At 42.4% G+C, this 60,031-nt stretch overlaps 2 protein-coding genes across 3 annotated transcripts; one reads left to right on the forward strand and one right to left on the reverse strand.

Annotated features, from left to right (window-relative positions):
- The first annotated feature begins 542 nt into the window (after positions 1-542).
- CYCH;1 (cyclin H;1) lies at positions 543-13,566 on the forward strand. Of its 2 annotated transcripts, none has more exons than XM_087328844.1 (14): positions 543-663; positions 2,625-2,717; positions 9,779-9,829; positions 10,982-11,060; positions 11,144-11,268; positions 11,358-11,431; positions 11,721-11,841; positions 11,927-11,995; positions 12,098-12,142; positions 12,517-12,594; positions 12,689-12,747; positions 12,831-12,915; positions 12,986-13,074; positions 13,162-13,566. In XM_087328844.1, the coding sequence occupies exons 2-14, from the start codon at positions 2,658-2,660 to the stop codon at positions 13,241-13,243; spliced, it is 1,017 nt and encodes a 338-aa protein (XP_087184970.1). In that variant the 5' UTR covers positions 543-663; positions 2,625-2,657; the 3' UTR covers positions 13,244-13,566. The 2 variants fall into 2 exon arrangements, with proteins under 2 accessions (XP_087184970.1, XP_087184971.1); XM_087328845.1 differs by having other exon boundaries at positions 592-663; positions 2,641-2,717.
- Positions 13,567-15,711: 2,145 nt separating this feature from the next.
- On the reverse strand, positions 15,712-22,996 carry LOC147856993 (uncharacterized). The gene is made up of 7 exons (XM_087328348.1): positions 22,326-22,996; positions 20,683-20,891; positions 19,451-19,766; positions 16,945-17,052; positions 16,542-16,792; positions 16,352-16,440; positions 15,712-15,868 (listed from the first exon to the last, which is right to left on the reverse strand). The coding sequence occupies exons 1-7, from the start codon at positions 22,704-22,706 to the stop codon at positions 15,861-15,863; spliced, it is 1,362 nt and encodes a 453-aa protein (XP_087184474.1). The 5' UTR covers positions 22,707-22,996; the 3' UTR covers positions 15,712-15,860.
- Between the last annotated feature and the right edge of the window lie 37,035 nt (positions 22,997-60,031).

Genomic DNA, 60,031 nt, shown 5'->3' on the forward strand with positions numbered 1-60,031 from the left:
AGATAGTAAATGGCTTGACACACATTTTTCAGTTTGGAGCAAGCATATACGGAGCCTAAACTATTGACATATAATAAATGGTTTGCCACAGAGTTTTAGTGCTAAGCGATTATCTGCCACATCGACCTGGAATTTCATCTACAATCAACTAGTTGTTTGCCCACATAGCCCCCCTCACTCCCCAAAACCCAAAACAAGCAAGAGCCAAAACACCATGGGTGTGTTTTTCATCTCCTTGGCAAAGATGAGCGAGAGCTGGACAAGAGTAGGGAATGTAATTAGAAGACTTAGGCATTTTTTTTGTCTCCTGTGGCCGATGATGAGGTTGTGGGGTGTTCGGGAACCAATGCGACAAGAGGCCTAAATGGTGTGGTGCCCTGCCCACGCTACGGTAAAAGGGTAAATGCAGGTTCTTGTTGCCTGTAGGGAGAGGCTGATGCTCCCGGGGGACGATAGATGTGTCCGGACGGACGCCTCCCGGAAACTATTATGTTGTCCCAAATTAATATGTAATTTAAAAAAAATAAATTTATTTAGTTTTTTTTATCAACAGGGCTTTTTGCTTATATTGCAAATTATGAAACCCTAATCTCTGTTTTTCCCGGAATTGATTTCCTTGAGCTCGCCCATGGCTTAATCCGCACTGCTCCCTCCCTCCATCAGGTAAACTTTTAATTTTTGTTCTCCTTCTTATCACCATCTCTCCGAGTTCCTCCTTCCTTTTTTACCACATTTGGAATTTCACTTCATGAAACAAAACATGGCTCTGTCTTTTTTTGGTATAGATCTCCTTCCAAGTATATCGTCATTACGAAACTAAATCCTTTCCATTATATTTGATTACTAAGCTGTTGTTGTTGGCAAATAAATTGATTCATTCCTTACCGTATTTGATCTAAATTTGTTTGAATGATTTCCTTCCAATATTTGAGGAGCATGAGTGTAAGGTTTTTTTTTGCAATTTAAGCAATAAAGTTTGAATACGCTCGTGCAATGTTTGATAAATATAATTCATTAATTCCTGGTATGTTTTGAGCAACATGATTGAATTCTGTTTTGCAATATCTGAGGAACATGATGGATTATTGTCTACAATTTTGGAGCAATATATGTGTTATTAAAGATGATGGATGAGTTCTTGATATATTTGAGCTAGCATAATTTGCAATAGGAACTAGATTAATGTGGATCAATTGTAAAGAGTGCATGTGCATGCAGAATCTACAAATTTATAAAAACGTGTGCACAGGCATTCTGTCAGCTTTTTGTGTAAATCCATAGTTCTATGAATAAGAGGTATCTTTACTATCAATAGGTCTCTTTCTTTTCACATGAACTAGATCCGAGGATTATATATTTTGAAATATCTATAGTCAATAATCAGTTCAGTTTCTTAGTGTGAATTTTTCTGCTTTTAAACGATTCAGTCTTAGTGTGAATCCTTTGTGATTCCATAGAATCCATGATCTCCTTCAAATTTGTAGACAACAAGAACCACCCATGTCCTAATAAATTGTAATATGAGTAGGAAAAAATTGGATTTTGTCAATTAATGGGCTGTACCTAAGGGACTGTGTGGCTGGTGTACTGTAAGAGTCTGGCCTTCTGCGTATTTGAATTTTTTGAGTGTAGATGTGAAAGCTGATATATATGAGCGAAGGTTACAGTGGAGGATATTACTCTTCCTTCTTCTTGTAGTACTAGTCAATCAATGGGCTGTAGCTTAGGGAATATGAGGCTGGGTGTAGTGTAAGACTCTAGCCTTCGTCATAATTGAATTTTGGAGTGTAGATGTGGAAGCTCATATACAAGAGAAAAGGTTACATTAGCAGATATTACTCTCCCTTTTTCTTGTAATACTAGTCAATTTATGGGCTGTAGCTTAGGGAATATGAGGGCCAGGTGTAGGTAGTATAAGACCCTAGCCTTCTTGTATTTGAATATTTGGAGTGTAGATGTGAAAGCTCATATATAAGAGCAAAGGTAATGGTGGATGATCTTACTCTCCCTCTTTCTTGTAGTATCAAAATCAAAGAGAAGACCTCTTTCTTGTAGTATCAAAGCCAAAGAGAAGACCTCTTTCTTGTAGTATCAAAATCAAAGAGAAGAAAATATTGCTTCTTGCTCATAATCATATACCACTATGTCGAACTATGAAATTACTCTAGCACAACTGTCAATTTCTTCAGATCTTTTTGAATTTAATTCAGAATGTAAATCATTCACTAGTTATGCCAGTTGTAATAATCACGTTCGCTTATGTAATTGGCTTAGCAAGCATGATTAATCAAATTAATGTACTTTCACTTTTCCTAATATCCAAATCCTCCCAGAAGAAATGTCTCCTTTATGCAAACTAATGCTGAAACTATGCAATATTGTTTTGCTTTCAGATATGTCATGCTTAATGTCTTTTACAGTTGTTTTGTGTAGAATTTTGATGTTATTCTCTGCAGGAAACCACGTAACTTTCACTTTTCCTAATATACAAATCCTCCCAGAAGAAATTTCTCCTTTATGCAAACTAATGCTGAAACTATGCAATATTGTTTTGCTTTCAGATATGTCATGCTTAATGTCTTTTACAGTTGTTTTGTGTAGAATTTTGATGTTATTCTCTGCAGGAAACCACGTATACAGGCATAGCTCTCACAAGCATGGCTGATTTTCAGACTTCCTCTCATCATGCACGGTGGATCTTATCTCTTGATGACCTTGTAAGTCGTATGTTTTCTTAAGCGGAAGAACACAAATAAATTTCTTGTTAATAGTGTATGTAATGGTGCATTCCATACAAGGAGGTATTGCTTGAACATGTGTTGACACCGATTCAGGCCTAAAAGGCCTTGCTTTCCCACAGATCCCTAATAGCTAAAAATTAAGAAATAGAAATGTCAAAGTAGAATTGTTTCAAGTCCATATTAAAATTATAAATGAGGAAGGAATAATTTCATTTCTAAATTTCATTAATCCATTGGTTATATGAATATTTTGGTGGGATTTATATATACTAGTTAAGATTTTCCAGAATAATCTAATGTATGTGAACTACCACTATGGAACCTAAATTTTGGACAAGTCTATCTGAATCTACCTAGGGTTCCACCTGTAAGTCTACAAATTTAGTCGACAATAGAGTTCTAAATAAATGGTGAGAAAAAAATATTCCTTTGTTATTTAGTGATACGTTTCTTTCAAGAATGTATTGTTTTAACATGTCTTGAGACTGATTACGTCTAAAAGGAAATTTGGTATTCCACAAGTTTGTTGTAGTTAGAAATGAAGAAACAGGAACAGCTAAGAAAGAGTGTTTCAGTCCCATCAAAGGTGAAACAATTATTTAAAGTTATAATATCCTTTCACGGTTTGGTCAATCCATTCCCTGTATGGAATTATTTTGGGATCAATTCATATTGGTGAATTTTTGTTGGAACAATCTAATTTGTGTGACCTCTTATGGGCATGCCAAAAAATTATGACAACAAATCTATGTGAATTCACTAGGCTTCCACATGGTAGTTGACAAATTGACTATGGCCTCATTTGTGTCAAATAAAGTTGTTTAATCATATGTGTATTAAAGTCCCCTAGTCGTATTATCCCCATACTAGCAAATCTTACTATATCATCGTATTCTATCCCATATGTGGGATTTTTCCAGAGAATGGGGACGTAGAGACTTGATGCTTTAGCAGAGTGGGTAATTGGGGGAAAATACATCATTAATTGCTATAGATTTATTATATTAAGAGAAGTAAAAATACACCAGTATGTTTGATACTCTATTTCATACATGTTTATGAATATTGATTTTGAACCTGTGCCAAATGAGATCATTAGTATTGTCATTGATTCCTCTAAATGAAAAGTGAATGCGACTCACTTAGATGCTTTGATTGATATGTAGGCTTTATCAATGTGAGAATCTTATTTAATTTTAGAAGCTACAAGATTAGAGTTTTGAGTGACAAAATGAGAAAGCTCTGAGTTTTGTAAAATTTTGTGCTTCGATCTTGATTGGTTGAAACCATCATCAATATTCAAATCATGATTAAGGTTTCACATTATTGTTGCAAAACTATATTTGTAATGGAAAACTCTTAATGCTCTTTTGATTTGATAATATGATTGCTCCAATTGTTGGAGGGTGGCAGCTCCAGCCTTGCACTCTCTTTCATCTTTATTATCTTTGTACTGTATTCTCTCCCTTCCCAGATTCTTCCCTCTCTAGAATTTGCAACTCCTTTAATGCTTCTCTCTCTAGAATTTGTAATGCTTTAAATGCCTCTTTTTTTCTCTTCTACTTTTTCCAAGATATTCCCTTTTATTCCTAGTTTTTTGTACCTGTTTGGTAGTACAAGAGCCACTTTACTACCAAACAACCATTTCACCCACTTTCCCCAATTTTGTATAAATAGGCTATACCAGCCTCTTTTGTAAAGACTTTTTTACTTTGGTTGCTACTTAAAAACAAGCTCTATTCCTTGGCTGTGTCTTTGCTCTTTGCAACCATTTTTTCTACTGCTGTCTAACAGCCTTCTCACAGCTTGGCTGTGCCTATTTTGTTTTAAGTCTTCCGCTGCTGCTATTAACAGCTTTTCTCACACCAATAGCTTATATTATTGAGAAAAAGTGAATGAGTTGACCTTACAATATGTTTATAAATACATATAATTGCTCAAGAGGGGTTAACTAAGGGCATTTGGAGAAATAAAGAATACTTGAAGGGTATTTCAGAGTTTAACCCATTTTTAATTGATGTTCCTGTTGGAGGGTGGCAACTCCAGACCCACACTCTCTTTCATCTTTATTATCTCTATTGTACATTCCCTCTCTTCCTTGATTCTTCCCTCTCTAGAATCTGCAACTCTTTAAATGCCTTCTCTTTCTAGAATCTGCACCGCCTTAAATGCCTTTTCTCCCTTCCACTTTTTCCAAGATATTCCCTCTTATTCCTAGTTTATTGCACCTGTTTGGTAGTTCAAGAGTCACTTAACTACCAAACAACAATTTCACCCACTTTCCCCAATTTTGTTTGACTTTTGCTGCTACTTAATAACAAGCTCTATTCTTTGGCTGTGTCTCTACTCTTTGCAACCATTTTTTCTACTGCTGTCTAACAGCCTTCTCACAGCTTGGCTGTGTCTATTTTGTTCTAACAACTGTTCCGCTGCTGCTATTAACAGCTTTTCTCACAGCTTGGCTGTGTCTATTTTGTTCTAACAACTGTTCCGCTGCTGCTATTAACAGCTTTTCTCACATGGTATCAGAGCAGTGAGGTCTCCATATCCTCAGCCTGATTTTTTTGCCAAAGAGCACACAAACCTATCTTCTTTTATCCCTCCCTCCCAACCCTATAGAGGAGGTTCTTCTTTTTTCTTTTCCCCTCATCTGAGCCTCACCTAGCATCTAGGGAGAAGTAGAAAGACCTTGAGCATCTACTTACAGCTGCTGTAAATTGTCCAGTTGTAGCTCAAGAGGAGGATATCTGTGGCCTCAAATGCCACCATTGTTTCATCAACCATTCCCCAACTCCCCAAAGAGTCCATCTTGGATGGGAACAATTACTTGGATTGGGAGCTGCAAATAAAGACCTTGCTACAGTACCATCGTTTATGGAATGTAGTCAATGGTAGTGACAAGAAACCACCAGTAACTTCATCCTCTTCAACCAAATCAGTTGCTGGCTCATCTAACGCTGAGATTGAAGCTTGGCTAGATAAGGATTCTCGCGCTCATGCTTTCCTCATGTTTAATATTAAACTGAGCATCGCTCGTCAATTTCAAGATACAGATGAAGAGACAGCCAGTGAACTATGGACATCCATCAAAAAGAGGTATCATCGAGCTAATCATGCTCAAATGATAGCCATTGAGAACCAACTAGCAAATCTTAAGATTCATGACACTCCCAACATCATGGATCAAATAACGTAATTTTTTACTCTCCAAAAGGAACTAGTTTCTTTGGGAAGCAAGTCAACGGAAGTTGAGTTTGTGCATCGTCTAATGATAAAGTTGCCTGAGTCATTCTCAGCTTTTTGTGACACAATTTGTCTTCTTCCCAACACACCTGACATGAATACATTTCTTGGCATGCTACAAGATAGGGCAACAAGGAAGAAAAGTGCTCAAACTTCCAATGAGATGCTTCTACATGTGAAAAGTAAAGGCAAGTGGAAGCAAAATGGCAACTCCTACAACCCAATCCAAGACCACCAAACAACCTAGCTTACAAGGAGCTCACCTGTCATTATTGTGGCTACAAAGGTCACATTCAGCCCGACTGTTGGGAAAAGAAAAGGGACAATGCCAAGAAATCTTCTTCTACCGAAAGTCAACCTACACCAAAATCAAACTTGGTCCACTCAGCCAAAGAAACTGTTTTCCTTGACATTGAGGAACATTCTTCACATTTTGGTTGGAACAACTACCTCAACCATTGATGAGTGGTTAGTAGACAATGGTGCCACTGCACACATGACATATGACAAATCCATTTTGCATGGTGTGAAGCCTAGTTCCTCCCTAATCTCCATAGGAGATGCCTCAAGCATTGAGGTTTTGTGTGTGGGTAATGTGTTTCTTAACACTTCTTCAAATGATGAACCTGTCGTTCTTCAAGATGTGCTACATGTGCCTTGTATCTCTGCCAACCTACTTTCAGTCTACCGAGTCATGAAGCAAGGTTATGGAGTCTACTTTGATAGCTCAGTTTTGGAAGTCATTGACACCAATAGCCTACAAATTGTAGCTAGTGGCACACAAGAAGGGGGTTTATATCACCTAAAAAGCTTCCATAGCCCCTTGGAAAAATCCAAATCTCATCTTCTTCAAGGCTCTCATGCCTTGGTGGCACAAGAAGATCCCACTTTGTGGCATGCTAGGTTCGGTCACCTCAACTACAAGTCTCTACAAAAGCTCTCCTCTTCACAACTAATTGAGGGTTTGCCTATTTTCAAAACTCCCAATACCCCATGTGTTGCGTGTCTTCATGGCAAGCAACATCGAGAGCCTTTCCTTCATGAAGCCACTCACTGTGCAACATCTATCTTGGAGTTAGTGCACATGAATCTTTGTGGTCCCATGAAAACCACTACTCTTGGTGGTGCACGCTACTTCATGCTTATAATTGATGATTTCTCCCGTAAGGTTTGGGTTTATTTTCTTGTAGAGAAATCTCAAGCCTTCACCAAATTTCAAGAATGTATAGCTCTTGTTGAGAACGAGACATCAAAGAAAGTTCGAAATATCAGGTCCGACAATGGTGGAGAGTTTATCTCCCAAGAATTTCACCATTTCTGCTCTCAACAAGGCATTGCTCGCCTATTTTCCACACCCAATACTCCTCAACAAAATGGAGTTGTGGAAAGGAAGGACCGGACAGTGCAAGAGATGGTTCATACAATGCTATCTCAATCTGATCTTCCTCTCTCGTTTTGGGGTGAAGCTGTCAACACAACAGTCTACATCATCAACTGCTGCCCAACAAAAATAGTTGCTGCAATGACCCCTCACTATCTCAAGACCCCATTACTATCTCATTTTAAAGTCTTTGGTTGTGATGCTTATGTTCACATTTCAGATCATAAAAGGATTAAATTTGAGTCCAAAACCAAGATTGCATCTCTAGGGATGTTCATTTTGTGGAGTCTCAGCTGGATGACTCTAGGATTTCACTTGAGTTCACAGCTGAAGTCCCAGCTCCTCCAGAATCTCCTATTTTAGACAAAGATGTCTCACATTCAAGCCCCCCATCTCCTCCTACTCAATCTCTAACTTCGCCAACAATTCAAACCTCCCTCAACTCCCCCTCCCTCCACACACCAACTTGCACCACTTCCCAAGTGGCTTCAAGCCACCATTGGTGATTCTCATCTCTTCAATGCTGAACTTCATGAGTATACATCTGGTTCTCCGACCAACATGAAAAGAACATGTAAGTCACAACTGCCTCTTCACTCATGCAACTTTGCCTTACGGTGCACTGTTGTGCAATCACAAGAACCCACAACAGCAAAAGATGTCCTTGTTCTTCCAAAGTGGAAAGCAACAATGAAAGTTGAACTTGATTCCATTGAGCGTAATCATACATGGGAGCTGGTTCCATGGCCTTAACATCGACAAGTCATTGGACTGAAATGGATTTTCAAGACCACATACTATGCTGATGGCATTTTGGATAAGCACAAGGTACGTTTAGTTGCAAAAGGCTACTCACAAGTCGAAGGAGTGGATTACGAGGAAACTTTTGCTCCAACAGCAAGGTACACCTCTATTTGATGTGCGCTTGCACTTGCTGCTCACAACAAATGGCCCATTTTTCAAATGGATGTCAAGTCAGCCTTCTATAATGGCGACTTGAAAGAGGAGGTTTATGTTGAACAGCCTCTAGGCTTAGAGATTTCAGAGCAGAAAAACATGGTCTACAGGTTACACAAATGTTTGTATGGCTTAAAGCAAGCTCCCAAAGCTTGGCATGACAAATTTGATACCTTCTTTCTCTCTCTTGGGTTTCAGAACTGTTATGCTGACAGCAATCTCTATGTTTTTTCCCAAGATAATTTGCTATGCTTGATCGTATTATATGTTGATGACCTTCTAATTACAGTGTCCCTTGCATTTGAAATCGAGGAGCTCTACGCTGACATCAAAACAACCTTCGAGATGACTGATCTAGGACTTCTCCATTATTTCATAGGTATGAAGGTTTATCAATCACATAGTGGTATCTTCCTCAGCCAACATAGGTATCTCAAGCAGCTCCTTGAGACCTATAGCATGTCAAGTTGCAGGCCACTCTCCTGTCCAATGGATCCAAACTCAAAGCTATCTCGTGAAGATAATTCTCCCATATTTGAGGATATCACCAAATATAGAAGGTTAATTGGGTCCCTTCTTCACTTAACTTATACCAGGCCTGATTTGTCCTATAACATGAGTATTCTCAGCCAATTCTTAAGTGCTCCAAGACAAAGTCATTGGCAAGCAGCTGTTCGAGTTCTTCGATATTTGGCCAACACGCTCGACTATGGTCTGTCTTTTAGAGGCGGCATTGAGCTTGTTGGATACTTGGATGCTGATTGGGCAGGTGATATTGATTCTAGAAGGTCCACATCTGGCTATTGTTTTATGTTAGGTTCAGGCTTGATTTCTTGGAAATCGAAGAAGCAAAACTCAGTTTCTACTTCATCAATGAAAGCTGAATATCGTGCCTTCTTGGATACTTGCTGTGAGTTGCTATGGTTAATGCAATTGTTTTCTCACATTGGTGTTTTGCAAGACTCTCCTATTGCAGTTTTCACCGACAGCGAAAGTGCTTGTGCCATGGCACATAGCTCAACATTTCATGGTAGAACAAAACATATCGAAGTGCACTACCATTTTGTTCGTGAATTAGTGACTTTTGCTGCTACTTAATAACAAGCTCTATTCTGTGGCTGTGTCTCTACTCTTTGCAACCATTTTTTCTACTGCTGTCTAACAGCCTTCTCACAGCTTGGCTGTGTCTATTTTGTTCTAATAACTGTTCTGCTGCTGCTATTAACAGCTTTTCTCACAGTTCCATGACTAAATTCTAAATTCTTAATAATTGATGTGAATCTTTTGTCAATGATGTGCTGTCAGATCCATGATATAAGCTATGCATGATTTTACTATTAAAACTAATGATTGCAGAGTCAAATCTGAACATTCACTGAACTTTAGTTAAACCTATGATAAAATGATTCTTTATATTTCTTAAAGTAATTGGCATGTTTTTTATTTTTATTTTCAGGTTGACAAGAGACATGCAGCCAACCAAAGGGCTATAGCTGCTCTGAAAAAGGTGAGTAAAAGAGTGTTTCTTTACAGAATTCCACTCATTTTTTATGAACTGAAGTACAAAGTACAATGCTGAATAAAAATGAATGAGGACATGAATTTGAACATATTAGAACGATATATAAATGTGATTTGAGGACATTAACTGCAGCTAAATCATGATGATAAGGGATTTGAGTTGACTTTGTTACACTTTTCTAAGTGTTTCTTGAACATCTTTCTAGTTTTGAGACATTATATTTATTTCTTGGCATATCGGTCTTGCTTGGGCATGCAATTCTCTTGTTAAATCATAGTAGCTCTATTTGCAAGGGGAAAGTTATTGTCATTTAATGCAGGAGCACATATGACATAGCTATAAGGGATTTGAAGTAGCATAGTTGACCCAGATCTTGAGTGCTAGATACTTTCCAGGAAAATGACGAATCAGCATCATTTTGTAAAAGTCAGTTCTATTTTTGGTAAACCTGGCATACATATATAATTTGGAAATCTATTTTGATCCATAGTTGCTGAATTTTAGGAATCTTGTTTCTGGACATATCTCCTCTAAGGAGCGACTTTCTTAAGAAGAGTAGGTGAAGGAATAAAAGAAAGCAAGGGAGGTGGAATGAGAAGGAAAGAAGGGGAGGATCTAAGAAAGAGCAAGAATTGGAGCTGTATGACCAATATCATGAAGAATCAGTGCAGGTTAAAGAACAATGAAAGTGAGGGAGGATTGCTGATGGAGTAGCAAAGGCAATGAAGAGGGATGGATCTTGCTTTTATGTACCTGAGGTCTCAGCCCACACAGGGACAAAACTAGAGAGTCTACTAGTTGTGTTGTTACATTTCATCGCCAAGAAACCTTAATTCCACGTATATCAGAGAAGTCTATTGCAGATGTTTCATACTCAATAAGAAAAATGTCACTGGAGAAATTTACATAAAGACTTTGTGGGCTCTAAGCAGATTAGGTAATCAGGAGAGGGCTAATCACAGTTCTTAGAGCAGACTGATTCACCAAACATGAGTCTTCCAATATTTACTTATTTTATAATAGGACTTGTGATATGTGTATGGTTACTAAAGCTTACGAATAGAGTAAAGGAAAAATATTGCTGCTTGGTATACTCTTATCAGTCAAAATGCTCAATTAGTGTGTTACTGTATGTAGTATGGTGCAACCCGTGTGGAAGTTCAGGCTGATGGGTCTTTGGCATATCCAGGGGTTCCAATCACAACAGATGGTTCAGGTACGTAAGTAAATCTTGGTAAAGCAACTTACTCCTGCAAGTTTGAGCTGATCATTTAAATGTAAAGTATGTCATGTTGATAGCAAATGAAAAATCAATCACACTTCCTGAGCCTCTTACGGTGGATGAAGAGACTTTGATTCAAAGGTTCTATGAACAGAAGATTCAACAAGTCTGTGCTGCATTTAGCTTCCCCCACAAGATTCAGGTCACTTGAGGCGGTTTATGGGTAATCGTTTGTCATTCTTCTGTTTCATTCTGATGGAAAACTGAATAGTTTACATTTTTTAACTGTAGGCTACAGCGATATTGTATTTCAAGAGATTTTTTCTCAACTGGTCTGTCATGGAACATGATCCCAAACAAATTATGTAAGATGATTTAATAATTTTTCTCTGACTACACTAAAATACAGAAGCTCATTTTGAAACCACTGTTTTCATTGTTTTGTCTCTCAATGGCTGCCAGTGCTTTGTTGTCCTCATCGTCCTTTTTTCTTCTGCTATGCATTCATGCATTTCTAGTGAATCTACTGCTAACAGATATATTGCAATTTCTGTGATTCACTTGTGTTCATTCTGATCTTTGTCCCAAAGACTCAACAGGACTTATATCAAGACGTATAATTTACCCTGATCATATGTTTGCCTTGTTTTTTAGGCTTACTTGCATATACATATCATGCAAAGTTGAGGAATTTCATGTGTCTGCTGAAGAATTTGGGAAGGGTATTCAACAAGATCCTCAAGCTGTGCTTAAGAATGAGCTTTGTTTGTTGCAGGTTTGTAAGATGTCTGGACCACACAATGTTAAGCATATAAAATAATTACATGTTAAACAGAGAATGTTTCACCTCAAATTTCCAGGGATTGGAATTTGATCTGATTGTTTATGCTCCATATCGTTCACTGGATGGTTTCATTATCGATATGGAGGTACACTAAAGACGTTACTGCCTTTAATAACAGTCATGAGCATTTCTTCATGGCATATGGTTTTTGAAATGTTATTCTGAAGGAGGTTTGTAATATTTGCAGAGTTTTTTCGGTTCAAAAGATGAGGCCTTCTTGCAGAAATTGAAGGTTTGTCATATTAATGTATTGCAATTAAAAAACCCATTCTTGTTAAAACTATGTTTTTGTTTCTAGTGAATGGTCTTTACAACCTTATAAATGGTGCCATCTCCTGGAGGATATAGTTTCAAGATAATGAGACAATATGGGAAATGGAAGTTGGTGCTTGCTAAGGGGCAGGAAAAATAACCTTTAGAGGCAGAATGTCCAGATTTTTATTGCAGCAATACTTATCAATGGCATGTGTATGATGAATGATTGCACAACACTTATTTATATATTCATAATTGTAACCACAAATTTACAACGAACCCTTGTTGAAATTCTTTTTGTATCTCTATTACACTGGTTAAACTAAATGCAATCAATGACACTTTATACAGGATCTAAAAGAAGCTGCAATGTTTGTTGTTGACAATGCTATGTTGACTGATGCTGTTCTTCAGTTCCCTCCTGGTCAGGTTAGGTATAAATGCAAAAGACTTGTTTTTTTGGGTGCTTGTTTTGCTTGATATTATAGCTGTTATTGTATCTGTGGCATTTTATTCTTGACAGATGGCTATTGCAGCCCTATACAATGCAAATCTGGAGAACAATTTGATTGATTTTGATAGGTATGGCCACCTGAGATATTACTGAATTCTGCTCAGTATGTTGGCTCCACTCATTCATTATGCCTGTCTGGGAATTGCGTTAGGTATCTGAAAAGTGTGGCAGAACGTCAGTCGAGAAAGTTTTCCTATTCAGAGCTAATTGACCGAGTTCATTCTGTTATTCAAAAGGTAATGTCAAAAGTTGTATGAAGTATTGTTATCATAATAATAGTTCTTAAAAGAAACCATTCTATTGCAGATGAAAGAGGTAAGGTTTGTGAATGAAGATGATGTGAAACGTATTGATCGCAAACTAAAATATTGCCGAAATCCAGCACTTCAAGATGAGTAAGTCTGTTATAAATAGATGTGTATAGATATAGGGTCCACATTAGATGTTGGTATGGACTGACATATGGATTTCTTTTCTTTCAGAAGTAAAAAAAGGGAGAGAAAAGGAAAACACAAGACGAAACGGTCATCACAGGATGCAGCTGCAAAACCTGAGGGACTCTGATATCACAGAATATAGATGTGTTCTTCGAGTAAGAGCTGTGTGTTGGTTCAAGGTAGCTGTATGTGCTCAGGGTTGAACAGTATCAGATGGAGGAAGTGGTATAGATCAAATTGCCATTCTCCTCGACTTTCAGCTTTTGGATGTAAGTCTGTTATTGCCAGAGAAATCTGGTCATTCTCGGCTGAGAAAGCAATTGAAAAAAAAAGCCTGGAAATGGAATGTGGAATCTTTGTGCAATGCACAAGGCAGGAGGATCACATACAAATGTAGAGGTGGTGCTCCCTTCTGATGAGATTAGAAATGGTAAAAGATTTTTCATGTGACATCATAGTGATTGAATGTAGGAAGCATTTATTTCTACATGTTAGGGTGTAGGGTAGAGTGCTTGATAAACACAGGCAGAGTGTTAAAAGCCGCTTCCGTGTACTTGTATTAAACATTGTGATTGAACTAATCTCTTCATACACGACTCACAGATATGCAAATATAATCTGTTTTGTGGAATTGTGGAATTGTATCATGCATCTGCAGGTCGATAAGAAAAGATTGCAGATCTTAATAATTGTGGTGTACCTACTTAAAGCTATGAATGGTCCTTTCATGTATTTAGGTGAACCATTTTTGTTTAGTTGTTTGGCTGATTCTCCGCCTTATCAGCTAGAGATGCGCACCTGTCCTTAACTGGTTGGTATGCTCAAAGCAAGCCTATGCTCTGAATACATTAGCATGGAATAACGTGATAGGACTTCGGTCCTACTGTGTTGGTCTTTGAGATCGGAATAATGATTAATAGGAAAAGTTAAGGGCATTCGTATTTCATAAGTCTTTGTCAAAGATGTTTCCATTAATAATAAAAAATGAAAGTTGGGAGCGTTAATACAATTAGATACTCTTAGTCAACCATAAACAATGTTGACTAGGGGTTGGCAGATGTTAGTTGAGGCATTGGTCTTAGTACATAGTCTAGTTGGCCTTTTGGGTGTAGAAACCAAAGAGATTCCCAAAATCTTTAAATTTCACAGGTGAAGTCTAGTTGGCTTTTTGGGTGTAGAAACCAAACAGCCTCCCAAAATCTTTAAATTTCACGGGTGAAGTCTAATTGGCCTTTTGGGAGTAGAAACCAAAGAACTGCCCAAAATCTTTAAATTTCGGGCTCACCTACTACTGGTTAATTGACACGAGTAATTCCATTAAAGGCAAGTACTTCTGGGAAATTTAATATACCAGCATGCAATGATTGATACTTTCAAAACTGTGTTTGAATCAATATTTTATAAGCTTTTTACTTGCAACAATAATTCACCAGTTCGAGATGTATTAATGTTTAAATACATCTGCTTAAAGAGAGGTGAGACGAGAATAAAGATGACCTCCAGTCTGTTCCCAGATATCCATAGATCCTCATGATGCTGTTTCTTTCTTGTTAAAATATTTCGGCAATGAGTGAAATACGGGAATACCCATGCCTACTATATGGCCAGGTGCCCTAATCCTTCTATGTCAAGTTCAAGGGTTACCTATATATAGATCCCCTTTCACCATATCTCAGAGCCTACACTTATGCATCATACTGGAATATAAGAACTCATGTTTGCCATTGGGTCATGTGATCTAATCAATGTCAAACTATTAGGTTCTGAGAAATGAAAGCTATTTAAGGGAAGGCCATAATAAATGATCAGGCCTGAACAGAAGCACCTGTGTTAGTTTTCTGGGCTGTGTCCTCTAATTGATGTCAAACTAGTTTCTAAGAAATGGAAGCTACATAATGCCAAGAACAAATCATCAGACTGGAACATAAATAAGCGCCCATGTTTGCTATTGGGTTGCGTGCTGCAATTGACGTTTCTAAGAAATCGAAGCTACGGAAGGGACAGCCATAATAAATCATCAAACTAGAAAATAAATACCTATCTTCACTATTGGGTCATGTCCTATACTTGAACATCAAGGGATAACCATAATAAATCATCATACTCCAAAATTAAGCACCCATGTTTGCTATTGGGTCGTGTACTCTAATCAATGTCAAATTATTAGTTTCTAAGAAATGAAAGCAATGCAAGGGATGACCATAATAAATCAATGGCATTTTAAGCACACTCAGCAGCTTATGCACATTTTTACGTCAAATTATTAGTTTTACATCAAGAAATGATATAATCCATCTCACTACAGTGAGTTGGAATAAAAATAAGAACATTACACCACCTATTTGATAACATTACAAATCTATATAAAAACATCCCAAAATATGTGACAAAGCCTTCCCATTAATGAAGTGATATGCTATGCTCAAGTGGCTCATTTATTTAGTTTGATTTTACCTGGCACCTAAATCTTTTAATTTGTTGTGCACCAAAAAGGGGTGAGCAAGAGATTCAGTTAGTCTTTGCTCAACATTATTTGACACAGATATTTGTTCTTATCCGCTAGAAGAAAAAACGCACCATCATTCATAGACGAACTAACACTTCAAAATGAAATTTCAATTAATAAATATACCCATGGGAAATGAAATGTACACATTCTACAATGACGGCTTTCCAGTATAGAACATAAAAGTTGATAGCTCACCAAAGCCCCGAACAAAAAATTATGCTTTTTTGCCACATGATTAAGTGCCTGCAAACACCTCCAATTGTGTAAGAAACAGAAATGAAAATCATTACAATAATGATAGTTTTCTTGTGCTAGCAAATGCATCAGTAATTATTGAGAGACAGCATATTTCTGTCAGATGTCAATGTGAAATTTGAAGGTAGTCCTAAAGGCAAATACATGAAACTGCTCTATATCATTATGTTCTTTTTCTAGAGGCTAATCTGCTCTTCCTCATTTCCTTTTCTAGCGGCTAATCTGCCCTTGACCATTTCTTTGTTGAAATGTCATAAAATGCATTAAATAGTTCTTTAAAACTTACGAGTTTGAGGCATCATAAAATGCAGAAAACTGTTCTCTACCAATCCTATGTTTGAGACATCATAATACATATCAAACTGCTCTATATCATTTCTCAGTTGAAACATCAAATGCATAAAAGTGCTCTATATCATATATTGAGACGTTTCAATCACTTAATATGCAGCAATCAATTCTCATAAATACCAGTATCAAGGTCTCCAGACAAGCTTAGTGTGCGACTGAGTTCCAAACGATATTCGACACCTCTCATGTGATGGCCCAACAACATGCACCTGCAATAAATCATGACCTTCAGAAAAGAAAACACTACCCCTTCCCGAATTGATGCATAATTTAACATTATATAATACAGAGATGCAAGATATTTACAAACCAGAAAAGCAATCTTGCAAGATAGTCACGATTCACTGTAAGCACAGATTGTGATTGTAAGGGGGAAGAACTACATCTTTTAATGCTATCCTCATCCCATGGACCATTATTAATAGTGCTTGCCCCTCGTGGACAACCATATTGCAGATCTTTATGCTGTAGCTTTGTTGAAGGATCATCAAGAAGCCCACTGATAACATGTTCAATCACCTCCTCCACTTCTTGTGAAGTGGGTCGTGATAATTCTGCCACCTGTCGAAGAGTATGCATCATGAATTGACAACATAGAGATCAACCATTGGGATTTGATGCAGAAAAGAACATACATTGGGATTTAACAATATTAATACTCAATTTCCACTTGTGTAAAGTACTCTTAACAAACAAAAATACAAAATTCCAACCTTATCAGGTGGCAAACTCCGAAGGTAGTCCAATAGGTCATTGTTTTCTTCTCCAACTATGGTTTGCACCTGAAGGCCAGAAGTGATTCGCTTACGATCCTCGAGCTCCTGAAGTGAAACCACATTCAACAGATGGCAATGATTTTGAAAATTGATATGATCAATCATTAGTTTCTGTTATTTCCTCTGATGGGATCATAAGTGTTCTTACTGTCCCAAAAACTGTTAAAATCCTACAGAGACTTTAGATAGAATGAGGATCCAAGACACTCCAATCTGTCTTAGAACATGATCAAATGTAAAAATCTAAAATTGTGTATTATAAGATGAAGAATCCACATAAAACTGCAGCATCAGTAGTAAACACATAGCTCACATGAATTTGAGCTTCTAAATACATTATCTTCCAAGCGTCTCTGAGATTCTAGTTCTCAACACAGTTGAGCTTCTGCACTGGCAACTCTTGAATGTTTCCATGTTCCAAGGCATCCAGATTATTTCTTCGTTTATGTAAAATCACAATTATAAATGGTAGTAATGGACAATTGTACAAGGTGCAATTCTTCTTAATACACGAGTAAAACAACAATTATAAAAGGTAGCTATGGAAAACTGAACAAGGTAAAATCCTTCGTAATACTTACACTCAGAATTTCTGGTTATTAACATCTAATTTTCCTAAATGAAATTTCAGCATTTCTGTCTTTTCCTGTGTCCAATTGATCTAGCACCATTTTTGGTGAATTAAACATGATGCAACTGGTGCGCTTGTCACCATGTAATATAAAATTGCCCGTATAATGTTACACAACATACAAACTATAAAGAGTTTCAAATCTTAGACTGCAATCTTTTTTAATCAGAACTGTTTGACTTGTAAAGTAGCATTTTGCCCATATACTGTGATCCAGAAGACAATTTGGGATGAGGCCATCTCCATTCTTCTTCACTTGTTGATCAGACATCATTCTTCAAAGATATCAATCTTCATTCTTTGTAACAATGTCTTGACTCCGCCTATTTGACAGCACAAAATATTAAGTCTAAATAAATTGGAACACATTATTGAGATTATCTATATAATCTAGTACCGAAAATGGGATACCTGATTGATCAGCTACAGAAAAATTCACTTTAGAGAATGACAGCAGCTACTTTTCTTGACCGTATATTCTATATGGAATCTTCAAGATCAGGTCATTGAGAATTACATCACCTTTCCTTCATGTGATCATTGTCCTTAACTAATGCCAGAAGCTAAATTGATTGCATACCTTGCCATGTCACTATACTGGAAGGAACTTTTTTTTCACATAGTTAAACCAGTATGCAAGGCTCTCCACCATTTATCTTCTAGGGAAAATTAATGTAGTGCTAGATCTTTTCAAATTTATGTTTATACACTTAGTCGAAAATTTAACAAAACTGAAACTAAGGATTCCTATAAAAAATCTCTCTCCTGTTTAGGATATATTCTTCTTTGATTGATCAAAGAATATACCATAATAAATAGATGTCCTAGTCATTCTTAATAATAGGTGTCTTAGTCATCCTTATAAACAGCTGTCTTAGTAATTCTTAATCATGATTGCTATAAAAAAATTTAAACTCTCACTATTATAGTTATTAATTAGCAATGATCAATGGAGATTGATTTAATAGTGCAATTTCTAACCATTATTCGTTTAAGATATATCAGTTTGATTACATGATTCTTGGATCAATCTCACTGGCATAATTTTAGTATCCATGATGATTAATCTTATTTATTGTGAAGATTACTTTTTGAATAAATCCTTCTAATCATCTAAAATAAAAATCTATGAAAAAATAAACATGCACACATTGATTAATCTTTCTACATAACTCTAATTGCACAAATTGCTCTTCCTTAACGAGGCACAGAGAGAGAGAGAGAGATTCTTGCTTGCTGGATTTTGTGGGGTACCACAACAAATATGTAGGCCAAAAAAAAGGAGAGTTGATTTGGCAGTTTTAAGACCTATGTTGTATGGGAACCTTGTCCCCAAACGAGTTACATTTATGCCTTCTAGTATTACAGCACCTCAGAGGGTTTACCTTGCCATATGGCTATTAATGACGTCGTTGAGATAGCAAGGTTTTGTATTGTCATCTTGTTTTAATACAGACATACGTTTACAGGGAAAAAACGGAGAGAGAGAGAAATCTTTCTTACGGTAATAGAAAATTTTCTTCATACCTATTCTCAGGAGAAATGTTTTGAAGAAGCAGATGGAATTTTTTTTGAAAAGGTCAATCATTCTTTTGAAAATAGCATTTTCTATGTAATCCTCCCATAGTTCTAAAACCATTGATATAAGTATTAGTTTTCTTTGATTTCTTACTAAGAGAAGCATTAATTGTCTATATTTAGACTAAAGAGAAGCATCAATTGTTTGTATTTAAACTAGAGAATCAATGATTTTTTGCATTTAGAGTAACACTGAAACTAGCTCTCATAATTTCCTTTTTAACATGTGCATACCTTTGTAACAGACATCAGCTTTCCCTTGAGATACAGGACATAATTCCTAGTTTCTTCACTCATAGGACCAAGTGACTCGATTGTTTCAGCATCATCCTCGATAGAGATTTTTCTTTCATGAAAATTCTCCAGAGAATTCTCAGCAATAATATTTTGTGTTTCTTCCTGTGGCATGTTCTTAAAACTGTCTCCTTGTTTTAAGCGTTCTTCCTGATTTGTGGATGGCTCATCTTGTTGACATCCAATCTCATCGTCATCAGAGGTTTCTAAACTCTTTTGGAGACACAATCTATACTCAGCATTTCTTAATGTATATCTGCACAATTATTAGAAGAATAGAAAATTATAAACTCTTTTGAGACACAATCTAAACTCAAGACTCTGTTAATGGATAGCTGCACAAGCAAAGAAAGAAAGGAAACTCTAAACTCTTTTGGAGAGAGAATCTATGCTCAACACTTGTAAAGTGCGCAAATAACCAAAGAAGAGTGGAAATTCTAAGCTCTTCTGAAGAGCACCAGTTATTACTTTACCAACTCTAACATTTTTTCATGGATAACTGCATAAGTAAAGAAAGAAACTCTGAAGACTTTGGAGACAGTCTATACAGCATTTCATAATGTGTAACCGTACAAGAAACAAAAGAAAGGAAGTTCTAAATTATTTTGGAGGGACAATCCAACTCATGAAGATTAAGGTTACACACATAATTATAACATAAGTAATAACTACAGAATGACTTTTGCTAATTACATGATTTAGAGTAAGCATGCACTATGCTTTAGTTACTAAAAATAATTTGGGCTTGCACTGCTAAGAAAACTAGGAATGACTTTGATTAATTATCATGTTGATTAGATTCAGCAAACGGCAATGGAAGAAAGAAGTATTACAAACATAAATAAATTCAGGCATCCAATGGCTTATATCAACCGTAAGAAAGCTTTGTACATGTCAATAGAATCAAGCAACTAAGATCATCTGAAAGTTTTATACACTCAAGCTTTATATAAATCATAACAATACATCAATCATAAGAAAAAATCACATAATCATGCATACAATGGCTAATGAAAATCATAAGAAAGCATCACAAAATGTTAGCCTAATCAACCATCAAATGGGCAAAAAAATGTGAATATAGCCAATGGCTTATTACAATCATATGGAAGCATAACAAATTTTGATTAAATAGAGCAGCCAATGGTTTACAATGCCAATTAAATACATACCCAGTCATCATGGAAGAGACCAGCAGTTTTGCCAGCGGTTCTCGAGATGTCCCAACAGTTACATGGAACTGATCAGAAGGAAGAATCCCTAGCATACCAGAGACTGTTCTCTTCATTGCATCCGTACTGTCAGGTGATGCCTCTTTACTGATTTGACTAACATCAAGAGGCTTTACCTCCTGAATAAGGCTAAGAAGTAAAGAAGGTTCCTTCAAAGAAACATGTAAACTCAATGTTAGGTATATGCATCGCATACATACCTCTTTTGTATATATATGTATGTATTTATATAAATTCTTTCTATTTATATGTATATGCGTGTCTGGATTTTTTATTTCTTACGCAACCTATGATCCAAACTCTTTCTTTGCAAAAAGAATACTGCCCCCTCCATATAAATGCTATCGCTTATTTTGTTACAACATGATATGGCATTTCTATATCATGTGTATTTATCTCTCTTCTGTGCTTTTCCAGCCCTCAAACACTGGCAAATCTCATACACATAATAATCATAGCATATTCACAATACATAAATATATTCTCAGCCTTCAATTACTGAATCCAAATGTTCCATCATACTGGTAATGCATACATATGTACGTACATACACACACACACACACACACACATATATATATTGGGATATGCAACATATGAATCACTTTTCTTCTTCAAATCACAAGTACGCAAAGAGACAAGTTACATTTACTCTTGATTTCAAAGAAGCATCTATTGATGGAGTTTCCCTCTTCAAGTTACAAGAATACAAATTTGCTGAATTTACCCCTACGGATTTATTGTTACTCTCCAGATCTGTGGCTCTAGCTCAAAGAAGTTTGGGTTTTAGTTGCATCTACTGCATAATTTCAATTTGGACCTACTATTCACTGTTTAATTGTGGATTTGAACCAATGACCCAAGGATTTTCAGTCCTTTGCTCTAACCAAGAACGACTCAAACAAATACAGCACATTTATGATGATGTTGAGAACACAGCAGCATATGGAAGGATTTTTCCCTCTTTGAATTGAAAAAACTAAACAAAGAAATAAATCCACTTTGAAATATGCAGCATATGGACAGATTTTTGCTAGACTTCAAATTACATATAGGTTATACAAAGCAATACAAGATATCTAATTGACTAAGATACATCGATAAGCACGGTCTATGGAGAGATTTCCCCTCTTTGAACCAGATTTGCACAAAGCCATACACAGCTATACCTACTATACCTTCAAGATAAGGATGTTATTGATGGTTTTCTTGCTTTCCAAATTACGAGAATTGCATAAAGAAATGCACAATATTTATTGTGCATTTAGAGAACATGAGTAGTAGAATCATCTTTGAATTACAAGAATTTTGCAAAGACATAAGTTACATTTACTACTCCTTTGAGATCATAGGCAGCTTAGGATGGACTTTTTCTCTCTTCATTGAATTACAAAAATTAAATGAGAGAAGGGCACAAGAATGTATCATGCCTTACGTTAAGCAGAATACAAAAATGAAGGCTATCCCTCACATACGAGCAAAATATGGATGGGTTTTTCATATCTTTGTAAAACATGACAGTATTAGATGAAAGAAGATAGATTTTTTTTTCACAAATCTTATCAAATATAAAGTTTGTGTACCTTGGCCAAAGAATTCTTCCAAGAAAAGTTATGGTGATCTTTGTTTTCTTCATCTTCGTTATCTCTATTGTAATCAGATCCATCTTCATGGAAGCTACGACCTCCAAGCTCACAGAGGACACTCTGCTGATGAATTAAAGAGCGCTTATGAACACCTGTATAATTTTTTAGTCGAAGAAGATCCAAAAAGACCGTGTTCCCATAGAGTTCTTTCTGACGAAACGGTCTCATGTAAACAATAGTACAAACATTGGATCTTCTGAAGAAGTACAAGAACGAGTTGGTCGATGGTGAAGAAGAAGAATAAGATAAATTACTCTGAAATAGTGGCCTGTACTGAGCAGTGCACAGAGAAGGGGGGAAATTCGAGGTTCCAGACATGGATTTATTGCAACTTGAAGAGGAAAAAAGAAAGAGAGAGAGAGAGAGAGAGAGAAGATTATTACAGCAGCTGGCTATGGCGCAGAGGTAGATGGAATATAATCCATGGCTCTTAATTACAACACTAACCACAATATTGTATCACAGATTCGAAGATCCCGCTGTGCAGAAAGATCTAGAGATATGGAAAAGGGGGGAGGAGGAGGAGAATGGAGAGGCGAAGGAGATGACGGCGATGGCGAAGGATCCATAGCCACACAGAAGAAGAAGAAGAAGAAGAAGAAAAATGTTGGAATGAGAAGAAGAAAGAAGAAGAAGAAGAAGAAGAAGAAAAATCTATGAATACTCCAAATCCTTTACCTCCACACACACACAATACAATACAATACAATACAATACAATACAATACAATACATACATACATACATACATACATACATACATGATACATGATACATACATACATTATACATACATACATACATACATACACATACATACATGATACATGATACATACATACATTATACATACATACATACATACATACATACATACATACATACATACAATACATACATACATACATCGACGTGTCTATTTCCACCTAAAGTCATAAAGAGGGAATAATTGCAGGCCATGGCATTCCTTCCTTGAGAGGGAATAATTGCAGGCCATGCATGGATAGTGCAGGTTGCTCAGCTCAAAGGGCACGTGCGATCTGCACTGTCCTGATCTAGATAAAAGAAAAGAAAAGAAAAGAAAAACGCGCCAACAAAAAAGCTGCTAGTAGTCGTTCGCTCGACTCACCTGTTACAGTCGCCCAACTTCCCTCTCTTCAATCACCTGACACTATTTGAGTCACCCGACTTCATGATATTCAGTCGCCCAACTTCCCTTTCATCAGTCGCCGACACCACCTGAGTTGCCTGACTTCCCTCTCCTCGATCACCCAACGCTACCTGAATCACCCGACTTCCCTCTCCTCAATCACCCAACACTACTTGAGTCGCCCGACTCACCTGTAGTCACTCGACTTCCCTCTCCTCAGTCACCCAATACGACCCAAGTCGCCCGACTTCACACTTTTCAATTGCCTAACTCACAGGCAATCGCCCGACTATAGATGGCAACGGTCGTCCGACCAAATTGTGGTCACCCAACTAATACTCCCTATCGAATCAAAACCCTAAAACCTGTCATTTTTCACATTTCTTATACGAGATTGTTAGGGTTTGTGGAGGCAAAAGAAAATTAGCCAACCGTCGACGTGCACTTGAAACAACATCTTCATTGCCACTTGCTTACTTCCCAATTATGTATTTTATTTGTTTCTACTTTTTCTACAAATTTTTTATCACTATTTTCTTTCTCGTTATATGGGATGTGATGCCACAATTGTTATTTCGTATCTCCCCCCTTGTTGACGCTATTGGAAAATTTGCATAAATGGGATTGCATGCTCATATATTTCATGAAAATGGAAAACATATATTTTAACTCTTCTTTGAAAAGTAATTTGTAAGTGATCATCTTCATTATGTTGATGACATTATCTTCTTCGTTTAATCACACTTATGCAAATGTACAACATCATGATATATATATATATATATATATATATATATATATATATATATATATATATATATATAGATCAATATTCACCTTGGTATTAATGAAAAGATGTCCAAAGGCTACAAAGAATCCATACAATAAAGTATAACCTTCCTACCCACTTCAATCAACTAGTAGCGGAAGCCCTCATGCAAGGTCCTTCCACGATGGGCCCCAGAAAAAACCAACTTGGCGGAGCATATCTCCACTTTATTTTCTCCCCCAAAAAGGTGAAGACCTCAACATTTTTCCAAATTTCTCGAAAATGTTGTTGCTTATGAAACACAACATCGAGCTCACCAGGTATTGCCTCATATTGACCTCTTAAAGTATCAGGAGCATCAACCATATCTCCTTGACTAACTCAACCACATCAGTTTGACTTTCTAAAATACACACTTACATCTTGCCTTCCATAACCCAAACTACTAAAGAAGATATCGTAGACCAAACCTTTCCCTCTTCCAAACAATGGATTGGTGTAGTATAAGAGACCTCCAATACATGTTTTCCATTGGAGAGGAGAAAAAAATCAACATAGTCCCTTTCATATTTCTATATTTCTTCAGCCAACCTTCCCCATCTCACAAAAGCCCATGTGTACACCTGTTTACCATAAATAGGATACAAAATTCTCAACGTTCTTTTCCATACTGCTCTAGCAATAGGACATGCCCATAAAACATGGCGAAACATTTCATTGGGAAAACCACAATTGTTACATTTTAAATCATGGCAATGCCCCCTCATCCATTACTTCACAGGCATGCCATAACGTACCAACAACCATCTAAACAAGACAACTTTTCTAGGAATTTGCTTCAACCAAAAGTGTTCTACATGACCTAATCTCCAAAATTTACACGATGTTGGCGTACAGCCACACGCCTCCTTAGCAATTCTCTACCCATTTTTATCGAGTACTGAAAAAATGGGATTTGTGTACCTAACATTCCTTGTGCTTATATGCTTTGTTATTTCCATTCAATAGGATCCCACAAAAAGGTGATCAATGGGCTTATTCTCGTAGACCCACAATTCAGATAAACTATTTATATCATTTGGATGTTGATTCAACATCCTTTTTTTATCGTTCTTCCACAATATACGAACATGCAACATACTACTCACTTGAGCTACAACTTCATCTTCCATAAGGATAGAATGATGTCGTCCAGAACGCAAAACATCAAAATAAAGACAGTCACGTGAGTTTTTATAACCGATGACCCCCAACAAGGCATGTAAAGATGAAAACATACCATATCAAAATATACTAATTTGAGAAGGCTAAAAGGAAGGCATCGTAAACACTCTATCGATTTATGAATACATAATGTTCCTATGCGGAATAGTGCTCGGCCACAACCGAGACTCAAACACTCTATGAAAGAGCAAAACAAAAATGGAGGTTTGTACACTTACGTAGAAGAGACGACACAGGATGTTTACGTGGAAAGCCCTAATAGGGAAAAACCACGGGAGCCCACAAACTCCAACTATCACTATACGAGAAAGGAGGTACAACAGGAGACTTAGAGGCAACAACCTCGAGCTTTGTATCTTCGCCAACCGGCAGCTTCACTTCTCTCTCTCTGTACTCTACTCTAATACAACTAACAACAACACTAACATTCTATTTCAAAGTGATTGCCCTAAGTCATATTTATACTTATATGACTTTAAAACTATTTACAAATATAGCCTTTACAAGCACACCAGAAACATATTTGCAGATATATCCCTAGATCTAGTTCACATTGGATCCATCCGGATATCTTCTGGTCCAATCCGGTTGCGGCATCCGGTCCGGTTCCTTCCTTCAGCTCGTCAGATCCGGCTCCTCCAGAGGACCGAATTCTCAACAGTTCCTACCCCAAATTGTGCAACAAGCATGGGTTTTGTTTTCCATCATCAAATTCAGCCAATTCCTTACCGATCCAGCTTCTCCTCTATCAAAATCAGCCCACTTCAACCTAGTTCTTTTCCCTAACATTACCCCCTCCTCTGATAGAAATAATGGGTTCATTATGAGGGGTTGGCACAACCATTCCTCCATACATGATGGTAGAGATTGGACTAAGTTATGTTTCAAATCCCACCATGTCTTCATGATACTCTAAAACACTTATATTGTCGAAAAATATCAATGGAATGATTAAAATCTCTTAAAAAACACCATCTAATACTATATTTCCAGTTGCCACTTGTAGAAGGCATAACCTTAACCATTTTGTGCCTTAAGATTTTTTTCCATGGCTCCCCACCTCGCAACAAACCTCTTATAATAAATTTTCCCAGAAAAGCCTTACATTGTAATAGAGGATCTCAATCCAAGACCACCCTCGTCCTTTGGAGCTGTAATAACTTTCCAATATACTTTGGCTCTCACATATGAACAATCTTTAGATCCCCAATGGAGATTTCTAATAAGCCTTTGTACTTGTGATAAAACCAAATGTGAACACAACCAAGCCGACAAAATGTACTACATGGAAGCCAACAATACTTGATTGGCAACAACAACCCTACCTGCCGATGACAATTTAGCAACATTCCAATATAACAATTTCTTCCTTATAGCAAGCAACAAAGGAGCTACATGATCTTCCGGCGAAAGGATAATACCTACATGACAGATTCCCAAGTATCTTACAAGTTTATTGTTACGGGCATGACCATATAATATCCCGTGGTGAGAATTTACCATAGTATTCTATACACGTGGATAAGTGTGAGGGTTAAACGAGAGTGTAAAGAAGGGGAGGATTAATTTTAATCCTCGGGATTGAGACAACCTATTAGGCCAAGTGTGAACTTGCCTGGGGGCCTTGGGTATCGCTATAAATAAGAGGCTTAGCTACCCTCATTGGATCATCTTGTTGACTACGTCGAGACTCTGTATTGTGGTGGGTCAACTCTTGTAGCGAGCGCGCCAGCACCAGGTACGACTCGACACCACGACGGTGGTATGGGACGCCGATCGAGGCTCGAGTCCGTCTTGATCCCTTCCCTCGGGGGTGGTCAGGTGGATCGGCACCCTTCTTTTTCTCCCTCCTTTCTATCTATATTCTATCCTTATGTAATGCTTACATTAGTTCATGTCTCTAGCAGTTGGTATCAGAGCTCATTTTCTAATGTTTCTTTTGTTGTCTTTTGTGATGTTGATTGATGACGATCGATCTACGTGCGGTCAGCCTTCATGCAGACAAGGATCAACAAAGGAACTTTGGTAATCTTTCTTGTTTTTTTTGTCCATTTTTTCTTCTCCCATCCAATCATGTGTATGGTTAATATGTAGATTTTTTTTCATTAATTCAATGATGTTGTAGTGGTAATTCATTGGTTGTATAAAACGTTTACATATGTGTATGAGGTCAATACCTCATTTGACGTATATTGAATATGTGATGAGTGTCGTATGCGCACGAGGTTAATACCTCAATTGCATATTACGTTCACAAACATATGTTACATTTGCGTATGAGGTCAATACCTCAATTCGTTGTAAATGATATGCGTTTGGTCTCGTATGCGTATGAGGTCAATACCTCAATTGCATATTACTATTAACCCTTATTTATGGGATGTCTCGTGTGTGTAGAGGTATATGCCTCGATTACGTATCTCGATTACGTCATTTTTGGCTATTAAATATAACGATTTGTTGAATATAGGCATATGTGGTCACATGTATATGTAGTTGATCGTATATATGTGATAATATACATATGTGTATATAAGTTATTACGTGATTTTAAATTGAATGTTTTCCTTTTCGGGGAAAGGATCTTGGTGGCCATCCTCACATTTTTGTGAGAATAACATTGTCACCATCCCTTTTTTCAACAATTTTTTATTGTTGAAATCCCCGTTGGTGACTTTGATATTTCGTTACGTAAAGAAACGCCTATAGCCATAATGATGTTGAGTACGTAGGACTTGACCCACTTCATGTGAGGTTGCTCCTATGACACACGTATCCAACATCCCTCCCTCATTACATGGATACGATGCCACCATGAGATCATTCTTACGAGAGGCATTCGTAATGACGTGGGCCTACTACAAAAAGAAGGCTCATTTGGCTTGACCATTAGGTTGCACTTTGGCGTATGCCATCGTAATTACGAGACTTGAGGTTAGGTAACGTACCAACATAGTTGTAGTAAATGAGGGCGAAATAAGGACTCTTGACATATATGTTTCTTTTAAAAAAACGACAAATGCCTCACATATCTCTTATACACATAAAACATAAAACATTCAAGAAGAGCAACCTACTTTGTTGGCTCAAGTGTTTAATGCAATTGTTCTCGAGGTCTCGAGTTCAAATATGACCAAGACCATACAACATCGTTGATACATACAACTATAACACGTGTTTAGACTAGAGGTCTAAGTGCACTTCGGGGTCCTCATAATAGGACTTAAAGAGCTGAAACCACATATGTGGGCACAACAACATTTTTTTCATGTATCAACTATTCATGACGCGAACATACATGGTTGAACCTCGGGGAGCCGCCATGAAAAAATCCATATAGAGATCAAGGAAAGACATTTATTTGTCACCCCTATGGTTTTTAAAACACCTTTGTGTTACCATAGTAACCTGATCTTGAACCTCATCTCATACGTCTAGCGGGGTATTGACGTGAGATAATGATATCGATTAATGTTCGCCCATGATATGTTTACATCACGACATGATGTTAGGACTATCTCTCTGACCTCATCCTATTTCTTTTTTAGAAATAATCATTTAATGGCTCAAAATAACGACCCGATGTCATCCGCTCAAGCGGAAGGAACTCAAGGGAATCCTCTTGGACAAATGTCCATCGAGATGTATTTTTCGCAAATAACCCAATACCTTAGTTTCACCGCTCAACAGATGACCGAACTTTGGCAATCTCAAAGTGCTCTCGAGGCATGTGTCATTAGTCTACAACATGAGACTAATAGACCTGATGAGCGACAGGGTGAACCATCGTTTGTCGTTAAGCCATTTACAGGAGAAAAAAAGGAAAGAACCGAAGAAGCAATCTACACGTGGCTGGGCCGATGGGAGTCTCATTTTGAGCTCTATCCCACGCCAGATAGGGGGTAAGGCCGCCGCCTAGTGGCGTGGGCTCCGTACTTTGGGGAAATTTCCCGATACCTGGACAGATTTTGTCACAGTTTTCAAGGGCCAATTTTTGCAACCTCCCTCTCGAACTTGTTGTCCGCTGGAATAGTAACTGACGGACAAGAGCGCAGGAATAGGGAATAGTATAAGATTGTAACGCATATAACGGTTCACGCGGGAAGTGTGAATGACGAAAAGACCTTGCGTATATAAAGGGCAAAAAACCTCTGATAGAGGCAGCGTGTAATTTTGGAATGTAAAGAAGCGTATCGTAATAGAGTTCTATCTTCTCTGATATCTGTGTATAGCTATGGCTAATCTACTGTGTGTCTGTAACACCTGAGAGTGTAGAAGTAAGCAACGGTGAGTGTGTAGCCACTGTTAAGGAGCTCGGTTGTAGCCGTCTCCCTTATACGCTACTAGGTTACGGGGAACATTCCCCTACGTATTACGCACAAACGCTACCGTTCGTTGTCACACAGTCACTTGGAGGTCTACATAGAAGGACTGACCGTAGACCGTGTTCCTAATCGGTAACACTTTTGGCATGTTTGGTGATCTGTGTCTTCTGACGGACGAACAACAATGAATGGATGTTTAGCCACAGACGCCCCAGAGAACCAACACGACCAGACCGGCCAATCACAAGGTCCATCACACGCCAGGTAGAGGACCGCGCACAGCAAAAGCCTCGCCTAAGCGACCTCAACACTACATGTCGTGATCACAAAGGTGATTTTCCGCTCTCCAAATATCTCGATGATACGCGGGGAGCACGCTCACCACAGCAGCACTGTGGTCTTTCCTGACCTGTCGTAGCCCCCAACATGGCCTTTGCCTATCCCCGCTTTAATGGCGAAACCGACGCCGCAACTCATATTTGCATGTTCCTCAATGTTTGGAATGCAAACCACATGGCGTAGAGCCTTTCTAAGGTGGTAGTGCACCAGTCCAAAATGACGGAGTTCGGGTTAACATTGGATGGGCGAGCAACATTTTGGCATTCACAGATGGATTTGCCAACAATCACGACCTTTGACCAACTGCAATCCGCCTTTTTGTAGTTCTTCCATCACAGGGTTCCACAACGCCAAATCCTTGGATAATTGTACACAATTAAGCAGCTGCCGATCGAGACGATCGCAGACTTCAGCTTATGTTTCCAAAATTTACAGCGGAAACTAGAACGGAGCCCCGCGGAGGACGAGGCTCGAGAGACATTTCTAGCAGCATTACGCCGACCCATATGGACAACGCTCAACAACAATAGCGTGAAAGGTGAAACAACGGATATGGTCATTGAATGAGCGTTACATCTCGAGTTGGACGACGAAGAGGAAAGGTTTTCTATGTCCTCATTACGACAAGCATTACCTGAGGATAAGGAACGACAATTTCGTCAAGCAATCCAGTGCACGATTTGCTTGAACTCAGGGCATTCCGCAGTGGAGTGCAACATGCGAATCCACTGCCCAATCTTCCACTCGAAGGCTCACATAGTCGAACAATACGAATACAATACGCTGAATAGAGCCGCTCCCACAGTACGCAGCATGGACACACATCGTCCCCCACGCCGTACTGAACAAAGGAGGCAAGAAGACCGACCACAGTATGTGGATCGCAACCCACGTGACGACTGGCACTACCGGAATAGCCGGAATCACAACGATTCTGAGGAAGAAGAGCTAGAGGATGAGGACTATCGTGGTCCCCCGAGTTATGCTAAAGGGGCCCGGTGCTATGAGAATCACCGGTTGATAAACAAACGTGGCGGCGTCAATGGTTATCGTGGGAAGCAGCGGCAATATCGGGACAACCAGCGATATGACGAAAGCTCGGGCGATGAGCGACACCAAGAACCATGCCGGGACCAACAACAACCACCGCGTACGCTGCGACAAACGAGACCAGACCATGAGGAGCAAGTCGCACTAGGCGATCAACACACACCACCAGGAGCCGAGAAGGGCAAATCGAGCATCCATTGTTTTGTTTCTCAACAGGATTCCAACCGACGTCGAGTAGTGGACGGTCTCTGCGTGACAAGCTGCCACTTCTTCCATAAGCCGTTTCATACCCCCTCGTTCGACATTCAGATCCAGGGCCCTCCGGGTCTTGCTAGCGTGCACCCGACAATTCCATAGGTACACCACGTTAGCTCTAATCGCCTCGGTGAAGTCCCCGCAGTCCTTTCGGGCGTTGTCGACCGCGTCGCACCACAAGCACCGGCTCCCAACCGAATGCCTTCGGTCACGGATTTGTTCGTCGTCGTCCCTCCGTGCTTGCGCGATCTGAAGGTCCCTCACCATCTGAGTCAGCTCCTCTAGAGCTGCTCCTCCGGACGAGCTTTTGACCATGCCGGTCGAAGTCGAGCCAGTCTCGAGCCAGTCTCGAGCCAGTCTCGGGTCTCTTCCCTTCGCGCCGGTGGGGGTACCTCGACCTTCCTTGTCACAACAAAACCCGCCCCCGTCAAGCCTTTATCGACCCACTCACACCGTTTGTCAAAACGGCCGCAGACTCTCTTTACCACGGCCCAGTCGGTTGTTAGGCCGTCATCGATCTCCAGTAGGAAGCCCACTTGCTCCCGGTCCCTTGCGTCCACCGATTTAACGAACAATAGGACACGACTCGTGTCCAGCATGGTCCGGTCCAGCGCCGAAAGTCGTGCGAAGCGTTCTTCAAACTCCCGAAGGAGCACCGACGCGTTCCTCCCCTTTTCGGGGGTCTCCACCCATTCCATGAAGTCCCGCTTCGACAGCCGAAGCGCGTCATCAAGCTTGTATTTTTCAAGGAGCCGACCTTCAAACTCTTCCCAGGTCCGACTCTCAGCCCATACCTCAAGCACCTCTGCGTGGATGCCCGACATTGCTATCTGAGGGAATCTGGCCAGTCGCCTGTCCTCCTGGATGTCCCTCATCACCATTTCAGCTGGGTAGGCCTCCAAATAGCTCGTGGCGTCCTTCCCACCGAACTGGCCTATCGTGCCAACGACCGCTTCAATAGCCCTATCGAGGGCGCATGTGCCTTCGCGCGCACTAACTATCCGATCCACAGCCGAAGCCATGGCTTTTGCAAGATCCGACCCTCTCATCTTTCTATTCCTCTGCCGCATGTTCACGTCAAGTTCACCAAATATGTCGCGTTGTTACTCGCGTGTGTGGAGAACGAGGCGGGACCACCGGGGCCTCGGACCGAGAAATAACCAAATGAAGGGAGGGGAAGGACGCTTACGATGTAATTTACACGCGCACAGACCTACAGAATCACAGGAATTGCAATTAGCTACAGAACGCCAGATGGAGACAGAATGAATGTTTATGTATATATATATATATCAAGGTGTTACAACCGGCAAGCTAGCGAGTGATGGGCTCTGACGCCTACGCACACACACACACACAAACAGAACGTGAGATGGAGGCTTTGCCGGGAGCACTCGGGCGTCCTGCGGAACAGAGTGAGCCTCCCGAAACCTGCACAGAATGATTATGGAGACTACAAAGGAGAGGAGAAGCGCTCGGTTCCAGTCCGGCAGCACTTCGTCCTCCACAAAAAAAAACGCGATATATTTTTCAATACCTCTCCCTCTCTTTTATAGCCTAAGGAGAGAGGTCGTTACCACCCGTTACATCATGTTTATTCCTTGTCCTTTCGGACAGGGATACGCCTCGATTCTCTCCCTACTGAATGCGTGCTACCTAGGATTTCGCCTCAGGCGACTTGTACCTACCTACGTACTATACAACAAAACTTGTGCCCATGTGTAAGGGCCGGTTTACGCACGTTATATACCCGTTTCCGCCTAGGGACGATTTTCTCCACGACAACGTTAACCATGGAGAAGCTGCTGCAACTAGTCCCACGCTTCTGCCAGACCATGGAAGAACGGGTGACGGGCATACCCGGGGTGAGCGTCGTTACGAACCTCACGGACGTTAGCGACGAACCATCTGTAGTGGATCACCACAACCCGGCTATTACATTGATATTACGCGGACAGGAAATCCCAGGATGCGTAATCGATGGCGGCTCAAGCGTTAATGTAATTAGCGCCAAAACATGCGAGTAGTTAGGCATTTCAGAATGGGAGGCTTGCCCATTCTGGCTCCGTATGGCAGATACCCGCTCAGTACGACCATTGGGGTTGATACACAAGATAGGCATTATCGTGGGAGGACATCGCTTCGACATCTCGACGGTAGTCCTCGCCCTGGATGCCCCAGGGGCATACCCTATGCTATTGGGCAGACCGTGGCTTCGGGCAGCAAATATCAAGCAAAGCTGGCAACACAAGTGTATCAGTTTCCGACACGGATGCACCAAGGTTCGCGTACCTACGGAGGGAAGCGCGACACAATCCAAGGGTATAACACCATTATACGCGGAAGATATAAATATGGTGGTTGGGGTGGAGGATGCAGAATTAGAGGCATACCTAGACGAGCACCCTCAGATTATTCCATTGTTCGAAATCGACGTCATCGCAACCGCGGGAGAATATGCCACGACCACTATTCTCCACGACAAGGCTTACGAACCAAATCCAGAGTCAATATTGGAACTAAGCAGAGCGCGGGCAACATTCGAGAGGGAAATGGAAATTTCACGGTGAGTCACCGCCTCCGCCCTAGAAGAAGTAAATGTGGGTATGACGTCAGAACCCCGTCTTCTCTCCATCACAAAGGAATTAAGGCCGGACCAGAGAGATGCGATGATCGAACTACTCAAGAAATATAAAGATGTGTTCTTCTAGGCTCACGAGGACATGAAGGGGTTAGATCCGAAGTTCTACCAACATAGGATCAATTTAGCAACCGACGCAAAACCCGTCCAACAGCACCGCTATTGCATGAACCCAAACTACGCGACCCACGTAAAAGAAGAAATTGACAAACTCCTTAAAGCGGGATTCATACGGCCAGTTAAACAAGCCACATGGTTAAGTTCGATAATAGTCATTCCAAAGAAAAACGACAAAATACGTGTATGCGTGGATTACCGAAAATTAAACATCGTAACCATTACGGACGCATTCCCTTTACCATTCACCGATAGCGTACTAGACGTCGTCGCAGGACATGACATGTACAATTTTTTAGATGGCTTCAATGGGTATAACCAAGTACGCATGCATCCCGATGACCAAGAGAAGACGACGTTTGTCACGGACCAGGGAGTCTATGTGGCAGTCGTCATGATGTTCGGGCTAAAGACGGCATCGGCGACATTTCAACGGACAATTACAGAGATCTTTGGGGAATATATTCCGGCATTCATGCAAGTTTTTTTAGACAACTTTGCAGTATATGGGAAAACAATCGACCATTTTACGCATTTGCAATTGTGCCTGGAACGTTGCCGCACCGCACGCTTAAGCCTGAATCCCGCGAAATGTGCCTTCGGCGTGACCAGCGAGACTCTCCTAGGCCATATAGTCAGTAAGGATGGAATAACGGTCAATCCGAACAGGATCTCCGCGATTACGCAAGCCAAAATTCTGACAAACACGAAATCACTCAGCCAGTTTTTAGGACAAATACGATGGCATAGTCGGATGATACGATACTTGGCGGACTTTGCCACGCCGTTACATGTTGCCATGCATCGGACTCCCTTCCAATGGACCACAACGGAGGACAAGGCCTATGAGGCGCTTAAGATAATGCTCACACAGGCACCCGTCGTACAACCACCAGTTTGGGCGAAGCCATTCCACGTGTTCGTAGACGCCTTAGACATAGCAATAGGAAGTGCGCTAATGCAGCTCACCAAACCAAATTGGTATCGTCCAGTGTACTACGCTAGTCGCAAATTATCAACAGCAAAGCGTAACTATTCCACAACGGAGTGGGAGGCGTTAGGGATGATCTATAACATCAATAAATTCCAGCATTATCTGTTGGGGAGGAAATTCACGTCCACGTGGATCATTCTGCACTTATGTATTTGGTGGAGAAACAAGCACTGACGGGGAAATTGGCGCGATGGATGTTGCTGCTTCAAGAATTTGATTTTGTAATTCAGCACTGCCCGGGGACGCAACACGTAGTGGCATATTTTTTGAGCAGACTCGATAATGGAGAAACAATATAGAAGGACGACGACGACTTTCCGGACGCCGACATTCTGTGGGTCGCAGCACTAGCAGAAAGAACGGAATCGACCTTTCCGAACCGATGGCTTATGGAAATGATATACTTTTTTACTACGGGACGGCCTCCACCACAATTACGCACGGACAAGAAGAAACAATTCGTCGTCCGAAGTCGTAACTTCTGCCTGGTAGAAGGAATTTTATATCACAAAGGAAGTGATGGCATTTGGCGACGCGGGGTACGTCAGAATGAGAAAGAAGCAGTCTTATGGGAGGCTCACTACGGCATGACAGGCAACCATTACGCAGGCGATGTTACAGCCTGGAAAATATGGCAGGCAGCCCTATGGTGGCCGACTACACAGAAGGACGCATACAAGTATTGCAGAAAGTGTGATTTGTGTCAATGGATGGGCCAGCCCACGAGGGCGTGAGGATGCCACACCAACCCGTATTACCGTTAGACCCCTTCCAAAAGTGGGGATTGGATTTTGTGGGCCCCTTCACACCGACGGCGGCCCGTACGAGCAAATAAATACATATTGGTAGCCACGGATTATTGCACCAAGTGGGTAGAAGCAAAGGCACTACGAGAAAATACGGCGACCGTCACAGCGAGATTCCTTTACGAGCATATCTGGTGTCGGTTCGGCTGTCCGATTGAGCTTATCAGTGACCAGGGGAGCCACTTTCTCAATACGGTTGTTCGAGAACTAACACATCATTATGCCGTAGTCCACAAGAAGAGTACGCCATATTATCCACATGCGAATGGGTTAGCGGAATCCACCAACAAGACGTTGCAGACCATCTTAAAGAAAATCGTCAATGAAAATAGAACAGACTGGGATACCAAATTATAGAGTGCGTTATGGGCATACAGAACCAACTACAAAACAAGCATACAGTCAACACCGTTTCGGCTAGCGTTTGGGCTGGAGGTCGTGATGCCGGTAGAGTTTCAGATACCCAATTTACGCATTCAGGTACGGGACCGACTATCAGAAGCCAAGTCGGAGGAGGTACGGCTCCACCAGCTACTCGAACTTGGCGAAAAACGTGTACACAACATGGTTGTGTTGGAGCTGGAACAACGACGGCGTAAAGCGTTTGTGGATTGACATCGGAACGCACGGGAAAAGGATTTCGCGGTCGGTCGAGCGGTACTGGTTTTCCAAACCCGCATGGCCATATGCCAAGGACGTTACGATTCCGCTGGACAAGCCCGTACTGGATAATAGGAGCAGAACAAGGCACGTTCCAACTAGGCACGCTGGCCGGGGAAATCTTACGACAAAAGGTGAATGGGTTCCACCTTAAACCTTACTGGGGCCCTACGCCACCTAACCCATTCACCGTCAGATAGGACAAAGCCGGAGAACCCGCGGCATAAGTGGACGGCCCCACTTGTATCATAATGTAAAAATAGGTTGTATGTAACCGTTATGAAAAAAGAAAGAAAAAAAAGAAAAAGAGAAGATAGCGACGCGATTAAAAAAGAACTGAATGCATGCACAAACTTCTAGATCAAGAACATGCGGCACCACGATGGCTCACCGCCCAATGAACCCTAGCCCACAAAATAGAAACCCACCTCCTAACTCTCATCGCTCTCATCGCTCCCCTCCCTCACCTTCTCCTCCATCCTATCACAGAGCTCAAGCCCACCGCAACCACCAATCTCCTCCCCACGAGCCTACTCTAGCTATGCCAATCTTTATCTCTACCGCCTTACGTCGATGGCTCGTGGAGAAACGCCTGGATGGGTACATCAGGGTCGCAGAGGCACCTCCACACCCGGATGCGTTGAACATCGCCAGAAAGCTCAATATCGACACAATCACCAACTCTTCCATCCGGAAAAAGTTGGACCTGTCATCACTAGGTGAGAGGCATTTCAAAATCCCTCCTGCAGAGTCGCTGTAGAGATATTTCGGCCCATATTCCTCCTCCGCCAAGGCCTATAGAATGAAGCAGATCCCGGATCCCTTTTTCCGTGAAGTCGCCAAGTTCCTATTAGAGGTCGAATGCGTACACGTAAATGCATATGGGATGCCCAAGCAGAAGGCAAGTATCATTATTGATACCTTTGAAGGGCGTGCGGTCGATTGGGGAGTCATCACGGGGCCGGCGTTAAGGGTAGGCCTGCATGCGTATCAAGGAGGCAAGAAGCTCAGGCTGATCATACAATAGTACCTGGCGGTGCTATTCCCACCTCGAGGCCTGCCGGCACCGCAACCCAGCAGATCCACGCCTCCGCCCCGATCCGCGAAGCGCAGGTTAGCGGAGTTAGTTGCCACAAAGTGGGAGGATGAACCCCAACCCACCCAGCCGGACACACGAACAATGCCGGAAGAGCAGGCAGCGCGCTCCGCGGAAGCGGCACTAGAGCCAGATGCTGAACCACGGCAGGATTGTTGTGAACAAGGCCGTCAATGTGTAGGATCAAACACCATTCGATTAGGGTTGAATACCTGCGTATGATCGTTTCTGAGGTCGTGCACAGAGATGGAGAGAGAGAGAGAGAGACAGAGACAGAGAGGCACAAAAGACTCTTTATTCAATAGAAAAAGAATACAACACCCAACCTTACAAAAAGGTTACAAGGTCACTTTATATAGTGACCGACTTAGGGCAACTACCCTTTACGCTAATTACACAAAAGGCCCAAACTAGAGCTATACAAGGGATAGTGTGAATACGTCCATTATACACTTGTATTCGACACTCCCCCGTAATGGGCGTATACATGGGTTATCTAAGATTACAGGTATGAACCTAGGTTCTCGGACATATCCGTTTTGTTCGAGTCGGCAGGGTCCGAAGGCAGAAGACCGGACTGGTCGGGTCGGAAGAGTTGAAGCCGATCATTAAGGAACTGATGTCGGTTGTCCGAAACCATCCTGCGCTGTGTCCGGCTCTAACCGGACTGGTTTGTCGTTACGCCCATCTGATGCCGAAGGGACCGAAAGCGGTCTGCCGAAAGACACTTGGTCATTCCATCTGCGACATTGTCGGTTGTGGATATTTTCTCTAGACCGATTTTCCCTGAAATGACGCAGTCCCGAACGAAGTGATACCGAACGTCGATATGTTTGGAGGCGTTGTGGTGAACCGGATTTCTCGACAAGGCAACAGCACCTTGACTGTCGCTATAAACAACTGGGGCCGAGTCATGGTCGACTTGTCGGAACGTGTGCGCCAGCCGGCCGAGCCACAAAGCTTCTTTTGCAGCGTCGGACGCAGCTACATATTCTGCTTCGGTCGTTGAGGTCGCTGTGCACTCCTGAAGTTTCGACTTCCACGAAATTGCTCCATTGCCGAATTTGAAGCAGTATCCAGTTGTTGATTTCCGACTGTCTATACAGCCGGCGAAGTCCGAGTCGGTGTAACCGACTACGCATGAGGTTGAGTTCGGGCCGAAAAGAATGCCGTGATCTTTTGTGCCAGCCAGATATTTGAACACATGCTTGACTGCGTTCCAATGCGATCGGCCAGGATTGTGCATAAATCTGCTAACGACTCCTACGGCATGAGAGATATCAGGCCGTGTCGCGACCATCAGGTACATAAGGGAGCCGACTGCCGGTGCATACGGTACCGACTTCATATCTTCCCCCTCCGGACCGGATGTCGGGCAGTCTCGCTGAGAGAGCCGAAGATTCATGGGGAGCGGGGTTGAAGCAGATTTGGCTGATTGCATGTTGAAGCGTTCCAAGACACGTCCAATATAGTCGGTCTGAGACAAAAAAAGATGTCGTTTATCGTGATGCCGACTAATCTTCATGCCAAGGATGTGTCGTGCCGGACCGAGGTCCTTCATGGCAAACTTCAACCGCAGTTGCCGAATGAGATCGGCAAGTTCGCCCGCGTGGCGTCCAGAAATTAGCATGTCGCCCACGTAAATGATGAGGAAGATGGGTGATCCATCTTGAGCTGTGTTGGTAAAAAGACAATGGTCCTCATCGCTTTTTGAGAAGCCGATCGATTGGATGAAGTCGTCGAACTTCTTGTACCATTGTCGCGGTGCCTGTTTGAGGCCGTATAGACTCTTCCTGAGTCGGCAGACTAGATGTTCTTGGCCAGTTGCCACGAAGCCTTTTGGCTGCTCCATATAAATTTCCTCTTCAAGATCACCATGGAGGAAGGCTGTTTTGACATCTAGCTGAATCAGCTCCAGGTTGTCGGCTGCCACTACGCCGAGTAGAAAACGAAGGGTTGTCATTTTCACCACTGGTGAGAAAATCTCGTCGAAGTCGACGCCATATTCTTGTCGGAAGCCCTTCGCAACCAATCTGGCCTTGTACTTTGGGGTGGGCGAATCAGACGTCTCTTTTAGTCGATAAACCCACTTGCAAGGAAGAGCACGTCGATTCTTAGGTAGTTCGACCAGATCCCAAGTCTTGTTTGCCCGAATGGAGTGCATTTCCGACTCCATCGCCAGATGCCAGGTGGCGGAATCGACAGATGTCGATGCTTCTTCGTAAGACGTCGGTTCGCCGGCGTCGGTGAAGAAAATTCCAGGAGAATACCTCTCCGGAGGTTGCGACAGTCTCTCGGATCGTCGAGGAATGATTGGACTGGTCGCATCGGGTATCGAGGTCGGATGGTCCGAAAGCGAATCATTCGGCTGTACCGAGTCAGAGTTGTCTGAGTCGGTAGTGTAAGGTTCAGCTACCCGTGAAGCTGACCGTGTGTTAAGAGCGGGGCCTTCTTGAAGGGTCGGCACATCGGAAAATGTTACCCTTCGGACTTCGATCGGTGTTTCGACTGATGGAATCATAGCCGACTCGTTGAACACAACGTCCGAACTTCGAACGATTTGTCTGCGTTCGGGGTCCCAGAGTCGGTATCCCATTTCGCCGTCTGTTCCATATCCAAGGAAAATGCATTTCCTGGACCGAGGTGCAAGTTTTCGGCGATCATCTTTCGGAATAAGGGCGTACGCCTCGCATCCGAAGATCCTCAGCTTGTCGTAATTCGGCTTACTGCCGATCCATAGTTCCTGAGGAATTTGAAGTCCTAGAGGTCTGCTTGGCGACATATTGATTATGTGTACTGCCGTGAGTAGAGCCTCTGCCCAGAAGCCATCCGACAGTCCGGAGTGTTGGAGCATGGAAACGATCCGTTCTTGGATTGTCCGATTCATGCGTTCTGCAATCCCGTTTTGCTCCGGACTATGTGGTGCCGTAAATTCACGTCGGATGCCGCGTTGTCGGCAGAATTTGACGAATTCTTCTGATTTGAACTCTCCCCCATTGTCGGTCCGAAAGCATTTCAGTTTTCGGTCGGTTTGATTTTCTACCATAGCGAGCCAATCGGAGAAGATCGAGAAGACACGATCTTTGGTGCGAATTGGATAAGCCCACACCTTTCGAGTCGAATCGTCAATAAAACTGACGAAGTAAGAGGCACCACCGAGAGACTGATGCGGCATTGGGCCACAGACGTCCGAGTGGACTAAATCGAGAGGTCTCATTTCTCTTGGTGCTGATGTCGGGTGTGATGCGGCTGCTTGTTTGCCATACTGGCAATGTTCGCAGAATTGATGGTCCGAGAAGGAGAGTTTAGGGATGTATCCGGCTCTAGATAGGTGCGTGATGCCGGCCTTGCTGAGCTGTCCTAATCTTCTGTGCCATAGTGATGACACGGGAATATCCACCAAAAACAGGTTACCCTCTCTGAGCGTAACATGTAACGGATACAGTGAGTGTATCTTGGGTCCTCTAGCAAGCAGGAGGTTCCCCCTGTGGAGTGTCCACCCTCCCGAAGAAAAACCGGCACGAATGCCGTCTTCATCTAGTTGTCGGACTGAGATCAATGGCCTTGAGAGCTCGGGTACATGTCGGACATTGTGAAGTACAAGTGTAGAGCCACCTGCAAGGTTGAGCTCTACTGTGTCGATTCCAATGATGTCACAGTGTTGCGAGTTGCCGACTCGAACTGAGTCGGAGTGACGGATCGTATATTGCCGAAATTGGGATCGATGAGGAGTCACGTGAAATGACGCGCCCGAATCTAAGAGCCATGTGCTCGATTCTTCAGTCGTGAGCAGAACTTCTGATCCGACTGGATTTTCGATTGATAGTATATTCGGGTCGTTTGGTAGCACATCAGCTGAGAAGCTGACGTAGTTGATCTCCTCATGCCGGCCACTCTTCTTGTCTGTTTTCTGAGACTTGTCGTTCTTGTTCTTGAGTGCGCGGCAGTCGGCTTTGATGTGTCCGGGTTTCTTGCAATAGTTGCAGATTTGATTATCCCGTGACTGGCTCCGTCTTCGCTGATTGTTCGGCTGCCGTGAGGAATCTCTTCCTCGTATGTTCGATCGGTCTGTCGAACCTTGTACTACATAAGCGTCGTCTGTTGAGTCTTTGGCGAAAGACTTTCTCCAAGCTGCTTCGGTCAGGATTGCGCTCGTGACTTCGGAGTATTTAACAGCCGTGGTTGACGCGTTGCACACGGTTGTGACGAAAGTTTCCCATGATGAGGGAAGGCTGCTCATGAGTATCATTGCTCTGAGTTCATCCTCGATTGCCGTCCCCTGAGATGAGATTTGGGAGCTTATGCTTTCGTACTCATTGAGATGTGCTTGAACCGAATCGGATTCTTTCATCCGCAAGTTGTAGAGGCGCCGGATCAGAAACATCTTCGTTGCGGCGACCTTCTTTTCGTAGGTGTCCGACAGTGTTTTCCACAGTTCGAATGCTGTCGTACACGATTGCACCGTAAAGTATACCGATTCCGATAGGTGCATCCAAATCGTGGCGCGGACGATTCTGTCCAGCTTCTGCCACTCAATTGGTTTGTATCCTTCTGGAGGTTCTTCATTTTCGATGGGATCGATTTGCCCCTTGACTATGAGATAGTCCTGCATTTGCTCCTTCCAGAAGTTGAAGTTCGATCCATCGAACTTTCGTAGACTCATTTCTGACGAGCCGGATGTGGATGCCATCAAATTTGGTTTCGGTTGACGAAGCTCGGTTCGGAGTTGACTATGAACCTTGTTGGAGTGCAGCCGATTGGCTCACCCGATATCGTTCTAGTCGGATTTGAACCCGAGTCGGTTCGGCTTCGGATATATGTATTGTTGAACTTGCTCGAAGTGACTCCGGTAACTTGAGGGACAGAACCGACTGGTCTTCCCGAATGTTGCCGAGTCGGAGTGAGCCCGGTTCGTTTCCGAATATATATGCCGAATACCGATTATTGAAACCGATTGTCTGGACCGATTCTGCTTCGGGTGACTGCAGCGACGAGAGAGACGGATCCAACTGATCCTCCCGAATGTCGATCAGCCGGATGAAGCACGAATTGGGGTTGTTGTCTTGAGACCGATCTGCACCGAGTGGTTACAATGAGCGGCGCGCAGCGTTTGATGACCTCTTCGGATGCCGTTTAACCGAGTGGAGCACGATCGTGTCAATGTTGCACAAGGGGACTTCACCTCGAGCAGTTACGATCACAGGGAACAGAGTACAGCCGGCTGGCTTACTCCAGGCAAAGATGATCTAACGCGATGAGATGCAAGCCTCGTTTTTCTTCTTCTCTCTTCTTCGAATGACGCAGGAAACCGAATGCTGTGCAAGCTGAGACGACGGCCGACAGCGGATTGAAGGACCGAATGCTCTGATACCAGATGTTGTGAACAAGGCCGTCAATGTGTAGGATCAAACACCATTCGATTAGGGTTGAATACCTGCGTATGATCGTTTCTGAGGTCATGCACAGAGATGGAGAGAGAGAGAGAGACAGAGAGACAGAGAGGCACAAAAGACTCTTTATTCAATAGAAAAAGAATACAACACCCAACCTTACAAAAAGGTTACAAGGTCACTTTATATAGTGACCGACTTAGGGCAACTACCCTTTACGCTAATTACACAAAAGGCCCAAACTAGAGCTATACAAGGGATAGTGTGAATACGTCCATTATACACTTGTATTCGACAAGGATAGCCCCCGACCGAAACGGTGGAGGCTGGACAGGAAAGATGGGCGGGGATTAGTTAAAGACGTACCCGCGGCGGCAGAGACAACGATCGAAGGCGATGGCTCTGCCTCTACGGAGCCCAACACCACCTTCGAAATCAACCGGGAGCCACGGCCGATCATGAGGGCCTAGTCACAACGAGGGAAATCTGTATTGACAGCGGAAAGCGAGGTTTTGGCATATCCGGATATCCCGGACACGGACCATGAGTTCAACGCCCTCTTGCAGTTCGGAACCTCTTTTGAAGTCATGCAATTCTTGGCAACGCAACAGATAAAGGCCTCACAACGAATGGCCGAGGAGCACGCGGAGCGCCAAATGATCGAGCGCGCCTTAACACAAACGGTGGAGAGCGACGATGAGGACCGGTTAGCCAGAGTCGATGATAGACAGAGGAACATCGGTATACGCCGAGTGGGGATGGAGTTACCCCCATTAAACACGCCCCTAGTTGAAGTCCATAGGGAACTGGCAAAGGTCAGCACGGGCGCCAAGGAGATGGCCATTAAAAATAAGAATGTCTAGAAGAAGGTGAAACTGACTCAAGCTGAGCTGCAAAAAGCCAACGAACGCATCGCGGAGTTGGAAACTAACACGACTACGGCGCAACAGGCAACTCCGCCACCAAACCACGCCATCGACGCCTTGAAGGAAGAGATTGAAGCTCAGACCGCCATTGCCTCAAAAACAAAAAGGGTCGTACAACTAGCGGAATCAGAAATTGACCGCCTTCGCGCTCAACTTCGCCAATCCTCAGACAAGGAAAAGGACATCCGGGCCAATGGCCGAAAGGCAGTAAAAACCCTTGAAGAGAAACTCGCTGCGGGGGTAGCACAGCACACCCAGACAAAAGAAGAAAACGCCCAATTACGGGAAGAAGCGAAGAAATTGGAGGCGGCAATAGCAGGACTCTGGACCTTATTGGAGAAAAAGAAGGTATGGTTCAACGAGCAGCTGGTGGGCGAATAGGAAAGAAGGCATCATCTCGAAATCCGCCTAAACAATGAAATGGGGAAATTAGAAGAACTCCATGCAAAGGAATCCCAACTGTGGGCGGGCCTGAAGAGCGTGTATGAAGAAGCGGCGGCAATTAATCAACAAGAAATTGCAAACCTCAAGAAGTCTGTGGAAGAAGCACGCAACCGTTGCCAGGCCATCACAGACAACGTGCGTATCCTTCTACAAACGAATCGGGAGAGGTTCACAGCGCAGTTGAAAACGACGCTAGACAAAGGATGGATGGCGTGGGCAGCCCAAGCGGCGGAATTGCACGTGTATCGTGCGGACTGGGAGAACCAGCGAAAAGACGGTCGAGGTTTCTATAAACTCAATGAGGAGAGCATTGCGGCAATACGCGAGGACCTAGCGTAGGACTATCGCGCGCTAGCGGACCAACATTCCGAAGAACTCACGCAACTATTAGATGATTTTGGTGAAAGCCAGGAGGAGCTGTTTCACCAAATCACACAAGCCAGCAACACATGAACAAATGACGAATCCATCACGACACCAATTCCGGACACTGCCGAAGAAGAGGAACCTCAGGCCAGGTCACCAGAAATTAACATTACGGTGAATAGCGCGGAACGACGAGCGGAATCCCCCACATTACCCGACAGCGAAACCGCTGCCCAAGAGGAACCCCATCTACCTGAGAATATGCTATCGGCCGACCACACGGAGAACGTTGCGAACCAAGCGGAACCGCAACCCCACTCCCCAGAGCGTACAACGATGACCGCCACCACGGAGGAAGTGACGGATGAGACAGAGCCATGACCGACCACAAGCGCGCCAACAATTGAGCCCAACCCCCTAGCCCAAGAAGAGCCCATAGAGCCCGGACCGCCCACACAGGACGATCACGACACCAGGAGAAGCCCTCCCGACCAAACAGGGGAACCACACCACGATGCACCTACGGGCCCTACGTCGTCCCTAGACGCGGACACCGTAGCAGAGCCAAACATGCATGCCATTTTGGAAGAAGATTAACGGGATGGGTTCGACGTGCCATGGCACTATCCCACAGGCGTGCCAGGTGTTGTCCGCCGAAATAGTAACCGACGGACAAGAGCGCAGGAATAGGGAATAGTATAAGATTGTAACGCATATAACGGTGTCGCGATATTCCGCGAGCGCGTGTAGGATCTGAGGCGGGACCACAGGGATCTTGGACTAGGGAGTATAAGAGAAAGAGTAAGACAAGAAATGGAAGCTTAGCTCAAGAGGGGAAGAGGAAGAATAACACATAAACATAGAATAGAATAGAATCAAGATACACCCACAAGGCAAGAAGATCAACAAGCTATATTCAGAGTTCACAAAAGATTACAACCAAGGCCGCATAGGCCGCCCCAAACGGTATAACAAAACCTTAACCCGATAAGCAAGTAGAGAAGATGAAGAAGAAGAAAAACCTAAACGAAACCCTAACCCTAAAGCGGTAAGAACTCTAGACTAAGTGGTATACCTCTCATACGCAAAATAGGCAACCCCTTCATGAGTGAGCCCTCCCTTCTTTTTATAGCCCAAGGAGGGAGGGACCTTACAATGTGGGATGAAATTTCCCCTCTTATTTCTATACACCATTTCCTAGTATACATGTGCACATGTTGCACACCACCGACTTGCCCATTCCACCCCGGTTTCACACCGTAGCCAGAAATCTTCACGACAACGGTTCACGCGGGAAGCGTGAACGGCGAAAAGACCCTACGTATATAAAGGGCAGAAAACCTCTGATAGAGGTAGCGTGTAATTTTGGAATGTAAAGAAGCGTATCGTAATAGAGTTCTATCTTCTCTGATATCTGTGTATAGCTACGGCTAATCTACTGTGTCTGTAACACCTGAGAGTGAAGAAGTAAGCAACGGTGAGTGTGTAGCCACTGTTATGGAGCTCGGTTGTAGCCGTCTCCCTTATACGCTGCTAGGTTACGGGGAACATTCCCCTACGTATTCCACACAAACACTACCGTTCGTTGTCACATAGTCACTTGGAGGTCTATGTCGAAGGACTGACCGTAGACCGTGTTCCTAATCAGTAACAGAACTGCGGCAGCACAAGCTTTAATGGACCTTTCTAGCAGGAAATTTTCTTCGCTAGAAGACTATGTCCACCATGCTAGAACCCAAATCCAAAAATCGGGTCTAGAAGGGGACAATTGGTTAATAGCTTGTTTTGTCAATGGCATCCCCAATTCGGACTATCATTAGATAGTGCACAATAAGGATCCAAAATCCTTTGAAGAGGCCATTGAAATAGTTCTTCGCTATCAACGCACTTTGAAGGACCACAACAAACCCAACGAAGCGCCTGGGACTAAGGAGTCGCAATTCGCTGGGAAACGCAAGACACCCAACGAATTCATGGATTGCGATTGTTAGTGACAACATCCTTTTTGCGTATTCTTCAAAAAAAGGGTCATACCAAAGAGCAATGTGGAAAACTCCAATGAAAAGAGCACGACAACAAAGCTAAAGTTGCAAGTCTATACACATCATTTAAGTAATTCTCAATGTTCTTTCCCTCACTATGTATTGGGTCCCAATGATTTACTAAGTGCAAACGGGTATATCAATGGATCTCCCATACAATTTTTATTTGATTCGGGAAGCTCACACAACTTTGTCAATGATCGTTTGGTTCAAATATGGGGAATCCAACCCATCGTAAGTGATCACACCTACACGATGCAATTGGTTGATGGAAGAGTACAATACATCAACGGGGCGATTCATTCATTAGGAATTTCTATTGATACTTATATAGAGGAAGTAGACTTCCATGTAATGAATCTTTTTACCACCGATGTAATATTGGGTTATCCCTGGTTTTATAATAAAAACTCTTCTTTATTTATTGATTGGGTTCATCATTCAATAACTTTTGTACTGAGCGATTGTACTCATTTTATTCAATGTGTCAAAAAACAATCCCTCTCGATTGTTTCCTCGTGTCCATCAATATCCGAGTTTTCTTGTTCTACTCTATTTTATTGTGTACTTGATCTGGACATTCACGTTTACAATATCGATAATGTCTCAATTCAATTAACATATTTTGAACAACAACTTGATGAAATCTTAAATGATTTTCGTGATGTTTTTCTGAGTGAACTATTAGATGGTTTACCTCCTAAACATAATATAGACCATCGTATAGATATTGTACTTGGCGTTGCACCAATAAGTGTACCTCCTTATCGCTTAAGTCGATCTGAAGAGGATGAGGTAGCTAAGCAACTCAAGGACTATTTACGAATGGGTTATATATGTTATAGCAAATCTCCATGGGGGGCACCAATTCTCTTGGTTAAAAAGAAAGAGGGCACATGGCGTATGTGTATTAATTACCGATGATTGAATAAAGTGACGATCAAGAATTCGTATCCATTCCCTCGGGCTGACGATCTAATTGACCGTCTCTAGGGAGCTCGGTATTTTATGAAACTTGATCTCCGTACTAGCTACCATCAAATTCGTATAAGTGAGGACGATGTTCCTAAAACGACATTTCGTACGCGCTATGGCCATTATGAGTTTTTGGTTATGCCTTTTGGTTTGACCAATGCTCCGGCTACATTTCAACAAGAAATGAATGACATTTTCCGAGAACAACTTGGAAAATTTTTCATTATTTTCTTGGATGATATTTTAGTTTATAGTCGTACATTACAAGAACATGCTAAACATGTCCGCTTTGTTTTACAAACATTGTGTGACAAACAATTTTATGCGAAGATCTCAAAATGTGAGTTCTTCAAGAAATCAATTACTTATATTGGACATCTCATAATTGAACGAGGAGTTGAAATTGATCCTTCTCGCATCGAGAAAATCAAGCTTTGGCCCACTCTTCGGAATATTCGAGAAGTTCGATCATTCCTTGGTTTTGTCGGGTTTTTGCGAAAATCTCTTTGTAATTACTCCCAATTGACGACGCCATTTACTGATCTTCTAAAAGGTCAAACGCGTAAGTCTACAAAACCTATTGTGTGGAATGCTAAACTAGACCTTGCCTTTAAGGAACTCAAGGACTTGGTTTGCAAGGCTCCTTCACTCCTTTTACCCGATCCTTCAAAACCTTTTGACGTTGAAATCGATGCAAGTGATTATGCTATTGGTGCTATCTTATATCAAGATGGTAAACCAATAGCATTCGAGAGTAAGAAACTTGATTCTGCTCAATGTCGGTATACCATTTGTTGAGCGGCAAGCTCAATTGGAGCCGAATCGGCCCGTGAGCAAGACGGATCGGTAAGTCGGTGAGCACCCGATGAGCAAAAGAGCCGGTGAGCTAGGGAACCGGTTAGCCGGATCCATCAGTAACCAGAAGCATAGTAGCAGCTAGATTGCTAGGGAGTTATTACTCTCGTAGTTAGTGTCAGACTCTCGAGTGAGCATTGAAGTACATCGTACTTCTGTCAGTCCGTATGGACCTGTATAAAAGTGTTCGTTGAACACATACAATGTACAAAGTGTTCATATAATTTTTTGAATAGAGATTCTTGTTCTCTCTCTCTCTCTCTCTCTCTCTCTCTCTCTCCCGCGTATTGTTAAGCTCTCCACTAAACCCGTTCTCTGTTTTTCTGTTTTTTATTGCTTCCACACACTATTTGTTTTTACATGGTATCAGAGCGCGAGGGTTGAGAACCTCTGCAGCCGACATTCGCTTTCGCAAGAAGAAAACCTAACCTTTGTAAAGAACAGAAAAAAAAAACAATGGATAGAGGAATGGTTAGGTCGCTTCCGGTGGAGAAGCTCGACAGATCCAACTATGCATCTTGGTCATACAAGATGCACCAGTACCTGCTTGGGCATGGTTACTGGAGCTATGTAGACGGAGCTAACGACACAGCACCAGATGCGGCACACAAGGACTTCCCGATGTGCGAACAATCGGCAAGCAGAGTGATGTACTGCTTTGTGTCCAGTGTCAGAGACCAGCTGCTGAGCCACGTCCGAGATGCCGAGACGCCGAAAGAGGCTTGGGGAAACCTGAAGAAGGTGTTCGCCGCAAGCACCACAGCCCGGAAGCTGCAACTCCGACACGAGTTGAGCAATGTCTTACAGAAGGGCATGTCAGTGGCTGATTACATGACCCGAATCAAAGAGATCTGTGACTCGCTTGCCTCTATCAACGTCACTGTAGAGGAAGATGAGATGGTACAGGTCTGTATTGGGGGCCTAGCGTCTAAGTTCTGAGCTTTCCGGACAACAGTATGTACGAGGGAGAATACGTCGTCATTTTTCGACTTACAGTCGATGCTCCTTGTAGAGGAGAACCACGCCAGTGCGTCAACAAGTGCACCCATCGATAGCCGGATATTGTACACGGAGGCGGATCGGCCCCGTGGGCGTGGTGGACGAGGCGGGTCGGCACGCAATGGAGGCGGCCGGCAAGGGCAAGACCAACAGCACAAAGACCGTGCCGACAGCAGTTTTGGGACTTCCACAAGCAGGGGGAGTCAAGGTGGCGCCGGAGGCTGGCAAGACAAATCCGCCATGAAATGCTGGTACTGTGACAAAAAAGGCCACAGAGAAAGCGAGTGCTAGAAGAAGCGTGCCGATTCGGACAGATCTGGATCCGGCAAAACCGGTCGGGAGAACCAGCAAAGCTCTCACTACCCACAAGGATCAAGAGGATCCGGAACCGGGAAGACCGGTAAGGGGCCAACCTTGATGATGAAGCACGAGGCAAACTCGATGAAGAAGACCACTTCCAAATCGGAGGAAGTGTGGTACGTTGATTCTGGTGCGTCAAATCACATGATGAGACACAAAGAGTGGCTCTCCTTCTTGGAGAAACCGGAACAACCGGGAGTTGTCGAAACAGGAGACGACACTCCTCACCCAATCGTGCATGTCGGAGAAGTTCCCCTAAACCACGTCAGACAAAGGGGGAAGATGTTGAACATATTACACGTTCCGACTATCACGAAGAACCTGGTGTCGGTCGGACAGATTGTCGACCAGGGAATGCAGGTGCGGTTTACGCACCTCAGGTGCTTCATCGAGGAGGAGGGCCAGATTATCACGCAAGGGCGCAGAGATGGGAAGATGTTCATCCTCGATACCAATGACGTCAGCACCGCCTTGTTCGCCAAAGGACAGAAGGTCGAATCGGACATGGACCTGTGGCACAAGCAGATCGGCCACGTCAATTACCGGCGGCTTCAAGACTTGCAAACGAAACAAGTTGTTTTTGGTTTGCCGAAGTTTAGTGGCCAGAAGGCCCAAGTATGTGAAGCCTGCCAACTTGGGAAACAAGACCGGCTTCCATTCCCCGCCAAAAAAAACCGTAGTCGTAACAAGCTCGACCTTATTCATTCGGATGTATGGGGACCGACACAGAACGTGAGTCTTGGCGGGAGTCGATACTTCGTCTCCTTCATCGACGACTATAGCTAGCACACATGAATCTACCTCATTGAGCGGAAGAGCGAAGTCTTTGACTGTTTTCGGAACCTCCAGAGCATGGTGGAACGGGAATCAGAGAGGAAGATCAAGTGCCTGCGGTCAGATGGTGGAAAAGAATATTTTTCCGGCCAATTCAACAGTTATCTGCAACAAACAAGAATTCAGAGAGAGTTCAGCTGCAGATACACACTAGAGCAAAACGGTGTGGCCGAAAGGAAGAACCGGTCGCTTGTCGACGCGGCAAGGGCAATGCTGGAAGAGAAGAGCATGCCCCATTTCTACTAGGCGGAGGCGGTCCGGACGACCGTCTACATCCAAAACCGGATCGGTGACAAGGTGTCCGCGCACGAGCTGTATTTCGGGCGCAAGCCGAATTTGAGACACCTTCGGATTTTCGGCAGCATAGCATATGTGCATGTGCTGGATGAGAAACGGAGGAAGCTAGATGCAAAATCGGAGAAGTGCATCCTCGTCGGCTACTCACATGAGCAAAAGGGGTATAAGTGTTATAACCCCTGGACGAAGCAAGTCCGAGTTAGCCGCGATGTTGAGTTTAATGAGACGGCATCATGGTATGCCTTACCAGCTCCGACTTCTGACCCCGACCCAATACCGGAGGATGAGGCTAGTGAGCCTGAACCAGTCCAGTTAGAAGATGATGAATCCGGGACTCAAGAAGAGAGTCCGGAATCGTTTCGGTTGAGTGGGCTGAACGAGAGACTGGGTCAATCCGACCAGTCAGAAGAAGAACCGGCGAGTAGTGGAGACTCTATTGTGCTCTCCCCGCGCAAGGAACCGAGGAGACAGTTCACGCACAAAGAGAAGGGGAAGAAGAAGATGTCGGATTATGGAACCGGTATTGATGAGTTGGATCTGAGCGGATCCGACTCCGGAAAGGAAAATGACGGTTCTTCGGCACCGAAGACCGAACTGGCCAAGAAGGGCCTCAAATCAGGTAACGGTGGGTTACACCGGTCAACCCGCCAGAAGGAACCTATTAAGCGGTACAGGTATAATGAGTACATGGCGCATCACTATGCGTACATGACCAAGGTGGCGGAAGTGCGTGAGCCGGAGAGCCACGCAGAAGCGGCAAAGGACGCACATTGGCGTGCCGCTATGGAAGAAGAGATGCGGGCACTTGATGCCAACGATACATGGGACCTGGTTTACCCTCCCCGTCAGATAAAACCGATCGTATGCAAGTGGGTGTACAAGGTAAATTACAACGCCGACGGTTCAATTAACCGGTATAAGGCCCGGTTAGTGGTGAAGGGATATGCACAGACCCACGGAATCGACTACGACGAGACCTTCGCTCCGATAGCGAAGATGACGACATTTGTGTGGTGTTGGCGGTTGCAGCGGCAAGGGGGTGGCATCTTCACCAGATGGATGTGAAGAATGCATTTCTTCAAGGAGATCTTGAAGAAGAGGTCTTTATGATACAACCCCCCAGTTTCCAGACGGAGATGAACAAGTCGGCGGTATGCCAGCTGAAGAAGTCACTTTATGGCCTGAAGCTAGCCCCCCGAGCTTGGAATGCGAAGATCACGCACCGGTTGCGTAAGATGGGGGTTGCGGCCTCCAAGTTCAACTCTTCATTGTTCATCCGGCAAGGTCTGAACGGTCTAGTTTGCATCTTGTTGTACGTTGATGATCTGGTCATCACCGGACCCGGACTCGATGAAATCAGCCGAGTCAAGTCCCAGTTGTCGGATGCGTTTGAGATGAAGGACCTGGGGGACCTTCATTATTTTCTTGGGATCGAGGTGATCCGAACCCCCGACGGCATATTGCTCTCACAAAGGCAATATGTGTTGAATATGTTGTACAAGTTCGACATGACGGAATGCCGACCTATCTCTACTCCCCTGGACCGGAACCAGAAGCTCCATCCTGACTCCGAACCGGCCTGCGATGAGAAACGGTTCCGACAAATTGTCAGAAGCCTTATATATTTGACCATCACCCGACCCGACATCAGCTATCCGGTCGGTGTGATTAGCCAATTCATGCAGAAGCCGACCGTGGAGCATCTTCAGTGCGCGCACCGAATACTACGGTATGTGAGCGGAACGAAGGATCGGGGACTGTTATACCAACGCGGTATAACTGAAGAGTTGGTCGGTTACACAGATACCGACTGGGCCGGCGATGCATCAGATCGTCGATCAACCTCCGGTTATATGTTTTCCCTAGGTAGTGCGGTTGTTGTGTGGAGCACCAAAAAGCAGCCAATAGTTGCTCTGTTGAGCACTGAGGCTGAGTATCAGGGCGCTACCATTGCCACTTGTGAAAGCCATTTGGCTTCGACGACTGCTACAAGACCTACGGATCGAGGTCCCGACCCCGATTCTAATCTACTATGACAACGTAAGCAACATGCAGCTCGCCAAGAACCCCATATTCCATGCTCGCACAAAGCACATAGAAGTACACTATCACTTCGTGCGTGAGCGTGTCCTGCGCGGTGAGGTCAAACTTCGGTATGTTCACACGGATCGGCAAGTTGCCGACATCTTCACCAAACCACTCGGATCGGACAAGTTGCAACACTTCACCGAAATACTTGGTGTTCAACATCTTGACGTGCCACACTTGAGGGGGAGAACGGGCAAAGACACCTGAACGAGCAAAGGCAAAGAGACTGCCAATTGCGTCGGTGAGGGAAGAACCGACGATGGGTAAGTCAAGAAGAAGAAAGGAGCCGAGTCGACAAAGGAAGTCGACACGTCCGAACAAGTCGGAACAAGCGGTAGCGGCGGCAGAGTCAAGAAGGACAGAGCCGACCGAAAGAAGAAGGCCAAGACCCGAACATGGTCCAATGTGGTGAAGGGCCTGGAACCAGAAGACGAATCGGAGACAATCGATTCGGTTCAACAAACAGATTCAGAAGAACCAAATCAATTCAAGGCCAAGAGGACGAGAAGGCAGCGAAAGTCGACGCCAACACGAAGGAATCGGCGAACCGGCACACACCAAAGTCACAGCAGCGAGGGAGCTGAATTGGGCCTGTTGAGCAGACAAGTCGGCCGAGGAGGTCAAGGTCCGCAGAACAAGAGGGGTCACGGCAAACAGAACCGGACCGGACGAGGAGCGCGAGCAAGGCGGAGTGACGCCAGAAGGAGCCGTGCAGAAGGACTCGTTGCCACAAACGTTGACACTACGACCAGACCTCAAGTTGAGCTTGAGGGGGGAGTGTTGAGCAGCATGCTCAATTGGAGCTGGATCAGCTGGATAAGCCTGAGCCGGTGAGCCGGTGAGCCGGGGAGCCGGTGAGCCGGTGAGTTGGGGAGCCAGTTAGCTGGATCCATCAGTAACCAGAAGCATAGTAGCAGCTAGACTGCTACGGAGTTATTACTCTCGTAGTTAGTATCAGACGCTCGAGTGAGCATTGAAGTACACCGTACTTTTGTCAGTCTGTATGGACTTGTATAAAAGTGTTCGTTGAACACATACGATGTACAGAGCATTGGTATAAATTTTTGAATAGAGATTCTTGTTCTCTCTCTCTCTCTCTCTCTCTCTCTCTCTGTGTCTCTCCCGCGTACTGTTAAGCTCTCCATTAAACCTGTTCTCTGTTTTTCTATTTTTCATTGCTTCTGCACGTTATTTGTTTTTACACCGTTCAAGAAAAGGAATTATTTGCAGTTATACATGCGCTCAAAACATGGCGCCATTATCTTTATGGAAATCACTTTGTGGTAACGACGAACCACGAGTCCTTGAAATATTTTTATGACCAACAAGACCTGAAAGGTCGTAAGGCCCGATGGGCTGATCTCATCCAGGACTTTGATTTTTCCATACGATATCATAAAGGTTCCATGAACACTGTCGTTGATGCACTAAGTCGCATCCGTGAAGTTAACATGCTTAGCTTCACTGAAATATCATCAGATCTTTATGATCACCTTCGAGGAAAGTATCCTGATGACAGTTATTTTGCAAAATACTGGGCAAGAGTTGAGTCTGGAACAGACACCACCACATCCTCGAAGGAATACTTCCACATTGCTAACAGTCTGCTCTATCGTAATGGAAAGGTTTGTGTTCCAGATTTACCCGAGGTCAAAAAGAGGATTACTTTTTAATGCTATGATGCACCCTCAGCAGGGCACTTGGAATACATCGCACACTCGTTCTCATCTCCACTCAATTCTATTGGCCTAAGATGCGTCCTGACATACATAACTATGTGACTAAATGTCACCAATGTCAGGTTAACAAAGCCGAGCGACTTAAAGCCATAGGACTTTTACATCCCTTGGACATTCCCAATAATAAGTGGGAAAGTATATCCATGGATTTTATTGTTAGCCTTCCTCGCACCTAAAAAGGCCATGATGTCACATGGGTTGTGGTTGATCGACTAACTAAAATGGCTAGATTTATTGCTACTAAAACCACGGTAACAACTCCTGAATTGGCTTACCAATTCGTTGATGAGTTATTTCGTTTTTATGGGTTACCGATGGATATCATGAGTGATCGAGATCCAAAGTTTACTAGTGACTTCTAGACGCAACTCTTTAAGAAGTTAGAAACTACGTTGAGCATGAGCTCCATGGATCATCCTCAATCTGATGGACAAATAGAACAAGTAAATCAAATTATTGAGGACATGCTTCGAGCATATATTGGTGCAAAACCAACAAAATGGGAACGTTATCTCCCAAATTTGGAGTTTGTTTATAACAGCTCCAAGCATACGTCGACAGGATATAGTCCTTTTATGTTGATGTATGGTTTACAGCCACGAGCCCCGATTGATCTTAATATACATCATGATGAGTTGCGAAGTACGCAAAACTTTCTTCGGGATATGCAAGATATGTTGCATATTGCACGAGATAATATAAAAACAGCTCAAGATAGAGCGCGTTTTTATGTCGATCATCATAGGCAACCTCGTGTATTCAATCCTGGACAGAAAGTATTTTTACGTGTACCTCACAATTCTAAGACATTGTCTACGGGTAAGTGCGCTAAGTTAGCCCCACGGTTTTGTGGACCATTTACAGTCCTCAAACGCATTGGGTCATCAGCCTCTATCATCTCGCTCTTCCCGATGGTGTTGGAATTCATCTAGTCTTTCATGTGAGTCATCTAAAAGAACTTCTAGGTTCTTGTGACAATACAATTACAACTGAAACTCTGGTTACTTCTGAAGATTTATCTTCTCAACCACATGTACCAAAAAGAATTCTCAACATTAAAACAAAAAAATTACATACTAAAGAAATCCAAGAATTTAAAATAAAATGGATGGATAAATCAATAAAAGATGCCACATGGGAACACGAAAATACTCTCAGAACTAACTTCCCTAACTTTCCATTGCAAGAGTGCAATGTTTTAAAGAGGGGGGTATGTTACGGGCATGACCATATAATATCCCGTGGTGAGAATTTAGCGTAACATTCTATATACGTGGATAAGTGTGAGGGTTAAGCGAGAGTGTAAAGAAGGGGAGGATTACTTTTAATCCTCGGGATTGAGACAACCCATTAGGCCAAGTGTGAACTTGCCTGGGGGCCTTGGATATTGCTATAAATAAAGAGGCCTAGCTACCCTCATTGGATCATCTTGTTGACTACGTCGAGACTCTGTCTTGTGGTGGGTCAACTCTTGTAGCGAGCGCGCCAGCACCGGGTACGACCCGACGCCACGACGGTGGTATGGGACATCGATCAAGGCTCGAGTCCGTCTCGATCCCTTCGCTCGGGGGTGGTCGGGTGGATCGACACCCTTCTTTTTCTCTCTCCTTTCTATCTATATTCTATCCTTATCTAATGCTTAGATTAGTTCATGTCTCTAACATTTACCATGCGGAATCCATTGAAACCCTTCTTGTGGACATCACAAGGGGTTTACTGTGGTACTTAACCAGAACCCCACCGACTTATTCCAATTAATAACAGTTCCGGAAGCATAGCAAAATCTATCAATAGCCTGTTGTACTCTACAAAGATTATCGTGAGAACCTTGCAAATGCAGGGTTGTATCATCAGCAAATTGACAATCCACAATTTGCTCCTCTAACCAAGGCCATTGCAATCCTTTTATATTCACGACATTACTTATAAGAAAACTACGAAAAGTTTCTCCAATCATCAAATATAATAAAAAAGCAAACATGCATCCCTGTCTCACTGACCTCAAAATTGAAAATGCTTGGCCTAGCTCTCAAACTACTAATACCCTACTAGTAGATGAGTTGTAAAGAGCGGACACAACTTAACCATTGATTAGGAAAACCTAGCTTTTCCATGGTGCCCCTCAAAAAAGTCCAACCCTATCATAAGCCTTTTCAAAATCCAACAACAAGATAGCTAATTCCTCTTTCCTTTCTTGTGAAATTGCAACCACTTCCCAAAATAAGAAAATGTTATCCAGTATACTCCTACTTGTAAGAAACTTGTTTGGGTGTTATGAATGATGTCTATTAAAAAAGGTTGCAATCTCATAGCCAACAACTTAGCAAATATTTTGTAAATAGTATTAAATATAGTAATAGGTCGCCACTTCCTAATATCAGCCACTACCCCTTCCAACTTGGGAATAAGATATATCATACCTTCTATTCATTTACTTTGCATAATTCCAGAGTCAAACACCTCTTGGAATGCAACAATAATATCATTCCCAATAATTCCGTAAAAAATCTACCGAAAGCCCATCAATACCAGGGCATACATGGGAGCCAATTGCATCCAAAGCAACCCTTACTTCAAAAATCGAAATTGGCTTAACCAAAACAATTGCCATATGTAGTGAAACCCTTGCTTGCATGGTCTATCACACACATTGACGACTCTCCAATTGATCAAGTATAAAACATTGTGCGGACAATAGATTGCTATAAAACTACATAGCAATATCCCTCATTTCCCCAAAATCCTCTGTGATGGATCCATCATCCCTCTGAAGTTTTTTTATCCCATTACAAGATTTTTTTTGCAGTTACAAATTTGAAAAAATCAGTAGAAACTTTATCTTGCACTTGTGCCCAGTTTGCAACAAATGAATTATAAATGCACTGAGCCCAAGCATCTTGTAGTTTAGAGAGCTTATCCATTGTATTATTCAATTCAGACATCACCCACGTCGCCCATGGCATACATTGTTGAAAATGTTGCAAAGAAACAACTACTCGCGTAGTACTCAATATCTTGGTTTTGAATTCTCATCAGTCTTCCTTTGCTTTACTACAAAACCAAGTACTAACATTGCCAGTTGCATCCGTAACTCCATTACATCCCATCAGTTGTGATACACTTGTATCCTTCCAAATTGCTAAAACATCTCTTCTAATGACAACATCAACATACAAAGAGGAAGGTATAGGTGTCCTAATGGCCTTCCATTTTCCCTTTTTTTCAAAGTAACAATAAGAGGCGAGTGATCATAGAAAGTTGTCCCAGCTAATATCTGTAATGAACCTCTTAATGTTAGAAAGAAGTCATCAACGTAGAATTTGTTTGATCGAGATAGATTAGTACCCAACAACCGTCAATTTGATCTAGAGAATTGCAAGTATTCAACATGTTTGCAAAAGGAAGAAGAGAACCAAGTATCTTGAAAACTGTACTTAAAGCACACCCTCTCCAAAAAGCTTAATTCCTAACCATATAAAACAACTTGGCTACCTCCACTTCTATCCAACTTATCCTCAATCATATTAAAATCTCCGACCATACACCAATGATCCACATGTGGCAAAGTATCACATAGAGAAGACCGTAACCTTCCCCTATCTGATGACGCATTATGAGCATATACATTTATAAAACCCAATTGTAGATTTTGGAATTCTACAATAATAACTTGCACTCTTCCTTCCACTAAAATCCTATAGAAAATCACATGAGAGGACCATTTTTTGGCTAATGTTATACAAACACGAACTTTATTTTGGGATTCGCCAATTGCGGAACTCCAAAAATGGGCCCAAGAACCATTGATATAAGGATCCATACGAATCTACCCTTGATGGACTCAAATGATGTTCTTGTAAAAAAACCATATCTATAGATCTCATAAATTTTTTATGCAAGTTTTACTAGATCTTCTCACATTCGACGCGCCATATCATGACAACGTAAAAGTAAAATTTTGTATCGTAATTGGATGCAAGATATGGAAAAATGATGTAAGACGTAGCAATGGGCTCAGTTCGGTTTCTTGGCCTTCAAACCAAACCAAACCAAACCATTTATTAATAATAAAAACCGAACCAAATTGTTTTTAATTTTATGAAGCCATTTAAACTGAACCGTTTAGAGCCGAACCGTTAAACCAAACCGTTTAAAGAATAAGAGAAACTAAACCGTTTAAAACCAAACTGTTTACGAAAAATTTAAAACCAAACCAAACTAGTTTATCATAAATCTAAACCAAACTAAACCAAACCATTTTTTATTGATATTAATCATTATACTTATTATAAATTTGTGTGAGAAAATCATCATAAATTTTGTCATCATACTCATCATAAATTTTGTCATCATACTCATCATAAATTTTGTCATCATACTTATTATAAAATTTGTCATCATTCTTATCATAATTTTTGTCATCATACTAATCATAAATTTGATCATCATACTTATCATAATTGATCATCATAAATGAAAAAGAGACTCTACATATAATACATATAAAATTTAATAAGTTAAAACAAGAGTTTAAAATTAAAGGTCGAAAGTTATAGCTTATTGAAAATATTTATGAGTATTTTTTAACCTATAAACCTTTAAAACTTTAAACCGAACCACATAAAAAAAAACCGATAAGCCGCTAAACTACTAAACCAGTCAATTCAAAACTGAACCGAAACCGATTAGTAACATTTGAAACCAAACCAAACTGTTTAGTTATCTTTGAACCTATAAACCGTTAAGCCACAGTTTTTTGGTTCGGTTCGGTTTGAGCCAAAACCAAGCCCATTGCTACTAAGACGGGATTTAACTTACTTGTTTCATGATGAATCAATAGATTCGTCTGTGAATGAGGCCTTTTTGCAACACCAATATATCATGACGTGGGAAATAGGGAGGC

Source organism: Azolla caroliniana, unplaced genomic scaffold (assembly GCF_043228905.1).
Source record: "Azolla caroliniana isolate FFs.n. ecotype wild unplaced genomic scaffold, voAzoCaro1.0.p SCAF_12, whole genome shotgun sequence".
In the NCBI taxonomy this organism is placed as follows: domain Eukaryota; kingdom Viridiplantae; phylum Streptophyta; class Polypodiopsida; order Salviniales; family Salviniaceae; genus Azolla; species Azolla caroliniana.

What these genes read in the sequence shown, in the direction of transcription:
- LOC147856993 (XM_087328348.1), bottom strand. Translation starts at nt 22,706, where the DNA reads ATGTCTGGAACCTCGAATTTCCCCCCTTCTCTGTGCACTGCTCAGTAC. An exon ending in GGAAGAATTCTTTGGCCAAG is followed by an intron (nt 20,892 to 22,325) that starts GTACACAAACTT and finishes GTTTCTTTGAAG; the next exon opens with GAACCTTCTTTACTTCTTAG. An exon ending in AGCTGATGTCTGTTACAAAG is followed by an intron (nt 17,053 to 19,450) that starts GTATGCACATGT and finishes GTTTCACTTCAG; the next exon opens with GAGCTCGAGGATCGTAAGCG.